The 70875-nt window shown below is 36.4% G+C and overlaps 6 protein-coding genes and 3 long non-coding RNA genes across 10 annotated transcripts in view; 3 read left to right on the top strand and 6 right to left on the bottom strand.

The window, feature by feature from the left end:
* LOC126598633 (UDP-URONIC ACID TRANSPORTER 1-like) overlaps window positions 1–231 on the top strand; it is a 3198-nt gene extending 2967 nt beyond the window's left edge. The window contains exon 4 of the mRNA XM_050264999.1: window positions 1–231. This exon is cut by the window's left edge and continues 253 nt beyond it. The gene's annotated coding sequence lies outside the window, so the exon portion shown is untranslated.
* A 10594-nt stretch (window positions 232–10825) lies between these two features.
* Window positions 10826–14108, bottom strand: LOC126598638 (uncharacterized). Its single transcript, XR_007614908.1, has 3 exons — window positions 13885–14108; window positions 13516–13712; window positions 10826–10959 (listed from the first exon to the last, which is right to left on the bottom strand). It is a non-coding gene; the product is annotated as an uncharacterized LOC126598638 (long non-coding RNA).
* Window positions 14109–18477: 4369 nt separating this feature from the next.
* On the bottom strand, window positions 18478–33524 carry LOC126599659 (putative calcium-transporting ATPase 11, plasma membrane-type). Of its 2 annotated transcripts, none has more exons than XM_050266068.1 (7): window positions 33228–33524; window positions 29489–29543; window positions 27430–29387; window positions 27184–27342; window positions 26622–26793; window positions 26226–26524; window positions 18478–19032 (listed from the first exon to the last, which is right to left on the bottom strand). In XM_050266068.1, exons 1-7 carry the CDS (start codon window positions 33396–33398, stop codon window positions 18727–18729), a joined length of 3120 nt encoding a protein of 1039 aa, XP_050122025.1. In that variant the 5' UTR covers window positions 33399–33524; the 3' UTR covers window positions 18478–18726. The 2 variants fall into 2 exon arrangements, with proteins under 2 accessions (XP_050122025.1, XP_050122024.1); XM_050266067.1 differs by lacking the exon at window positions 18478–19032 and adding an exon at window positions 25143–25906 and having other exon boundaries at window positions 33228–33522.
* Window positions 33525–34970: 1446 nt separating this feature from the next.
* On the bottom strand, window positions 34971–35647 carry LOC126600308 (uncharacterized). Its single transcript, XR_007615415.1, has 2 exons — window positions 35516–35647; window positions 34971–35366 (listed from the first exon to the last, which is right to left on the bottom strand). It is a non-coding gene; the product is annotated as an uncharacterized LOC126600308 (long non-coding RNA).
* A 10079-nt stretch (window positions 35648–45726) lies between these two features.
* LOC126600529 (uncharacterized) lies at window positions 45727–46996 on the bottom strand. The gene is made up of 3 exons (XR_007615460.1): window positions 46750–46996; window positions 46604–46671; window positions 45727–45848 (listed from the first exon to the last, which is right to left on the bottom strand). It is a non-coding gene; the product is annotated as an uncharacterized LOC126600529 (long non-coding RNA).
* A 1480-nt stretch (window positions 46997–48476) lies between these two features.
* LOC126600700 (uncharacterized protein At2g39795, mitochondrial) lies at window positions 48477–51939 on the bottom strand. Its single transcript, XM_050267316.1, has 3 exons — window positions 51782–51939; window positions 51089–51435; window positions 48477–48854 (listed from the first exon to the last, which is right to left on the bottom strand). Exons 1-3 carry the CDS (start codon window positions 51893–51895, stop codon window positions 48668–48670), a joined length of 648 nt encoding a protein of 215 aa, XP_050123273.1. The 5' UTR covers window positions 51896–51939; the 3' UTR covers window positions 48477–48667.
* Window positions 51940–52013: 74 nt separating this feature from the next.
* LOC126600699 (nuclear pore complex protein NUP93A-like) lies at window positions 52014–61600 on the top strand. The gene is made up of 15 exons (XM_050267315.1): window positions 52014–52219; window positions 53588–53679; window positions 53869–53935; window positions 54464–54523; window positions 55429–55518; window positions 55882–56151; window positions 56477–56572; window positions 56694–56828; window positions 57125–57178; window positions 57287–57370; window positions 58092–58178; window positions 58249–59151; window positions 59615–59796; window positions 60613–60904; window positions 61159–61600. Exons 1-15 carry the CDS (start codon window positions 52118–52120, stop codon window positions 61234–61236), a joined length of 2592 nt encoding a protein of 863 aa, XP_050123272.1. The 5' UTR covers window positions 52014–52117; the 3' UTR covers window positions 61237–61600.
* Window positions 61601–62697: 1097 nt separating this feature from the next.
* Window positions 62698–65325, top strand: LOC126600698 (uncharacterized). Its single transcript, XM_050267314.1, has 5 exons — window positions 62698–62941; window positions 63510–63623; window positions 63700–63831; window positions 64389–64790; window positions 64962–65325. The coding sequence occupies exons 2-5, from the start codon at window positions 63526–63528 to the stop codon at window positions 65098–65100; spliced, it is 771 nt and encodes a 256-aa protein (XP_050123271.1). The 5' UTR covers window positions 62698–62941; window positions 63510–63525; the 3' UTR covers window positions 65101–65325.
* A 2335-nt stretch (window positions 65326–67660) lies between these two features.
* On the bottom strand, window positions 67661–69433 carry LOC126600697 (zeatin O-glucosyltransferase-like). The gene has a single exon (XM_050267313.1). The coding sequence runs from the start codon at window positions 69326–69328 to the stop codon at window positions 67922–67924; it is 1407 nt and encodes a 468-aa protein (XP_050123270.1). The 5' UTR covers window positions 69329–69433; the 3' UTR covers window positions 67661–67921.
* Between the last annotated feature and the right edge of the window lie 1442 nt (window positions 69434–70875).

The following is a 70875-nucleotide window of genomic DNA, read 5'->3' as shown; positions in this document are numbered from 1 at the left end:
GAGAGAGAGAGAGAGAGAGAGAGAGAGAGAGAGAGAGAGAGAGAATTCATTGTGGTGTTGTATTAGAGAAAGAAAGAGAATCCACTGTGGTGGTGTATTATTATGCATTCAAGCAACTTCTTTGTACCAGAATCTATCCTAATTATTCATAGAACCAATGTATTTCCGGTCTATCCGGTTCGTTCGAAGTAAAACTCTTCGAACCGCGGTGGTTATTACTGGTTTAGTCCAGATATTGTCGACTGAAAGTGAAGTTTATTTGAGGTTTGATGAAATCAGGTTAACCGTGCTGTGGAAAGTGCTTTGCAAGATTTGCATTTTTATACAAACTTCTCGGTGACAGTCGATGTGAAATTTGATAAACGAGAAATGTCTACCTTCCCCCTTTACTTATTTTTCACCTTACGTTTTTGTTATAATTAGATGACTAAACGATATTTATTTTCCCGTTTATATTTTGCTTGAAGGATCGTGGAAGAGAGCTTTAAAAGGTTGATACAAATTATGGTACGACGTTACTAATTCACATGTTTATTATAGTGTTACTAATTCACGTGTTATAATATCAGTTGGTGTCGAGTTTATGCTTTTAGATGTAATATTAATAAGGGGCTTTTAGATATCAGGATGTAAATAAGATTATGTTTAGAATATAACCTGAACGGTTTTCCATATCTAGAAAAATTCTTTATTTTAATACACTATCCGGGGTAAAGTAGGAGTAGCCGAAATTGAAGGAAAGATGAGAGAAAATCGGTTACGGTGGTTTGGACATGTGCAAAGAAGGCCTACTGACGTTCCGATTAGAAGATGCGACTATGGGACAGAGGTTCAGGGCCGAAGGGGTAGAGGAAGACCTAGGAAAACTTTGGAAGAGACTCTAAGAAAAGACTTAGAGTACTTGGATCTAACGAAGGACATGACACAGGATCGAGCACAATGGCGTTCTAAGATTCATATAGCTGATCCCACTCAGTGACTTGGATTTTCCAAGTCTCCAACCGAGAAGTTTTCCTCACTCGGGAAATTAAGGTAACACTACCCCAACCTACATGCTCCACTCAGAAAGCTTCAACATACAAACTTTAACAAAAGAAAATTCAAAGAACTTAGCGAAGAAGGCTTTGGTGTATTTAACACAATACGTTGAAATGAAGGAAAGCTTATTTATTGATATCCCCGATAAGCTACAAATATGTACATATACATGAGTCAAAATAAGCACACAAGAGGGAGCCTTCACAAAGGTTGCTTAGGAGAAGTCTCAGCAGTCGGTAGAGCCCCAGAAAGAGAAGGCACCGGAGGGGGATCATTTGGAGCCTCAGTACTGGACAGAACCCTAGAAGGAGGAGGCATCAGAGGTTGATCATTTGGAGCTTCATTACGCGGTACAGCCCCAGAAGACGAAGGCAATAAATGCCTTTGGAACAAACCCACAAATCTCTGATGATCAAGTAAAACCTGACCATCAGTTTCCTTCATCTGGTCAAGCTTCCTCTTCATGTTTGTAGCATAGTCATGTGCGAGCCGGTGCAACTGTTTATTCTCATGCTTGAGCCCTCTAATCTCCTGTTTGAGACTCATCACTTCAGCCGCCAATGATTCAACTTGGCGGGTTCGAGCAAATAGGCGTTGGGCCATATTAGACACAGAACCTGCACACTGAACACTGAGAGCCAGCGAATCCTTAACAGCTAACTCATCAGACCGTTTGGAAAGTAGTCTGTTATCTTTGGGAGTGAGAAGGTTCTTGGCCACCACCGCAGCGGTCATATCATTCTTCATCACGGAATCCCCAATGGTAAGAGGACCAGTAGGGGAGACGAAGGATGGGCGCCATATGTTGTCTGGAGAAGGCGGGGCTGCCTCTTCAACAAGGTTCAAGTCAAAACGACGGTCGGAGGGGCCAGACATTTTCAAAGGTGTTGAAGAGAGAAGAGGTCGGACAAATCAAGATCTTAGAAGTGCAAGAATGAAGCTTCTACTGGTGGAGATTCAAGTGTGCTTTGGAACTTAATGCCAGCCCCTATAAAAATCTGCACTCGACGAAGCTTCAGAAATCGAAAAGGCGCCTGCTCAGAAATCGAAGAGGCGTTTGCTTTCTCAAAAGCTGGGCTGCTTAGAGATCACGAGGGTTGATCTCAGAAATCGAAGAGGCGTTTGCTTTCTCAAAAGTTGGGCTGCTCAAAGACCACGAAGGCCGATCTCAAAAATCGAAGAGGCGCTCGCTTTCTTAAAAGCTGGGCTCCCCAGAGACCATGAGGGCCGATCTCAGAAATCGAAGAGGCACCTACTTTTCCAGCCTTTTCCAGCCTTGTCAGCACCTGTCACACGCACACTCAGTTTTGCGGAAATTATGGGCATTCTGTCAAAGACTTCTGGGGAAGTAGAAAACACATGAATCTTACTGTTCAATCACCCACTTCCCACACGCAACAATAGCTCATGGGTACCACAGATAACTTTGCCAAAGTTCTCTGCCAAAGTTGAGCACGTGAAGCTTGCAGCTCCCACTACATCGCTCTGACCAAGAAGGGTAAAAGAATAGCAAAGAAACAGCACTAACAAAGTTTAGACCCATAAATTTTGAAGGTCTAGCTACCATATTATTACCCACAAGGGTAAAGGAACAGTACCACGGCTGGATAATTGGAAAGTCCCTGTGTGTCAACCTCTGTGCTTCGTGGCAAGGTAGACTAGCAAACATGCCCAACCTTTACTCACATTCGAGAAAACACTCCCAATAAGATTGCTTGCTCCAAAATCGAAGAGGCACCGTCCTCCGAATCTCGAGAGCCAGACTCCCAACATGACTACTTTCTCAAAATCGAAGAGAGGGTAAAGGAACAGTACCATTGCTGGATAATTGGAAAGTCCCTGTGTGTCAACCTCTGTGCTTCGTGGCAAGGTAGACTAGCAAACATGCCCAACCTTTACTCACATTCGAGACAACACTCCCAACAAGATTGCTTGCTCCAAAATCGAAGAGGCACCGCCCTCCGAATCTCGAGAGCCAGACTCCCAACATGATTACTTCCTCAAAAATCGAAGAGACACTGCTCTCCGAATCTCGAGAGTCATACCCCCAGCATGATTGCTTTCTCAAAAATCGAAGAGGCATCGTTCTCCGAATCTCGAGAGCCAGATACCACAGACCACTTTTTCAAAGTGCTCTGACAGAGTTAAAACATGTGAAACTGACAGCTCCCACTACCGTGCTATGACCAAGCAGGGTAAAGGAATAGCATTACTACTTGTTGTTAGGGAGACTCCTATATATGTCGACCTCCATCCCCAACGGACAGGCAGACCTGCAAAAATGCTCAACCCTTCATCATATCTGAGAGGGCACTCCCAACGAAGCCTTTCGAAATATTCAGCTTTCTTTCCCCCCGATAATACCTCTGCAAACAAGCTATACTAGAGCAAGAATATCTCATATCATCAGGGTTAAAAGCAAGAGTATCCCATATCATGCTTTTTCCCTGTCTTTTCTTTTGGCCTTGTTTTTACCTGCAAGACAAGGAGAAAGAGAGCAATCAGTCAGCACTTGGAATCAAGCTTCCAGCCAGGAACTGACTGCCTGGAACCCCTTACCTGATTACTTACCTGGCATTGCTCTCGAGTACTCATCTTCAACATCTTATGTTTCCAGGGAAGATTCTGCATCTGCTTGAGGAACAGATAGGGCAAGTCCGAAAGATACAAGGAAGCATGTGGAGACAAGCGTAACAGCACATGTGCCGATACATTCATTACTCTGTCAAAAGCAAAAGTATTCCATATCAGCAGGGTGGAACGTACTCTAGATTTGATGGACTTGTTTTGACCCTCAAATTCTTCAGTCGGCCTTATACTCTGGAGGAAACCAGAAAACCCTCCAGCTCAGTTCAAGAATAAGCCTGTGGAAAGTTACTTCTTCAAAAGCAAAAGTATCTCATATCATCTCTTCTCATTTTTCTTCTCTTTATCCTTCATGCTACTGCAAGATGGGGAGAAGGTGAACAATCAGTCGGAGCTCTGATTGCTTACCTTGTCTGTCACCTCTTTCAGCAGACCCCCTAGCTCGGCGACTTGGGGGACTCCTACTACATGGTTTGTATCGCGCTTGACCAAGCCTGAAACTACAAGTAAGCTTCAAGTGAAATTGATACATTACCTTGTGCATCTCCACCAGTTAAAGATACCACCCCTGGATGGAGGAAGAGTACTTCCAGAGAAGATGCCACATCTAACTATGAGACAGATAAGGCAAGTCAAGACGACACCACACTCCGATACTTAGAAGTTTCGTGATTACGAGATCATTCTCCCACAATATTTCCTAATGTCATTTGTACTAAATCATTCACTTGTACTCACTAAATGAGAGCTTGAACCTATGTACTTGTGTAAACCCTTCACAATTAATGAGAACTCTTCTATTCCGTGGACGTAGCCAATCTGGGTGAACCACGTACATCTTGTGTTTGCTTTCCTATCTATATCCATTTATATACTTATCCACACTAATGACCGGAGCAATCTAGCGAAGATCACAAAAAGCGATCGTTTTCGCTACCTAGGATCTATCTTGCAAGAGAACGGAGAATTAGATGGAGATCTCAACCATAGAATACGAGCTGGATGGAAAGAGTGCATTCGGCGTGTTGTGTGACCGTCGTAGGCCACTGAAGCTCAAGGGAAAATTTTATAGGACGGCAATAAGGCTAGCGATGTTGTATGGCACAGAATGTTGGGTGGTGAAGCATCAACACGTACACAAAATGGGTGTAGCGGAGATGAGGATGCTTCGTGGGATGTGTGGGCACACGAGAAAGGATAAGATTGGGAATGAGGATATCCGAGGTAAAGTAGGAGTAGCCGAAATTGTAGGAAATATGAGAGAAAATCGGCTCCAGTGATTTTGAACATGTGCAAAGAAGGCCGACTGACGCTCCGGTTCGAAGATGTGACTACGGGACAGAGGTTCAGGGCCGAAGGGGTAGAGGAAGACCTAGGACAACTTTGGAAGAGACTCTAAGAAAAGACTTAGAGTACTTGGATCTAACGGAGGACATGACACAAAACCGAGCGCAATGGCGTTCTAGGATTCATATAGCCGACCCCACTTAGTGGGAAAAGGCTTTGTTGTTGTTGTTGTTGTTGTATGACATATCATTTGTAACAATACCAGATATTTTATCACTATTTATAACAAATGTCATCTTTATTTTCTACAATGTAACCTCTATCATCAAAATGTAAAAAACGTAAAGATAAATTTATTATCACCCATAATTCAAAACATGCGAACGTAAAAGCGGGAACTCAATTATGTGATTGTACCTTAATCAACTTTCCCTTTTTCTTTTACAAATTTTCGCAGTTTCTGGAAAATTCTTTTTTTCTCTTTTCAGTTGATTAATTCCTAAAAATAATTTTCATATTTTCGTTCCCTGAGTAATCCTCTTATTAAATAATAGGGTGTGTTTTCTATACATTCATTTTTACTTCTCACTCGTCTCTTGTTAATTTTATCCTTTGATCTTCTTTAATTCAGTCAATCCGACAATCAGAAATTAAGAAGATTGGTATGAAATAAAAAATGCGTGTAAATAGCACACCTCTAAATTATAATAATCATTTTTGAGGGAATTGGATTCTCTCATGAGCAGGAGATTCGAATCTTCCTGACCCACTAATATGACCCGTTGGATTTTGATTCAACCGCTACAATTATTATAACTTTCAGAGAGGCCCCCTTTGTAACCTTGATCAAAATCTAATAACCCATGTTATTGAATCAGGAGAATCTTGATCTAGGAGAGGATGCAATTCCATTCTTGAGATCTCCAGGCACCTTTCACTTTCAGCATCATAATATATGTTGGTGAAGCACTTTTGACTTTTTGGCACGGTCGGTTAGGCTCGGTTGATTCAATACGTTTGGTTATGTGTTGTAAATAACAATTAGGTATCCTGTATTAGTTTAGGTCCGCCAGTTTTAATACGGTAAATTAGGCTCTAATTTCAATTAAGTATGTTAGTTTTGTACAATCAATTAGGCTCTAATTTCAATTGAGTATGTATTCAATTAGGTATGTTAGTGTAAACATAGAAATTCCTGCAATGAATGAGACAAGAACACGTGTATAAAATAATATTTATATTAATGATTTAAGGGTTACAATCTCCTCTACAAACTTAGCCTCTGATTCGATCTTCGTAATGTGTAGATTTATGCATTGTGATATTGATCCCAGGGCCTTTGAGGCTTGATCTTATGATGAACAGGTGATGAACGATGAACACTTTCTTCAAGGAGTCGTTAGGGCTTGACTTTGAATTGGTGGAAGTTCTTCAAGGGTCGTTGGGGCTTGATCTTGAAGGAGGATTTGGTGGAAGTTCCTCAAGGGCCGTTAGGGTTTGATCTTGAAGGAGGATTTGACGAAGAACGAAGAAGGCTTTCTTGATCCTTCAGGATTTGCTTTAGAGCTTTAGAGCTTTAGAGTTTCAAAGTTTCAAGGTTTTAGTGTGATCTCTCCTCGTTTTCTATCCCTTGATGGAGAAGCCTATTTATAAGCTTTGAGAATAAATCACCATCCATTTTTTTGGTGAAGTAAGTGGATGTTGTAGGTGAAGTGAGTGTATGATGTTGGTGAAATGAGTGGAGGTTGTAAGTGAAATGAATAAAGGTTGTAATTTTAATGCATTTGTCAACATTTATTTCACTGAAATTTCGATATCTACAGTTAGTTTCGTACAATCAATTAGACTATGATTTCTATTAAATACGTTATGTAGTTTAGGTCCGATAAATTCGGTACGAGTTGATAATATACTTTTGTAGGTACAGTTCAATAGGTTTAGATGACCAAAATGAAACACCATTTCATTGAAAACTAAATCGGGGTAAACCTGCTTTTGCTTTCTGCTATTTTGACCCATAATTTTAAAAGAAAAAAAAAAGGACTTTTTATTTTATTTATTGAACACAATTTATGGCCCAACTTTTTAAAAAGCTTCTTTTAAAAAAAAATTAAACAATCTCAAACTAGTTCTAAGATTACTTAAAAAAAAAAAAACATATGTTAGCGCCAAGATGAATTAAAAATATAAACTCTCAAATTTGGATTTCACATGTGAGGGAATTATGCCGACCAAGTCGATGACACCGTGCAAATGTTATCGGCCTTGATTGTTGGCCAAGTGATTTCATCCTCTTAGACTTTGGCCTCCTAGATTGTTTTTTGGCCAATAGCGGTTCCACAGCAATCTCTTCAACTCCAATTTCTTCAGCTCCATCAATATCGGGCCTGCCAATATTTGGAAATGGCCAAAACGATATTAAGGTGTTCGTCCATCCCTAATACAGAATTATTATTTTTACAATTTTGCATAACTTACCTCAGAATGGATGGATTGGTTTACTGAAGACCCGAAGGACAAAAAGATTGTATGAACTAATCGCCAGTTAATGAAAAAACTTCATTAATGCCGGAATCGATAAATTTGAGAAGTGAATAGTAAATAATGTCGAAACATTAAAAAAAAAAATCAAATCTGACTTGGAATATATAAGTTGACGTGGATACAAGTCAAATGACTATTTTTAGTTTTTTATCTTACATACAATATTATTAAAAAAGTGCTTTTTTTAGGGATTAAAATAGAGTTTGTATACACCTATTGTAATATAAAGTCAACTGATAATACTACATGACTGTGTTATAGTTGCACAAATGAATGTTTTTTTTTGTTTTTTTATTAAAAGGGACAACTGGTGGCAAATTACAGTTATCCACCCCTTCCAGGCTCAGAGAGGCTATAGGGAATTTCACCCTACTCGTGGCCACAGTTAAGCAGACTCACCAGCTGGGAACATCAAACCCGAGACCTCCTACATTTTTTTGTTTATTAGGGAGCCGCAGTTTGGACCCTTACTACTAGACCACTTGTTGTGGTTGCACAGATGAATGTTGGGAATATTAGTTTGTGCTTAAAACTTGGATGATGGTGTCACTTAGTACTACAATCTAGTGATATTCTTCTTCACTCGTAAGTGAGAGGTCTTCGGCTCGATTCTCGCCAAAAACAAATTTAAACCACATTATTGCTAACTCATTGTGAAGCTAAGCTCATCCCCTTTCCCTTAGTGTAGATAATATCATTTGTTAAAAAAAAAAATTGGATCATGGTATTAATGTATTCCCTTGTTGAGAGGTAGGCCTGGCAAACGGGTCGTGTCGTGTCACACCCGTTATCTTAACGGGTCCTTAACAGGTCGGGTCACTTTATCCAACGGGTAAAGTGACCCGACCCATTAAGAAAAATATTTTTTTTTCTTAAATTTGCACATACCACACATTGCCACATAAATATTACTTCAAAATATTAAAACACATTTGTCATTTAAATACTACATCCACACTCGAAAATAAGAGTCTAATAAATAACATCTATACACTACTAATCTATTACAAAATATTAAATGTGTAAGGACATGCAAAATGAAAGAGTTTTTGTTTTCAATGTTGTGAAGCCTTTCTCAAAAGTTTAAACTTTACCAATGGAACTCAAAGCTTGCATGTTATTCCTTTTACAAAATCCTCAATTTTCATCGATCATCATGACATAAGATTTTGTGGTATCCAATAATGTAAATATTTTAAATTGAAGATCGAATTCATTCATTGTATTCATATAGGGTCAAGGAGTGTAGTTGTAAAAAAAATCATCAAAACCGGAGTTAAAATAACCGTTAAATCATGATTTTTAGTTGATAACTGTAGAAAAGTTTTGTCTCGGTACTTGATCTATGAATGTTTGTTTTTGCGATTTTTTACGTATGCGATCTTGAAGCATATACAAACAAGTTTGACGGTTGAATCGTTGAAATTAGTTTCGTAGAATGCGTATCCCATCAAAACGATAGATTCACTAACACTTGAGTTTATTTATACTTTCATTAAGTATAACATAAGATTTTATGGTATTCACTAGTGTAAATATTTTAAATTGAAGATCGAATTGATTCATTGTATTCATATAGGATTAAGAAGTGTAGCGGTAAAAAAATCATCAAAATCGAAGTTAAAATAACCGTTAAATTGTGATTTTTCGTTGATAACCGTCGAAAAGTTTTGTCCCGTTACTTAATCTCTGAATGTTTGTTTTTAGCAATTTTTGGCGTATGCAATCTCGAAGTATATACAAACATATTTGACGGTTGAATCATTGAAACTAGTTTCGTAGAATGCGTATCCCATCAAAACAATAGATTCACTAACACTTAAGAGTTTATTCATACTTTCATTAAGTATAACATAAGATTTTGTGGTATCCACTAGTGTAAATATTTTAAATTGAAGATCAAGTTCATTCATTGTATTCATATATGGTCAAGGAGTGTAACTGTAAAAAAATCATCAAAATCGGAGTTAAAATAATAGTTAAATAGTGATTTTTCGTTGATAACCGTCGAAAAGTTTTGTCCCGTTACTTGATTTCTGAATGTTTGTTTTCTGCAATTTTTGTCGTATGCGATCTCGAAGTATATACAAACATGTTTGACGGTTGAATCGTTGAAACTAGTTTCATAGAATGCGTATCCCATCAAAACAATAGATTCACTAACACTTGGAGTTTATTTATACTTCCATTAAGTATAACATAAGATTTTGTGGTATCCACTAGTGTCAATATTTTAAATTGAAGATCGAATTCATTTATTGTATTCATATAAGGTCAAGGAGTATAGTTGTAAAAAATCATCAAAATCGGAGTTAAAATAACCGTTAAATTGTGATTTTCCGTTGATAACCGTCGAAAAGTTTTATCCTGTTACTTGATCTCTGAATATTTAATTTTTGCAATTTTTGGCGTATGCGATCTCAAAGTATATACAAACATGTTTGACGGTTGGATTGTTGAAACTAGTTTCGTATAATGCGTATCACATCTAAACAATAGATGAACTAACACTTGAGAGTTTATTCAAACTTTCATCAAGTATAACATAAGATTTTGTGGTATCCACCAGTGTAAATATTTTAAATTGAAGATCGAGTTCATTCATTGTATTCATATAAGGTCAAAGAGTATAGCTGTAAAAAATCATCAAAATCGAAGTTAAAATAACCGTTAAATTATGATTTTCCGTTGATAACCGTCGAAAAGTTTTGTCCTGTTAGTTGATATCTGAATATTTATTTTTTGCAATTTTTGGCGTATGCGATCTCAAAGTATATACAAACATATTTGACGGTTGGATCGTTGAAACTAGTTTCGTATAATGTGTATCCCATCTAAACAATAGATGAACTAACACTTGAGAGTTTATTCAAACTTTCATTAAGTATAACATAAGATTTTGTGGTATCCACCAATGTGAATATTTTAAATTGAAGATCAAGTTCATTCATTGTATTCATATAGGGTCAAGGAGTGTAGCTATAAAAAATCATCAAAATCAGAGTTAAAATAACCGTTAAATAATGATTTTTCGTTGATAACCGTCGAAAAGTTTGTCCCGTTACTTGATCTCTGAATGTTTGCTTTTTGCTATTTTTTGCAATTTTTTGCTGATGCAATCTCGAAGCATATACAAACAAGTTTGACGATTGGATCGTTGAAATTAGTTTCATAAAATTCGTATCCCATCAGGTTCAATGGTGTGTGTGTGTGTATATATATATATATATATTATGTAGATTTAAATGTATTTATTTTGTACATATAACACTTAAGAAATTGAATGGTATGTATTTTTAAGCCGATCCAATGGTGACACACCCCGTCCCGAATGAGGGCATGTTGGCCGTCACGTGAGAATGACGTAATCATTTACACAGTTCGGAAGCTTTTAAAAAAATACAATTACTAAGATGAAACACCCGAGGGTGAGTCATACTTTTGTGAATTCTGTCAGAACACCGCTGGATTCCTCGTGGCCACCAAAGCTCTACTATCTAGAACCTGGAGGGGCGCAAAACAAAATTGAGTGGGTCAGTTGATCACTCATATATTTCATGCATTTATACCATCCATTTCTAAAGTCTTTGTGATGTTTTTGTGTTAAAATTGTGGCATTTTACCTTACCTTGTGTTAATGTGTAGTTAATTTTGTTTTAGGTTCAATTTCAAGCAAAATGGAGAAAAGGAAATAGAAAAACAAATAAAAGAATAGAAGGTGGAGCACTAGGAAGTGGAGCACTAGGAAGTGTGAATTGAAATGGCTGCCTTTTGTTAAAGGAAAGGACACGGCATAAAGAAGTAGACAGAGAGGATGGCACACGGGACAGAAAGAATAAAAGAAAAGAAAGCAGGGAGAGTGGACTGACAGAAGGATAGCACAGCAGCAAGGAAAAAGGGGAAATAATACACGGCAAAGAAGTGGGGAAGACACGGACAAAAAAAGCAGAGAAAGAAAAACAGAAAATAAAGAAGTGGGAGGACACGGACTGAGTGCAAGAATTAAAGAGAGAAGCAGGGGGCAGGCACGGACAGAGAGGAGAACTGAAGAATAAAAGAGAGCACAGAAGGAGAGGGAGCAGCAGAAGCAGTGCACAGAGAAGCACAGAAAACTGTGCGGAAAAAGAAAAGAAGACAGAAGCAGAGCAGCAAGAGAGGAGAGACTGACAGAGAGCAGACGTGAGAAGCAGAGAGAGAGGCACGGCAGAGAGCAAAGCTTCAATCTATTTTTCTTGGTTTTATCTTCTCAAACCCATGTTTTACTTTTGGTTTAATTTGAGAATTATGTGTAACTAAATTTTAAGTAGTTAGGGGCTGTTTTGAAGCCCCGAATATGATTGTAAATTTGTTGTGATATTTTGTTTGAATGACTTTTATGAAAGGATGAAAATTGTTTCACTACTTATGTCATTGATAAATTCTTTATGTGTTTCTATGGATGCATACATAGTGAGCATATCTAGGATTTTAATGCTATGAATATATGTTTACCTGTCCTTGTTGAATGAGGACCTACATATGTTCTAGAGTAGCACTTGTTAATTGTGGTTAACATGTGAACCGATTTCTAGGATAAGTAAGACAACGCCAGTACTTACGATGCCTTGTGATGACTCAAACTCTTTTTATTCTTAATGATTTCTACTTGTTAAATCTATGAACACGCCATTCTAGATTGCATGTTAGGGACTAAGTTAAGTTGAAAACGCCATTCTCTTAACATACTACGTAAGAAAGAGTAATAGGTTGAGTTCTAACAGTGAGCCAACTTGAGCATCTTCATCCGGAAATAAAAGGGATTTGAATGAAACATAACATGCTTGCATGATTATTTGGTGGTGGATAGCATTTCCCCTAACTCGTTTTCTTAACTTGTGAATTAAAATCTATTGGTATTATTTAAAACTTGTTGAGGTCCTGTTTTGTCCGATTTAATTTAAATAGCTAATCAACTCCAAAAATCCCAAACATTTGTGTGAGCATAGCTTGGTGTGTCTAGTTTATGTGTATAAAATTTCGTTGCATTTGGATAAGTGTAAGTTAGTCTAATAATTATTGTTCGGTGGCTGGTCAGTGGAGACAGCCACCATGTTTTTGTGACATATTAAGTATTTGGATAAAACAATCTTCTGCGGGAAATACCCTTATTTTCATATGCTACAATCGACAAATTTTAGTGTTAATAAGGAAAATCAATAGGATTATTGTGGGCTACTTTGTGGTGTGCTTTTAATCCTACCATCAGTAAAACAAAGTTTTTCAAAAACATTTCATTTAAAACATTTCTAACCCCTCGCTGTAAAACCTGTATACTTTCCCAGAAAATAGTATATATATATAACCATAATTAATCTCAAACTCAAATCACAAATCTTTAACACTTTCCAAGAAAAAAATATGCCATGCCATGCATCAAAACATAATAAGGATGCAACATTATAACAGGTGAAATAAGGAATCAACCGGAGACCCTGTAGTTGGTCCTGTACGGTTAATTTTATAACTCAATATTCAATCCACTGTGACCTGTACGGCACTACTCTGCACATAAATCGGAACTACCTAAAGTAGTCTGTACGATAAGAATGGTGTAAGAATACGCTCTAGTGCTTCTCTCATCAATCATCTGTGCACATAATCTAAGGTCACCTACTAGTCGGAACCACCTCTAGTGGTCTGTACGACTAACATGTCAGAACCCTCTATCGGTCTGTACAACATGCACCTACTTGGATCCAAGGTGAGCGTGCGGTGCGGGTGAATAATATAAGCACTAACACCAGGGGTGCAGGTTATGAGCTCTCAACACAATTCACATCATCAATGATTCACATGAATAACATAAAACTCACCTGATACTCACCTGTGCGTCCACATCACCAATTCACATATATATATATATATATATATATATATATATATATATATATGCATCAATTATCAATTCATATAATTCACAATATGCATGCATGACATTTTAAAACGTATTTTCATTTAAACTCAATTTCTAGGAAAAATATCAATAGTATATAGGTATAAATAGAAATACTGCCCACTCACCTGGAGTTCGCCCAACAACTCCCTAGCACCACACATCAAGGCGTCATGACGATCGGCGCCTGAGGCCAAGGCCAATTTGGCCTGGAAACACTTCAATTTCACCAAAATCCGTGAAGAACCCTAAAAATGGGTGTTTTCAATTCGACCTCCAAAACCACTCTGATGCTCCAACTACTGCTTGGGCTTTGTTCCAGGTCCTAAGGGAATTGAAAGAAAACGTTTCAAGATTTGAAGAATTTGTACACTAAGCCACCGCACACACCGTACGGTTTCAACCAATTTCAAGGCCAAATTCCTTGATTTTTGGGGTATAATAGGAAGAGGGAAGATCATAGAGGGTTTTCCAAGTGATGGTTTGAAGTAACTAACCGGAAAAGTGAAGAAATTTCGACGGAAATGGGTGGAAAACCCACCGGGTCGCACGGGTCATGGGTTGAAAACCCATTTCTGTTCTTCTTCCTCCGCTTCTCGCCCTCTCTCCTTTCCTCCTTTCCCCTTCTCTGATTGGCCAGAAGCTTCTTTCTCTTCTCCCCATTCGCCCAGCTTCTCTCCTTTCTCTCCTGGAGCTATCTTCTTCTTCCTTCTGGTTGGGCAGTTTTTGCCCAATCCTCATTCTTCTTCTTTCTTCCTCACACGCACACACGCACACACAAAACCTTTCTTGACTTTTTATTTATTTATTTTTGTTTTCCTTTACATCTGAGCCATCCATTTAATTGTTCATTAAATCTGGGCCATCCAAATTTTAATAATAAAATTTATAAAATGCCCAAACTTCAAACTTTAAAATCTTTTTCGTTATAACTCCAAATAACAAACCGTCAACGCCCACACGTCTGTAGCGACGAGTACTACGAGGATATGTCAAGAAAACAAATCTTAGATGGAATGACACAACGATTAACCTCGAATAATGTGCGTGCCTCAAAGGGCATTTTTGTAAAATCCTTTATTAAAACTTTAAAACTCTTAAAATCAGGGACGGGCTGTCACAAATGGTCACCAATTTTTAATATTTAATTTAATATATATATAATAATTATAGTTTTTAGGGGTATAAAATTGTTAAATTAATATATATAATTATTATAGTATTTTTTTAGCGTTATAAAATTATAAAATTAATATTTTGCTTATCGTGTATCGTGTTACCCATGTGTAAACCTGAACCAACCCATTATCTTAACAGGTGCTTATTGAGTTATCCGATAATGATCCGATTCGTTATCGTATCGACCCGAACACCTATTAATTTCATGTCAGGTCTTGTCAGGTTATCAGGTCGTGTCAGGAATTACCAAACCTATTGAGAGGGACCCCTTTTAAAAAGAGTGGAAGGATCACATTGTTGGGGCCACTCCGAAATGTCGTAGTGCATAGGATTACATTGTTGGGGCCACTCCGAAATGTGGTAGTGTGGGGGTTCATGCTTAGGACCGCCTAAGTTATAAATCTCATTGACAAACAATAAAGGTTTACATCTCTATCTAAGATCATTAAGAGCATCTTCAACTCAAAATGTTTTTACATGGACATTTTATAGTTTTGGTTGGCCGGAAGCTGTTCAAATGAAAAGATGTAAAATATTTATTCTCATTGGAAATGTAAATAAAAATGTAAAATAAACATCTTTTTTTTATTTTTACAAGAGTAGGATTCTCTCCTCTCTAACGTAGGTAGTCTAAATTCCCCTCCTATTTCCTCTCCTCCTATTTGAATGATCATAATTAAACCACATCAACATTTTGTGTTGACTTTTTTACACACAAAGAGAGTCAAAGACGAAAGTAAGAGAGAAAGGGAGAGAATGTGAGGGGAAAGAATCCTACTACTTTTTAAGGGTGGAGATGCACTAGAGCAGTTACTGTTCACTAAAATAGTAATTGTATTTGCTTAATAGCCCAAGCAGTAATTACCTTAGTGGGGGTGGAGTTGCTCTTAGAAGGTGAGCTCCTTGAGTTATACAGAGAAAAATAATGAGATATCAAATTTACATTTCCTCCATTAGAGTAGAATCCACATTCACTTCTCTCGGAAACGCAAAATGAGATGTAAATATAGTTTTTTACATTTCACATTCACACAGTAAAAAAATAAGACCTGAAAATATTGTCTAAGTGTCTTTATCTTTTTTTCATTTATAAGTGAAGAAGAATACCGTTAAATAAGTTATTTAAAATTCAAGTCATGTTAAATAAATGTCACAATAGGAGCTTACGTGTCCAATTTCATTTAGGGATATCCTTCCCAACTTGATTCAAAGCCCAAACTACTAATTAGACTAGGGAAAATTTTAAAAATGTCATATGAAGTTATATATTTTCTTCAGTTTGTCATATGAACTACAATTCACGAGATTTGGTATATCAATTTTTCTAAATCATTAATTTGTTATTTCACTATAACTCCATTAAGTTTTTCATCCAAAATAAGTCATATGACATTACTTTGCACATGACTTATTTTCAAGGTTATTTTGGACATTTCAATTCATATCCCCTTCAAGATTATTTTGGAAAGTGAAATTTAATTTGGACCCGAAATTTTCTTTCTAAACCAAACTTGTAACTTTTTTACTTTGAAATCTTTGTTTTACTTCCATAGAAAATGGGTTTAGAATGAAAAAGAAGAAAACGAAAAAGAAACCCAGCCAAAGTCACGTCCCACACCACCCCTACCTCTCCAAACCCAAAACGCCCAATGTTCTTCACCTACCAACAACCCAGCCACGCCACTCGCACCTCCCCACCACTCAAAATTCAACTATTTTGTGATAAACCAATTTGAGGTTGAAACTCAATGAGTTTAAATCATTCAATAGGAATGACAAAAGGTTTAGGCGGTCGAGGGTGTTTTCGTGGAGGGGGGATGAGGTAATTAGAGATACTTTCACTAATGGGATTTTTTCGGCCATTTCTTTCTAAACTCATTTAGTATATGGGGTAAAACAGGGATTTCAAAATAAAAAGTATTATAAGTTGTGTTTAGAAAGAGAAATGTTGGGTTCAAATAAAATTTTTCTTTTGAAAAGTTCAAAGTTATTTCAGACATCTCAACTCCCTCTCTTTAGGGACATGAATGACACTGTTGAATTCTCAAATCTTGCGATTAGTTAAAATTCATGTTTGTGAGCCTAATGTCATTTTTAGTAGTTGACAATAAGTTTTTTGAAAAGAACTACGCATGTTCTTTTTACCAGCCAGAAGTTTCGGTTTGTACTAGCCAAAATTTTTAATTCACATGATAATTAAAAAAAAAGGGCAAAAGACTGTTTACTACCCTCAAGTTTCATGGTTTTCAACATTTAGTACATCAATTTTTTTTCATCCCAGAGTCATACCTAAAGTGTAAATTTTGGGACAGTCTCATACATCCGTTAGTCAAACTGTTAACTTTGCTGTTAAATGATGATGTGGCACCCACGTGGACAATGATTGGGTGCCACGTGTCATTAAAAATTTTAAAAATATAATAAACTATTAAAATAATTAATTAATTAAAAGTAAAAATAAATAAAAATCCCTAGATCCCTTTGTCTTCCCCACCCCGACCCCCCTCCCTTCTCCATCTGCACATCCATCCTTCCCCCATCCCCTCCGCCCCTTCATCCCATCCACCCCCTTCATCTTCTCCATCCGAGCACCCCCATCACCCACCCCTTGCCTACCCGAGCCACCCTTTCTCCATCCACTCCTCCCTCTAGCACTTGCTGCAACCCCCACCCTCTCTTCTCTCCCCTGCAACCACCCACTCTCCCTCCCTCTCTTCTCTCCTCTACAACCCACACCAACCACCATCCCTCCTTCACGTCCTCTCTCTCTGATTTCCTCACCGGAGCTCCGCCCTCCCTACGCCACCCCCAGAGCCATCTCTGTACGCCCCCTCTCTTTTTCTCTCTCTACAATTTGAATTTTTGGATTTGGATTGATTGATTGACTGATTGGTTGTTTGATTGAGATTTGGTTGGTTGGTTGTTGTTCTTGAATCTCTGCAGCTAGGCGAGATTTATGTGGAAGAGAGGGTCGCCGTGCTTCCATCCGAGGACAAGGGACTTGTCGGGTTCCTGGACCTCGACGGAGTGGACGGCTGAGCTCTTGGATGTGCAGAGGGAGTGGATGGGATTAGGCCTATGCAAAGGGAATGGGAAAAAAAACGAAAGGGAATATGGGGAGAAGGGGGAGGGGAAGGATGGATGTGTAGAAGGAGAAGGGATGGGGGGTTGGGTTGGGGAAGACAATGGGGATCTGGGGTTTTTTTTTTTTTTTTTTTTTTTACTTTCATTTTATTAATTATTTTAATAGTTTAATTATTTTTAAATTTTTTAATGACACGTGGCACCCAGTCATTGTCCACGTGGGTGCCACATCATCATTTAACAGCAAAGTTAACAGTTTGACTAACGGATGTATGAGACTGTCCCAAAATTTACACTTTAGGTATGACTCTGGGATGAAAAAAAATTGATGTACTAAATGTTGAAAACCATGAAACTTGAGGGTAGTAAATAGTCTTTTACCCTAAAAAAAATGAATAAGTTCATAAGACATTTCATATGTGTAAAGTCCAAAGAGATTCCGTTATACTTTTTTTTCTTTTTCGAAAAGGATATTCCGTTATTACATCAACAAAAGCATTTTTGAATAATAATTTAGGAAATGGTTCTGCACACCCTCGTTATTTGTGTCTCACACTTTTCTCTAAGTTATCCAATTTAAATGCTAGAAATCAACAAAGTGTGAAGGGAAGAAAAATGAGAGTGGGAGAATTAATTCCCTAACCTTTTCAATACACAAACCAATAATTTAAGTTTTGTAGAGAAAATACACACAATTTCAGTTTTTTTCTAGTGAAACTTCATAACTCCACTGCATCTGAAACAAATTTTGCCAATCAAAAAGTAGACAATCAGCAGCTAACGCAGTAAAATCGAACAGATTCACAAAATTATACCAACACAATCAATTCTCTTAGATGAACACAATTTCAATTTATAATCTTCACTGAAATACAAAATCACAACGCAAATGATATATATGCAGATATTACTGATGTATGTTTAAGAACAGCATAAATTTCTCTTTCTAACTAACTACACCGAGGTTCAATCAGATAACCGAAGACGCAACCTCAAGACGTTGTGCTAGCTTCAGCAGTACAAGTCGTCCACCTCAGGAAGTTCCAAGGAAAAAAGGGCGTTTGACACGGTCCTATTCAAAATATGCCCTCTGGAGGACCAGAAGGAAGTGCTTCATATCCGTCATGGCGCTTAATTGTCCCTTCGACAGGTATTAATTTGAGCACAACTGCAACAAGCATGCTAACTGATCCAAGTAAAATGCTGAGTAACCATAGTTGCCAGCTTAGTGGAACAGTACTAGCAAACTCTCCCAAGAACTCTACTATGATAACCTGGAAAGCCGCTGTGCAAACCATGACGCCTAGGAATATCCAGCTGTCAAACATTCCGCAAAATATGTTTATCTTCTCTATGTCACGACTGTTTATCTGATTAAACACCTGTTAGAACAAAAGAAAAGCAAGATCATACGTATGTGGGATTTGAGTATTTCTACTACAAGCTTTTGAGAAGCATTAGCTCGATCTCAGAAAAATGACACGAGGGGAAATAAGAAACACGGGCCTAATACCAACTGCTTAATTTTCTAACCACAATCTAAGCCGCATATAACACGGACCTAATAAAGAACTGACATTTTTACAATTTTGCATAACTTACCTCAGAATGGATGGATTGGTTGGAATTGGGATTTAAAACCCGAACGACAAAAAGATTAGTATGAGCTAATCACCAGTTAATGAAAAAACTTCATTAATGCCCGAATGGAGAAACCTGTATTGTAACAGATAAATTTGAGAAGTGAGTAGTAAATAATGCCAAAACGTTAAAACAATTGTACCTAAGGGTAATATAGGCAAACCAAAAATATAATAAATTCATAAAAAATAATTAAATCTGACATGGGATATATAAGCTGACACGCATACGAGTCAAATGATTATTTTTAATTTTTCATCTCACATGCAGTATTATTAAAAATGCTCTTTTTTTAGTCAACTGATAATACCACATGATCGTATTACAGTTGCAAATATGATTGTTGGGGATATTATTTTCTGCCTAAAACTTGCATGATGGTATTAATGTATTCCCTTGTTGAGAGGGATCCCCTTTTGAGAGTGGAAGGATCGCATGGCCACTCCGAAGTGTGGTATTGTTGGGGCTCATGCTTAGGACTGCCTAAGTTATAAATCTCTTTGACAAAAAATAAGGGTTTAAATCTCTATTTAAGATTATTAAGAGCATTTGGTTATCATAAGATCTTCTTCAATGCAAAATGCTTTGAAATGGACATTTTATAGTTTTAGTTGGCCGGAAGCAGGCCAATGGAAAGATTTAAAGAAGTATTTATTTTCGTTAGAAATGAAAATAAAAATGTAAATATACATCTACATCTTTTGAAGGTGTGGCCTGTGAGTTATAGAGAGAAGTAAATGAAATATCAAATTTACATTTCCTCCATTATAATAGTATTCACATCAAATCTTTCAGAAATGCAAAACGAGATGTAAATGTGGTTTTATAATCTCGAATGTGTATTTCTCCACTAGGGATGTCCTACAGTACATGCACATAATACTTTATTTGTCAATTTATTTGGTCATAGTTAAATAACTAAAGGGTGGTGTTATCCACACACTCAATTTTACCTCTCATAATCACTCTTAATTTTCGACCGTCGGAAAGAATGAATTGAAGAAGATCAATGAACAAAGTTTAACAAGAGGGTGTGAGAAGTAAAAAATTCAAGTGAATGTGAATAACACTACCCTAATTAAATAGTGCCAATTAATATTTTGTGGGGGTGATCCATAAATAGGTACCTAATAAGAAGGCCGCCTGTCCAATTGAATTGTATGTAGGTTGGTGAAGGATGGTGATGCATAATTGATAAGTCTGTCCCTAGCATTATGGTGTATTTTTCTCCACCTATAAGTAATAGTTCTTATGTTTTATGCTCAAGATCAATTTAAAAGAAGATAAAAATTGATGTGGAATTAGGATATGCTAAAGATATTTTTTTTTTGTTAGTATAATGATATATTTTATATTAAATAAAAGGGGAGTTCAGCTAAGCCACACAATGGGTAACCTAATCTAGTAACGACTTCATCATCCACGAAATTCGAGCTTAAGACCTTTCACTTACAAGTGAAAAGAAATACCACCAAACCATAGTACTGAGTGGCAATAAATAATGTTAGTAATAAAACTGTTTTTATGAATCCAACCTACAAAAGTCTTATGGTCTTGACCATCAATTAGTTAAATCCACTTCACATGAACGAGGATCTCGGGGATCCTTCAATCACATTCGTTCATCATACATCGTGCAGCTAGTTTTCGTTAGGTACTGTTTATATTTCATTTTAAATAAAAAAATTACAATGATTTTTGACCGCATGATATACGATGAACGGATGTGATTGAAGGATCACCGGGATACTCATTCACTTCACACAACGCCCTTGTGAAAAAATAGTTTTTATTTATTTATTTTTTTATAAAAATACATTTACATTAAAAGTGGGGAATAAGTCGATATTAAACTCGTCATTAACAAAATTCAAATCTCAAATATCTCACTTGTAAGTGAAGAAGAATATAACTAAATAAGCTATTTAAAATTTGAGCCATGTTTAAATAATGTCACCATAGGGGCTTTTTGTGTCCAATTTCATTTGGGCATATCCTGCAGTGGGCGTTGTCGAATTCATATAGCTGCATTGCCATGCTGTGATTAGGCTTGAAGGAATGTAGCACTAGTCTTCCCAACTTGATTCATAGCCCAAACTACTGATTAGACTCGGAATTTTTTTTTAAATGTCATACAAACTTTTGTAATTCTTTTCAATTTGTCATCTAAACTACAATTTTAAGTAATTTGTCATTTTATTTTTTCTAAATCATTAATTTGTCATCTCACTGTTACTTCATTAAGTTTTCCATTCAAAATAAGTTATGTGGCTTACACATTACTTATTTTCAAGGTTGTTTTGAACATTTCAATTCCCCTCCCCTTCAAGATTATTTCGGAAGGTGAAATTTGATTCAGACCCAAAAAAATTCTTTCTAAACCAAACTTATAAGTCTTTTACTTTGAAATCTTTATTTTATCCCACATACAAAATGGTTTTGGAAAGAAAAAGAAGAGAAAGAAATAGAAACCCAGCCAAAGTCACGTCTAACATCCACCCCTACCTTTCCATACAAAAAGACATCCTCATTTGGCAACTCGGATTGTAGTGACTATTTCCATCGGATAAGATAATTAGTCACCAAATAGTATTGACTAAATTAGTTAGATGTTTGGTACTCTACCGGATTAAAACATTGACTATTTAGTACTATGTTTGATATTGTACCGATCATCATACTGTAATTATAAAACTAATTTTAGATAGAAATTTGGGTGCCTCAACTTTCATTAATTTCACCCAAAACAAAAACTTTGTCATGATACTTCTAGATTTGCCTAGACCTTTACTTCTCACATAGAAAAGCCAAAAATTCTTCATCTTCCTCGCAGCACCTTTGCTTTTCACCCAGCCAAATCCAAACCCAACTCATCAACCTCCACTCCAATACAACCAAAAATTACAATTGCTCAATCTTTACCAAGAATTGAAACTCAAAACTCAAAGCAGATCTGAAAAGAGGAAATCCTTTTAGCCACATCTCTTGTCGGATTGTTGCTGATGGGTTCACAAGAACACCATGAATGGTAGATGATAAAGAACACAGTTAGAGAGATGAGGAAGAATGGGTTTGATTCATAGCCGACGTCGATGTGTGAAGAGTTTGAGAGAGTAGATCTCAGGATGGGAGAAGTTGAGGTTAGGCTGATGGAGAGAGATAGAGGATGGTACTCTCGCAGTCACCTGCGAGGTAAGGTGGGTAGCTGATTATTTGCGTTTCTGATGCACAGAAGACAAATTGGAGAAGGAAATAAAGATAACGAGAGACACGAAGGAAGGTAAAGAGAGCGTACCATTGGCCCGACTAATTATACCGAGCCCTTAGAATGGATAAATAAGCGGGTGTGAATTGGACTAAAAATATGAGACTAGATAAATTATACTAGTACTATTTAGTACATAATCACACCAAACACTCGGGAATGTATTACTTATCCTATCTGATCCTTTATACTGGCTGCCAAACGAGAACTGAATGTTCATCACCCCTTACCAACCACCCAGCCACGCCACTTGCACCTCCCCTACCACCCACAATCAAATACCCAAATCTCATGTTGGAGATATGCCCTGAAAGTCAATCTTTAGAAGAAACCTTTCAAGACAATGTCTATATGATTAGATAACTCTAATACAACAAAAGGGCAAAGTCACTCATTAGGAATACCTCAATAAAATGATATACGTCCAAAATAGTGAATCCATGGACAATGGATTGATGGAAAAAGTAATCTAATGATGTTAGACAGCAAAAACCTTTTTCACATAACCATAATGTCCAAAAGGTTCCAGGTCATAGAATTGTCAGAGGGATACTGATAATACATAGACCAGTACATACTATGTCCCCTTCAAATGGGAATGATGGAAAGTCTCAAGTCATTCATGTAGTAACACTAAGACAAGTATGTAAGTGCTCATTAAGGGAATGATTTCACTGAACACAATCAAACGAGAGTACTTGCATGGAGGTTTACTCACATGTCAAGCAAGTAACTCTACTGGTTGGAATAATGTAAGTAATCCTTTGACCTGAGACATCATAGTTGTCTTGGGGATACGTTGATGATCATTTGATAATGAGACGTGACCACATCTCATCTTAGATGTGTTCTATGCATTGTTGGGGTCAGTGATTTATTCTCAGAGGCATGTGAATGATCAAGAAGTAGTCTTCAAAGAAGAAGAAGAATTAAAAGTAAGCTTTAATTCACTGAATGATTGGATAAATACTAATCAATTGGATTGGTACCAATCACTTCATTGCCTCACTAATTAGAACCTAAATCGATTGTACACCAATACACTCTTGTGGTGAGACAACTAAAGGATGATTGAATTAATTAATTGGATTAATTAAGTGCTATGATTAATTAGAAAGTCTAAAGAAATCATAGAAGAGATGAAAGATCGTTTCGGGCTTAAAGAATAAAGTTCGGGTTCATTCGAGCCCATTGGATTTTTTATTCAAGCATAGGATGACTTGAAATGATAAAAAACCAAAATCCAAACCTACACTAAGGGGCCGGCCAAAGATGAGGAAAGAAGAGAGAGAAAGAGTCAATTAGTTGACTTCTTTTACCTTTATAAAGAGATGAAAAAGTTTCATTATGGCTTTTTTGTGTGTTCTTTTCAACAAGAGAAAAACAAGTCTCTCTCTCTCTTCACACATTCATAGCCGGCCACCAAGAGGGGATATAGCTAACCATCTCTTCTCCTTTTGGTTATTCCAACATCCATCTCACTACACTAGTGGATGTGGATCTTTAGAGGTCTTCTACTTTAGAGACTAGAGGAGAATCAAATGAGTTCCAAATCTATCAAGGTGAAGGAAACAAGGAGGGAGGTTAGACTCAAGGAGTTCCAAGAACAAAGAGTTTGGAGGTGGTCCATCCTTGGTCTAAAGTCTAGATCAAGAGGTATAAAACTCAACCTTCACTTTGTTCTTCAATATTTTGTTTGATGCAACCTATGCTTCTTGAAGGGGATTTGCATGACTATTACTTTGATAATATGTGATAATATGCTTCCATTGCTTATGTATATAAATTTAGAATTGTATATGCATGGTAGTCACTAGAAATCCCAATTAAATCTCATAATTTCCCTTCCATCGCATCCACCATAATATAGAAGCAATACTTCATCACCATAATGATAAATCAATTAAGAGATAACATCTAATTAAGCCAATTTGTTTAATCTGAACCATTAAAACTAGTTCAATGAGTATGTGTGCTGAATTCTAGTTCTTCATTCTTCATTTTCACAAAAATTCGACTAGTTTGTGATAAAACCAATTTGAGATTGAAACTCAACGAGTTTAAATCATTCAATAGGAATGACAAAAGGTTTAGGCAGTCGAGGATGTTTTCGTGGAGGGGTGGAGATGGGGTGATCGGGGGTACTTTCACTAATGGGATTTCTTTTGGCTTTTTCTTTCTAAACTCATTTAGTATATGGGGTAAAACAGGAATTTCAAAATAAAATCATAAGTTGAGTTTAGAAAGAGAAATGTTGAGTTCCAATAAAATTTTCCTATTGGAAATTTCAAAGTTATTTCAAACATTTCAACTCCCTCTTTTTATGGATTTGAATAACTGCATTGAATTTTTGAAGCTTTCAATTAGTTAAAATTTATGTTTGTGAGTCGAGCCTAATGTTATTTTTAGTAGTTGAGAATAAGTTTTTGAAATGAACCAGGCATGTTCTTTTTGTTGAGAAAGTAACACATAATTTCTGTTTTTCTAGTGAAACTTAACCGCATGTGAAACAACTGTTGCCTTGCCAATCTAAAGGTGTAATCAGCAGCTAACGCAGTGAAATAGAACAGATTCACAAAATTATAATTCTCTTAGATCAGCAATTTCAATTTATAACCTTCACTGAAATACCAAATCACAAGGCAAATGACATGCAGATACTGCTGATGTATGTTTAAGAACAGCATAAATCTCTCTTTCTAACCAACTATACCGAGGTTCAATCAGATAACCAAAGATTCTCAATACATGACTTTGAAGATTCATTTCAAGCATCACAATGTGCTTCAAATTACTCCGCGAGTGGGGAACTCGTATAAGGAAAGATGCTACCAATCTGCTGACTGAACCAACCCTTTCTCGCTTTTGGAAAACAAAAACAAAATACCAATCAGATCTGTTGAGTATTTCACCGAACCGTCTTAAGTTCTTCACCTTCAAAAATTGGCCTTTTGACCAACCCAAGACGTTGTGCTAGATTCAGCAGTACAAGTCATCAACCTCAGCAAGTTCCAAGGAAAAAAGGGCATTTCACACGGCCCTATTCATACTATGCCCTCCGGAGGACCAGAAGGAAGTGCTTCATATCCGTCATGGTGCTTAATTGTTCTTTCGACAGGTATTAATTTGAGCACAACTGCAACAAGCATGCTAACAGATCCAAGTAAAACGCTGAGTACCCATAGTTGCCAGCTTAGTGGTACAGTGCTAGCAAAATCTCCCAAGAACTCTACTATGATAGCCTGGAAGACCACCGTGCAAACCATGACGCCTAGGAATATCCAGCTATCAAACATTCCACGGAATATGTTTATCCTCTCTATGTCACGACTGTTTATCTGATTAAACACCTGTTAGAACAAAAGAAAAGCAAGATCATACATATGTGGGATTTGAGTATTTCTACTACAAGCTTTTGAGAAGCATTAGTTCGACCTCAGAAAACAAACACAACGGGAAATAACAAACACAGGCCCGATACCATCTGCTTAATTTCCTAACCACAATATAACTAACATTGACACCAAAATTTTGTGTGTGTGTGCGTGTGTGTATTAATTAGGAATAATAAAATCAAAACTAGAAGTTATATGCCGGTAAGTATTAAACGTAACCAAGTGGAAGATGCACGGAGAAAACTAGGGTACTGGTCAAACCAGTAAAATGTACCTGGCAAAACACAAATGCGTTGAATATCACAGTGTTAAGAACCTCAGTTGCATCTGAACCAGTAAGTCCTAGTAGCTTCTTCCCAGAGAAATCGAGAACTCCAAGGACAGCCAGTTGATAGACACTCTGACCAATGATATTCCTCCACATAGCCTTGGTGATGAAGCTTGTACCCCTCCCAACTGGGGGCCTTTTCATAAGTCCATCATTTGGAGGCTCTGTTGCCAGTGCCAAAGCACCAAGAGTGTCCATAATCATGTTCACCCAAAGCAGTTGCACTGCTGTAAGGGGAGTAGATCCTGAAAGAGATGTGAAATTTGTCATTATTTCATGTCAGTTCACCTCCAAACAAATATAACGGAATTTCATATAAGAAAAATCTGCTGCACAACAAACCTGAGACACATGCAGAAACAAAATTGATTATTAGAGCAACAACGTTAACAGTTAACTGGAACTGCACAAACTTCTGAATGTTTATGTATACTGAACGTCCCCATCTGGCCACATTTACTATAGTTTTAAAATTGTCATCCAATATGATGACATCGGCACTTTCTTTGGCAACCTGCAACATATCCATGAATAATTTAGAATTGAAAACATTCAATTATCAAGCAATGTGACAGAATATAAATTCTAAAGCTCAAAAGATGCAAAATGACACAAAATGGAAGTTAATATTATGCACTTCTAGTATTCAGTAAAACCCCATTAATATTTAGTGAAAACGATACAGTAACAGGTAAAATAAGAGCATTTTTCGAAAGATGGGAGATTTTTAATTATTAGTAGCTCACGCACCCACAATAACTATCAGTATATTTAGTCCAGACTAAGCTCTCTGAACTACATGTAAATGGATGTGGAAATGATAAGAGGTAACATAAAAAGAAATAATTAGAAGCAAAACAACACAGAATTGAAGAAAAAAAATCTCATGTGGCAGAATACAAACCTCTGTTCCTGCTATGCCCATAGCAAGTCCAATGTCTGACTCTTTCAAAGCAGGAGCATCATTAGTCCCATCACCAGTCACTGCAACTACCTCACCAAATTCATCCCTCAAAGTTTTTACCAATGTGTGCTTATCCAAAGGTAAAGACCGGGCCATTACCTGTATCCACACGGAACATTTAGAAAATTTGAAGCATCCTTGGATATATATTGAGAGTCAAAATTTTCAATGCAATTGTTTACTAACCTGAATCTTCGGTATCACAGTTTTCATCTGCTGAAGAGACATGCTACGAAACGCAGGTCCTTCTATGGCTATACCACCCTCTGTGAGTATGCCACATTCTTTAGCAATGGCTTTAGCTGTATTTATATTATCACCAGTTACCATACGTACAGTGATTCCAGCAGCTAAACAAGTCTCAACTGCCTCCTTGACCCCCGGGCGCACAGGATCCTTAATACCGACTACTGCTACCAATGTATAGCCGTCATCTGGGATGCCACTTTCGATGGAAGAGTCATCTATATCCTTGAAAGCTAAGCAGAGAGTTCTCAAAGCTTCACAGGCAAAAGTATTTATGACATTCGTGATATTCTTTACCATTTCTTCGGAGAGATGAACAGACTCTCCATTAGAGTCAATGTACTTGTTACATATTCCCAGTACTAGTTCTGATGCACCTTTGCAAAACGCTCGTTTTCCACCATGAGGATGAGCCACAAGAACAGACATTTTCTTCCTGACAGAATTAAAAGGTTCAATCTTAAGAATCCTTACCTCTCTGCGCAGGGCATCAAAATCGCCACCTAAAAGTAAACCAAACTCTAGCAATGCTGACTCCGTTGGTGTTCCCAAAATAGAGGTCTTTCCATCATCCTTAATAACCTCAGAACTTGTATTTTGAAATATAACCTGCAAAAGGATGCTTGATGCTCCAGATATTTCTGATGTCAATGTTTCTTTACTGTCATTTTCTTTAACATCTACAGATTTTTCACATATCCATACTTTGGTAACTACCATATGATTTGTAGTTAATGTTCCTGTTTTATCTGTGCAAATACAACCAGCAGAACCCATTGTCTCACATGCTGAGAGATGCCTTACAAGTGCCCTATCATTCATCAATTTTTTCATTGCAAAAGCAAGACTCAGCGTCACTGCCAATGGTAATCCTTCGGGAACTGCAACAACAATTATAGTTACCGCAATAGCAAAGTAGTTCAAAAGTGTTACGGCGTCAGTTGAAGACCAATCAGTGATCTCGTTGTTAAGTCCTTTCGTCACCAAAAATCTTACCGTCAATACCAAAAATGTCAACACTGCAAAAGTCAAACCAATTTTACCAATAATTGTAGCAACACCATTAAGCTTCACCTGCAGTGGGGTCTCATCTTCTCCTCCTTCGCTCAGTGTTTCCATCAATTTTCCCCATTCAGTCCTCATACCAACTGCAGTCACTAGCATTTTACCTGATCCATCCTGCACTGTAGTTCCGGAAAGAAGAAAAGGCTTCTCTTCATATATATTCACCGGCTCACTCTCACCTGACAAGCTTGACTCATCAATCAGCAAACTGTACCCTGATATGAAAAGTCCATCAGCTGGAACTACATCCCCAACCGACAAATGCACAATATCTCCAACAACCAAGTCGTGAATGGAAACTTTTTGTCTTTTTCCATCCCTAGTGACCTGAACAGAAATCTTTTTCTTCTCCCTGTCCAAATCCTTGAATTGCAAAGACTGCTTGTAGTCACTAATGGCGGTAACTGTAACCACTAAAATTATACTAATTAAAATTCCCAGACCATCGTACGTGCCTTTGGGCCAGCCTTCAGTGGCAATTCCAACTCCAATTGAAACCACAGCACAGACCATAAGGATCATTAATGTTAAGTCCTGTAGTGCTTCCCATACAAACACCAAAAAAGTTCGAGGAGGTTTCTCCTTGTAACGGTTTAAGCCATAAACATTTTGCCTGATTGCTATATTACTATCTTTGACACCTTCATCTACCGAGACAGAGACTTTCCTTAAAATCCCATGAATTCCACCATGGCTTTTCAAGGCCTTAATATCATGGGCACGTGTAATAGATGCAAGTTCATCTGGGTGAATGCTGAAACCTGCCATTCTGGCATCTTCTGACAGCTTGAATTCATGCAGACCTGGCTTTGCATCAGCTCCACGATCAACAGCTTCACAACATCACAAAACAAAGAGACAAAGAGTATTCAATACAAGAGATCAGCACACACACAATCAATTTTCACTTGACCTCTAAATTTAAGGATGATACCATCAATGAACTGCAGTGCTGCTTTTTGAACATAAAGAGCAACTCGAATCTTTTCCTGGTAAATCAAATTAGAACAAAAAAGTCAAAAAAAGTAATGATGATCATGTCATTCAGAGCTATATTTGTAGGAACAATTAAAAGACCAAAAACTTCAACGGACAAGAATAGTAACCGGCGGCTGTATACCTACATAGATATATAAATTAGTAATCTTCAAAAATACATAGCTTATAACTACATGTGTGTGTCTGCAGTTCTACACACATTATATGCAGTTATTTCTCTCATATGGTCCTTAAATAAAATCGTCAACGAAGTCACACTAGCAGTTGTTAAATCATATATGGCTACTCTCAATGCAACTCAGCTGTCTATACATGAGAAACATAACCTCCTTTAAGGAACTTATGAGAAATTTTTTGTATACTGGGTAATAAAACTTGTTGTCAGGTCTGCGAACACAAACATTGACAGAAGTATGAAAAAAAAATTGATATCACCAAATGGAGATCAACTGTTGAGAACTAGAACAAAACTAAGTTAATATAATTTTAAACCAAACCAAGCAATACATTGTAAATAAGTAAATCTGTTTGCCTTGCTACTAACAAATCAATCAGAAATGATCTGTTCTTCTACAAGGATTCATACAATACGTATTAGAAATGAAAAAAAAATTGAACATTTCTTTCTACATTGTAGTGAGAAGAATGTCATGTCAAAATAATCCATGTTGGCAGGTCGCATTACATACAAGTTTCGTGTCAAGTAATAGTCAACCGTAATATGTTAATTTCATGTTGGTTTCAAGTATTGTTTTTTTAACATGTAGATGCCGACAATCTATTATTCAGTACTAAAACTACCAAAGCAGTGTCTGCAGCGTGTTTGTGTGAAACCCGTTATCTTCCTGAAATTTGAACAAAATAATAGTTGAGCATGACCCAACACTTGCAACCCGTTTTACGGTTATAATTACACACGACCTTAATGTGAAAACAATTACTTTTAGGAATTTAATATGAAGGACAGCACGTGACATCAGAAGAAAAAGTATAACTGTCCCATTCAAAATTAACACAATTAGTCATAACAAGTACATACAATTTCTATTGACTAAAAAAAAAAGTACATAAAATTGGAAATATACATGGTATGCATGTGATTCCTCACTACAGAAAGAGAAAATGTTTGGGAGCTCTAAAATTAAATACCTTTTAATTATGACTTCTCACTGTTCTAAAAATCCCCACCTAGCGCCGTCTAGGCGCTAGGCGGTTGGCCACCGTCCCGATTAATGCCTAGGCGTTTGAAAATCAAGAAAGGGCACCTAGACCTGCTGAGGCGCCCGCCTAGACTGTCTAGGTTGCGACTCGCTTAGATAGAAAATAGATAACTTTCCTTTTGCATTTTATTGTTTCCAATAAATTGTAAGAAACTTATTAAACACTTAAACAAAGACACATTATATGTTTGCTCCGCATGTTTTCATTATGTTCCAATACTTCATAATATATACGTCATTCTATTTTCTAGTTTATAATGAAATTATATATATTTTAAGTATAAACAAACACTTATTTACACAAAATACAATAAAAAAATGTCGTACCCAGTGCACAAGGCTCCCGCTTTACGCAGGGTCTGGGAGAGGTGAATGTCAGCTAGCCTTACCCCCATTTATGGAGAGGCTACTCCCAATTACACAAAATACAATAAAAATGTCGTACCCAGTGCACAAGGCTCCCGCTTTACGCAGGGTCTGGGAGATGTTTAGTTATCAATCGAAATGTCAAAGAATGAACTAATATAATTGCTACTAAAACTCAATGTTACAACGACATTGAGTGAGACCAATGTCAAGTTTTAGAGGCCGGTGTTATAAATAAGCCTTTTAATCTTGCGATATTCTAAATCATTATAGTCTATCAAGAGAAAAATTGAAACTCGAATATAAGGCAACGGCCCATTCTACCTTGGCCAACTAACAAACCCACATTTGGAATGTCTTGTACTTTTTATTAAACGGTAGATTTGTTAGATTAGATATTATATTAAGAAGTCGATGGAGTTCAACTCACATCGTGATGCAAGAGAGATTTTTCAATGTAACCGGAACACAGGATAGTACATCATGTGTCACTATATAAATGGTGGGATATGTATGCTAAAAACTTAATAACTTAAAACATACAATTTTTCACCACTTATATAAAAACACGTAGCGTACCATCCGTGTTCTAGTCACAATGAAAAATTTATTGCACGTTTACACTCAATAACAAAATGAATTAACATAGCAATTATTATATAATAATTAGAAGATGACCAAGTACACGTCATCCGACAAAAACAAATCTTATCGTAATATATAGGGTGTCCAAGTGGGTGAATAGCATCAAAAAATAAATAAATGGGAAGTGTTCTGTCACTACGTAATTTGAGGGGTAGGAAAATGAGCCCGTGATGATACCCCACTTTCTAAGGATAAAAAATGGACAGAGAGAAAGCCAATCTTATTCGATAGCTACCACCAACTATTTCCACGGTCAACAACCATTGTTGTTGCCCCTACCCTTAAGTCATCTTTTTAATTGAAGTACATTTAGTTCCTCACGAAAGTTCCCAGAAATTTCCTGCGTTGCCGTTATTGGAAGATGGACTCAGAAAGTCGCTTTATTATATCTACCAGCAATCGAGTGCGTCTTCTCTTTTGTTCTATAATAATTTTCATTTAACCAAAAAGGAAAACGAAACTAATGAACGAGAAAAATCCATGCAACACCCACCAAATGGACCAAAATGAAAAGAATCTGTCAACGGATAATGGAATCGAATGAGACCAAACGGCCTAGCAAAATACCAGCATCACCAATAAAGTTAGCCTCCCCTTCTGTTTCTCAAAAGAAATTTTTTCTTCAACGATGGTAGGTTTCTGAAGTTCGAAAACTTTGAATGCAGGCTGATCTGTTTCTCCATTTTTGTTTTTTAACAAACGATATTGTCTACAATAAGGAGAGGGGCATTGGTTAGCCTTACAATGAGTTAGCAATAATGTGGTTCAATACCGAACTTTCTTAGGGGTAATCCAAATATCTTGACTGTTACATATTTGTTTAAAAATACAAAAATTAAGAACTAATAGTTAAAACAGCCGGAGTCCTAGATACTCCGGAGCATCCAAGAACTTTTGCCACACTCAGACGAATGTGGGCCCCACCAGGCGTGGCGGGGAAATACCAATAGGGATGGGTTCGCAAAACGGAAGGGGATCAAAACATCACTCTTGGACTAATGCATGTGGGACCACCTACGCTTAGCGCATTGTGAGCCGGAGCTTTCTATTGTCACAAATTTGTTCAAGCATGTGATGCCAACAAGGCCAAAAGAAATCCATAGCTCCCCAACCTATTTGGGAGCCGAGAAAATCAAAGAAATTAAGAAACTCCGAGTCCTCCAAATGCTATCCTAAATCTCAGCCGTTCGGTTCACCATGACGATTTAATTCAGAAACTACGTGTTTAAGACTAACGATCGGTCAAAATTAGCAAATCAAACAGGAATAATAATATCAGGCAAAAGCAAAATGCAGAAAATCGTTTCAGTTTCTTTCGTTTTCCGACCATATTTTCTCGGCAACCAAACAACCAGGCTACCAAACAGATCTTCAAAACGCTTCGTTTTCAATTTTTCGTTTCGTAAAAGAGAAGAGTAAAAAAATACTTAGAGAGGGAGAGACCTGGATTTGAAGCTTCTTCTTCTCGGCTTCAGATCGTTTGGCGAGATCGGCGACGAATCGGAACCTTCTGCGAGGGTTTTTGACGAGCGCGACGGCGTTTCTCCATCTCCTTATAGTCTCCTCCGACGGATTCTTGTTCTCCACCTCGAAGTCCTTCAAGTACTTCTCCATTTCCACACTTTCTCTCACTTATTTCTCACAGCATTTAGAGAGAGGGAGAGGGAGGCGACGACTTAGAGAGAGAAAGGGAGAGAACGAGAGAGTGGAAGCCAGAGGCGTGGCCAAAGGCGTGGAAGTCGCTGCCCTTTTTAAGCCTCAATAGTAAAAATTGGAAAATAACACATATTTACATCGAATTTAAACTTGAGAATTGAAGGTCTCAAATTTCAAGTTTTTTTTTTTTCATGCGAAAATTTTAAATTTCTAAGTTTATGAATTGAAACAAGGGAATTGATGTATGTCAATTATAAATTCTGACTTTTAGCCAAATTCCAAGATTATTTCGCTTATCTAAACATAGTGTAAGAGAGAGAGAAATCTTTGTTCTCCAAGTAATACATTTACAACTATGAAACTTTTTAAAAGATATTGTAGAATCTTACACATAATTTATTGAGTATTTACACACTCAAATAAAAATATTGTAGTCCTAATTTTTATAATTAAATATCAGAGCGTTAATATTTCTAGTCAATTACATATTACCGTTTGAAAAAATATTAAAACTTGTAAATATCACCGTTATCAATAAACTTATTTCCTAACTTACAGCATCTCCACATCATTGTGAAATCCTAAGTATATGGACGAAGCGCTTCCAACAAATAGAAAGGAGCTTCCATGAATTTAAGCATTTCATCAAATTTAGGGAAATGCATGAGGTTTGGACTACTTTAAAGTGCTGATTGGAAATTTAAAAAAGAGAGACATCTAGTCTCTAACTAATTCATGTCCGTATAGCGGATGCACTATAGGACCAAGATGGTACCAGGCCCACTTGGAGCCCATGAAATAAGCATGTAAATGTCTTTGGGATGCTCCGAATGTTTTGTATGATACCTTTTGTGTCCACTAAGTGTTTGAGGAAATGCATGCTAGCGTATCTCGGTAGCATTCAATAAGTTGTGTCGTTAACACTCGACAATGTTTTCGATAATACTCATCAGATTGTAACAGCAAATGTCGATACCATTGACTATGCGCAACATGATTCGGTTCACAACAAGGAGCCCACAAGTGGTCAATGAAATACAATACTGAAATTTTTTGTTTGCTTCGTGCTATATTTTTATCTAAAAAACTTGGACTTTTAACATTGGGACCTTCCAAAATTCAAATCCTGAATCCGCCATTGTATGTATATACATGATGTGCTTGAAAACATGCATGAAAAGCTAGAAATATTTTAGCTTCAACAATAAGGTGTCTATATAAACGAGTTATTATGTACCATTATCCCATAAAGCTATTTTACTTCATTTTAAATTTTTATTTGTAACATTGCATATTTTAGACTTAAGACAATTCTACTTGTAGCAAGCTGGTGCATTTGTTACACCAGATTATCTCGGACTGGACTAGTTCTAGGAACTAAACTAGATTGACTTAGAATAGACTAAGTTAGACTAACTTAATAAAATGTTGGGTACAGCGTCGGACCAAGAAACATGACTAACTTCTAATTCTAGTTCAATCCCTAGCCTTCCAATTAAATTAACAATTTTCCTCTATCTTTGCATAAAATTTTCCACAAATTTCTTGAAGATTTCAATACTCAAACAAGAGCAAATTTTTGCAGAAGATAATCATGAAGCAGGGATAAAAAACATTGACAAACATTTCTATCATTGTCGTTCGCTGGAAACCTCAATTTTCAAATTGATGGAGAGCTTAGCCAACCACGAAGCAGAGATTAGCCAATCTTGAGCGGCATCTCTTCTGTGCAAGACAATCAGTTACCCAGATTTTGTTCAGACAAGGAAATGGCAGGGCATTGTCATGTATACTCTTCAACACCAATAGTGATTGCAAACATATATGTGATTATTTTCCTCCAAATCAATTATTTTCTCCATTTCAGAGCATTCGGATACACTTAATCGGCCGAGATTGGGCGCCGAAATCAGCAACTTCACGAAGCTGCAGAAAAAAAGAAGAACAAAAATTGAATTTAATATCTATTAAGATTTAGAATCCAGTCATTCAATTTCTACTTCTTCAAAGTTATAAACTTTAGATTGAATTTGTTTTGAATCAAAAAAAGAAGAAGAGGAGGTGGAAGAGATAACCTTGAGTCGAAGATAGGCTGGACTGGAGAAAGAAAGCTTGTTCTTTGCCGTCGATTGAGCAAGGCGAGCAGTCGAGCGGGACGACGCGAGAGTGAGGTAGTCTTAGCAGTCCGCTGGTATTTGGTGGGCTTCACTAAGGCTGGTTTGGTATTGCTGTGCTTTGAAAAAAAGCTGCTGTGAGAATAAGCGGGTGTGCCGTGAGAATAAGCGGCTGTGAAATAAATCAGCTGAGTGTTTGGTAAACTTTTTTGTAAAAGTGCTTTTGAAAAAAAAAACAGTCTGATAGTGAGTCTTTTCATTAAAGAAGCACTGTAGCTCCGTGTGCTTCGAAAAAAAGCCAGTTTTCCAAAGCTACAAATAGCAGCTTCAGCTTTTTCCTTTGATTTCAGCTTATTCTCACAGCAGCTTCTAAAATAAGCCCTTTTTTTTCAGTTTACCAAACACCTAAAACCCTCACAGCTTTTTTTCATGGGTGCTTTTTCTTTAAGCACCTCACTCCCAAACTAGGTCTAAGACCAGCTAACGAGCCCTTAGTACAGGTCTGGTACTGAGGTTATTTTATAAAAAGTGGATATAAAATAAAATTAAGCTTAAAAAAATATTTGGTAAATATTTAAAAACAGCTTACTTTTAAAGTTTTGGGTGAAAAAAGCTGAAAACGTAAAGCAACAAAAATAAGCTTATTCTCACAGCACAACAGAAGTAATTTTTTTTCAAAGCACAGCAATACCAAACCAGCCCTTAGTTCATGCGAGTGAAGTTTAAATCCACTAAAGCTAGTCCCTTCCTTTAACAAACACTAGCAAAGAGCACACACTTTGTATGTGTGAACAGCCGCACACCTTTTCCCACGTTCTCTTCAAGCGCAACCGTAACCGTCCACCTCCTCCCACGTTCTTCTCAAGCGCAACCGCTTCAGTTCATTCAAACTATCCAAAAAAATATCATGATTTCACTTGCATGAAAAAATGATGGTAGGACAATTTCTCTTAATAAGTGCATATTTTTATCTTATGTAAATATTTTGATACAAAATTACTATTTTGCCTTTTTTATGTAAATATTGTGTATCAAAAGTGAGGGAAAAATAGGAAAAAAGGGATATGATTGTCATTTTGTCCATAGGTACAAAATTACTATGTTGCCCTCCTCGTCTCAACATTGTGTATTCAAAAGTGAGGGGCAAAAAGGTTGATAAAGTGTGTTCTCTTAATAAATAGTATAGATGAGACTACACTAATTCTTAGCCCAGTCTAATCCAGTGAGACCTAGTGAAGGCAAACAAACACAATAGAGTTGGCAATCTTGACCTTCAATAGAACAAAGTCCAGAATTTTTCAGACCATCTTGACTTGAGGGGTGAAGCCACAATATTTTTTTCCTCCAACACACATTTGTTTAATCATGTTTTTTGTTTTCATTTAGTTTGATAATGGAAAATAAAGAAAGATGTGTGAAAATCAAATCTTTTTTTTTTCAACAACTAGAAATAAATAATTAAAAAACAGAATTCAACAGCTATTGTAACCGATGGAAACCGCATCACATCCTCAGCTCATCACCATTATCAGCTTGACAGCCACCACCACATCTCTCTTCCAATCTCTGTCTCGTTCCCATAAAAAATCTACCCAGCCAAACCCGATCTCTTTGTCTTGTGTTGGATCACACACCCTATTCCCTTCCAGCCCAACCCAGGATTTGTGACGCCAACAACCAAAAAAAGAAAATATAGACAGAGAGAATGAGAGAGAACGACAATGTGCAGTTTTCTTGGATGTTCGGCGGGATGGTTGTGGATGCAAATTTCTTCCTTCTTGATATTAGACAATTTTGCACCTACAAAACAATTAACACATTAGGTTAAGGCCAAGAGTCTCACGCGCCCACAATGAATGGGGGGCTTTGGCTGAAGAACCTCCGATGCCAAAGTTAGAATTTAAAGAGAAAGAGTGTTCAGAGAATTTTGGGACTTTTGCCAAAGTGTTGGAATGACTTTTTGGTGAGAATAGGTGCCTATTTATAGGATTAAGCTTACCCATTTTTCCCTTTGGTGTGGCCGGCCTTGGTGGTTTTTGTGGTTATGATTTTGGCTTAATTAGCCAATTTATTGGCTAATTAAGTATGAAAGAAGTAAATGGGAGGTTATAAAATTATTTATTTGTATAAATGGGGTAGTAAAATGGGAAAAAGTAGGAAAGACTAAGAAGAATATGAGGTGGCCGGCCACTACCTATTTTTAGGGTGAATGGGATATATTTTGTGATTAATTGGGTAATTTAATTGATGTTTAATGGATTAATTGGGTAATTAATCCATTAATTAACCAATTAACATTATTTTGTAGGTTACCTTGCAAAAGGAGATTTGATGAGATGGACTTTGAATTGGATCCACATGTCGCCTTGTGATTATTTTTGGCTCCACAGTGGTGTTGCCAAGTGCAATTACAATTTGGATTTAAGATCAAAGCCACAGTTCATGAGATTATTATATAATCAAAACTTCAATCCTAATAGGTTTTAATCATATAATCAAAGGGAAATTAGTGAAAATTGCTTGAAAACTTTGAGTTCTAACGAAAAAGAGAAAAATGTGTTGTAAGTGAATAGTACCAAGATTGACTTTTTAATTTGTACCAATTTTTTTTCATTTTTAATTTGTACCCATATATTAGTTTCTTTTTGTACCCATATTTTTTAAAGTTTTATTTGTGTTTGTACCAATGTGTATAATGACACCCCGACCTAGAATGTCCACTAGAACTCCAAATCGAGCTGTGTTGGCCGACACCTGGAAGGTGACGAAGCCATAAAGTGTGATGATGTGGAAAAAATGAATAAATTTAAACCTAAAAGTGTCTAAATACAACAGTGCGCCGTGAGCGGAAATGAACCCATTTCACACGGGACGTCAGAGTATAAGCAAAGTACAGTAAAATGAATTGAAAATCATACCATTAAAGGTAATCTCCAATACGAAGATTTGCCACAAATCCTCGTCGATACAAAAGCTCCGCTATTAGACCTGGAGGGATAAAACAAGAATGAGGCCAGAAAATAAGCTTTAATAAAAGTTTTCTCAACAACATAATCCCTCACCGTAACACCTGTTTAAATCCAAAAAATCATATTATGGGTAAACATGAAATCAAAAGGATACTAACATTACATCCAGAAGTATACCACATCCCTGTGGACGTAACCTAACTTAGGGTGAACTATGTACATATTGTGTTTGCTTCCCTATCTCTATCTCTTTACATATTATCCTCACTAGGTGACCGGTACAACCCTGCAAATGTAAAAAACTTAACACTTTACATTGTTCTAAAGTCCATCTGATTTTGTACATCAACAAAGTTTATGTCATGTCATATTAACACTAACTATTTTTATAACTGGACATTGATTATTCCTAGAATTGAACACAAAATATTTCTATGAAAACTAATGAAAAAGGGCTTCAAAACTTTGAATTTTAACAAAAGGTCATCTAACAACTTTATTTAATGATAAGCACAAAAGAAATAAAAAAGAAAAAGAAAAAAAACTGAATCAAAAAGGCGCAGTTTCAGAAACATTATTTGTGTTCAGTTTCATAAATTTTATCCGTGTTCAGTTTCAGAAATATTATCCGTGTTCAATTTCAGAAATAGTATAGGTATTAGTCATATTATCAATGGCTCTTGTACCAATTGTTAGCTTTATATGGTCATATAATTAAAACACAAAAGGAAGAGTTTGTTGACCTGTTTGTCATGGCAACCATGGAAGTCAAACAAGAAAGGCAACACCTAAGTCCTCTACAAATACCTAGCTGGATATAATTATTTTAAGAAAAGCATTCCATTGTGTGTTTCTAGAGTTTGCAAGGACCTTAGTATTTGTACTTGCTAAGGCATTAGGTTTTTTTCCATAAAAGAATCCCAAATCCCATTAAGTCTATCAGTTAGATATCATAATCACATATAATCAATGACTCAATCGATCTTAACTTTATTCCAAGAATCCTAATATAAGATTGAGACATAGGAAATCAAATCACAATGTTTACATAATCTTCAATATTACATTCCTATTTTATATTGTAAACCACTTAAAAGTTGATTTATATTGGAATAAATCCAATAGTATCTTCAAGTTGTATAGCATCAATTCTATAATAAATCTTTCTCCCAAGCAATTTAAGAGAAATATTTTACTTTATTTTCAATTTTCATTTGTGACATTGCATATTTTCCAGACGTTTTGACAATTATTACTATGTGGAGGCAAGTTTCTTAAAGGGAATTGTTATTAGCATTCCAAAAATCTCATTCTACACTCCTTACAAGTGTATTTTTCTTTCTAATTATAGAAAGTTTGGAGTACAAAATGAGATTTTTGAAGTGCTAATAACAATTCCCTTCTTAAAACGAGACGTAAAAACCTTATAATTTATTACAATATGGAGTTTATTCCAATATATAATTGGTCCAAGTGTGGACGGAATTTTTTATCACTAAACCAAGGTTATCCTTTAATAGAGTATCACTATAAAACGTTGTGCTGTAATTTTGTTAATTAAATAAAGAATAATGTTAGGGAGATCCAATTTTTGAACCAAATTTGCAAATCAAATGATTTGTCATCAATAGAAAATAAGGAAAACTAATGAAAATGGTTTGAAAACTTTGAATTTTAACCAAAAACCATGTTATAAGTTTATTTAATGGTTAGGACAAATCCAACATCAAACAAGCCCAATAAAAATGGCCCAAGTAATGAGTTTCCAGTTTTGCCCTTGACAGCAAACCTTTGCCGTTTAATCACTCTCCCCCTTTCTGGAAATCTTCGCCTAGTCTCTATTTCTCGATCTCTCCATCTAATCTTTGATCTCTTCTTTGCACAGAAACAATACCTCCATTTTTGCAATCGAATCGGATCGAATCTGTCTCTCTCCCTCTCGACCTAGTCACTTTTTCGTTTTCAATTTAATTAGAATTCCACCATTTTTGAATCAATTGAATTGATCGAATCCAATAAGAACAAGCGAGCTTCAGCATCAGCAGGTATGCATACTGCTATGGACTGTTAAGATTTGATTTCATATGGACTGGCATGCATCAGCAGACATGCATACACAAGCGAGGTTTCCAATGTTGAGATTTGCAGGTTGGTTAACGTTTGATTTCATATGGATTTACTGTTGTAGCTATTAGCTAGAAAAACAATATGTGGAAAATATAAACTAAAGGCTTTAGTTTTTGGTGAATTATTTTCGAAATTTTTTGTAGTAGTTGAAGTTTGGCAATCATTGTTTTATATTTGAACTTATTATACGAAGACAAATTCGTACTACTACTATTGAAGGCTTGGAGTTTATTCTATGCAGTTTTTTGGAGTTTGAATGTGCCCTTTCATTTGTTTTTGTGTGTATTTTGGATGAATGTGGACAAACTTGTCATACGCAGTTTTTGTATCTGCAGCACTAGAAGGACTCAAGGTTCATTTGTTTGAAAAAAATGGAGCTTTAATGAAAAGGGCTTGGGCTAACTTCTATTTAACCAAAAACCACATAATAACTTTATTTAATAAAAAGGGCATGAATTTTAATGAAAAAGGACACAAACTATAAGAAAACAAGCCTAACTAAAGAGCCCACGAGCTCGGTAATAACCCACACTATTACTGGAACTACAGGAAAATTACCCACACTATTACTGGAACTACAGGAAAATTACCCACACTATTTCTGAAAACTGAGACCAATATATCTCACACCATTTTGGGAATACAACAAAATAAACACTATTTTTGAAATAACAACAAATAACCCACCTTATTTTTAGAACTATAGCAAAATATTCCACACTATTTCTGAAATCGAACCAAAATAACCCACAATATTTTTAGAAGGGAACAAAATAAACACTATTTCAAGAAATACAACAATATAACCCACACTATTTTAGAAATTAAACCAAAATAACACACACTATTTCTAGAACTACCACAAAATTACACATTATTTATGAAACTGAACTTAAAATAACTCACACCATTTTTGTTAACTAGTTTTTTTTTTTTCTCAAAAGAGAAGGAGTGCAAAATACATTATTTCTAGACTTGAAATACTTTTTGATCTAAAAAAAAACTAGTGTAAAAGCGTGTTAGGCTTTCAAAGAGAAGTAGTGCAAAAGCGTGTTGGGCTTTTAATTCAACCCATGATTTTTATTCAGCCTGTGTCCTTAGAGCAAATCCACCCCAAAACCAACTCCCCAGCACCCAGCCAAAAAAATAGGCCAGCCCCCTGTTTTTTTGCTCCAGCCCGTTACATTGCCTGGCATCCAGCCCATGCCAGGCAACAGCCCAGCACATTTTGGACTGACCCAGAAGCTGGCCTGTTTCTCAGGCGCGTGCAACACAAGCGCGCAAGGTGCGAGTGGGTTTCAGGGAAACCTGAAAAGGTGTCAGCCCACTTGGGCTCAGCGACGTGGCTTCACGATAGCCGTTGGATTTCCAACGGCTAGTTTTTCTAGACCGTTGGATTTCCAACAATAAAAAAAATTTAAATTTTACTTTTAAACTGGACCGTTCGATCAAAGATCAACGGTCCAGATTAATTAACTTAATTAAAATTTATTAAAAAATACAGAAAAATTATTAAAAAATACAGAAAATTTAAAAAAAAATTATTTTTTTCTTTCTATAGTTTATTTGATGAGTTTATGTAATTTTATTTTAGTGTGTTTTTTTTTTTAAATTTATTTGATGAGTATGTAATTTTATTTCAGTGTGTTTTTTTTTTAAGTTTATTTGAAATTTTATCCAAAATTGGTTAAAAATCATATCCGAAATAAACTTAAAAAAAAAAAAACATACCAAATAAATGCGCTGGGTGCCAGCGCATTTTTTTAGGGGTGGAGATGCTTTGGTCTGTTACTGTTCACTAGGGTCTATTACTGTTCACTTGAGTGGATAAATGCGCTGGGTGCTGGCACAAAGTCCTTAGGGGTGGACTTGCTCTTATGGTTAAAGTTTAGGCCCTTTTGGTTAAAGAATAGTTGAATGTGCTTTTTGGTTAAATTAAAGTTAGTCCAATCCCTTTGCATTAAAACTCTCTTTTTTTTAGTTGAAGAATTGCGAAATATCAAATTTTTGGTTCATGTGTTTCAGGTTGTTGCTAGGACATAACAAGGCTACTTTGTAAAGCTGCAATCCAAGACAATTAATTCGTTGTTGTATATCATAATTTAATGGGATATTACTGTTATGTAATTTTAATTTAATGGCAGTTTACATAACTAATTGTCAATAAAAAGATAAAATTAATCGAAAAACTATCTTATAGTGGATGGTTGAGTAATTTAGTGGAAAAAATAATTAAGAAAGTGAGTAGGACGAAAGTAGCAATAATAACAGGACAAATATAATTTGATGTATGAAATAATGATAACCCCATGCCCAATTGCAAATGCAATTGCAAGACAATAAGACAAATTACATGCCATTGCAAGACAATAAGACAAATTAAGCAAATGATAACCACATTCAAAATTCAAAACGGTTTGGCTGACGGAAGTGGTGTTCCGTCAGGGGCAAGGATTGGAAAAAAAAATTGCTTTGCACGTTGGGCTTGCTTCCAGCTCGTGGGCTCTTTAGTTAGGCTTGTTTTCTTATAGTTTGTGTCCTTTTTCATTAAAATTCATGCCATTTTTATTAAATAAAGTTATTATGTGATTTTTCGTTAAATAGAAGTTAGCCCAAGCCCTTTTCATTAAAGCTCCCTAGAAAATAAGCAAGTTAATCAACACTTAAGTAATAATTCAATTATCAACTACCACGTCATTTGGTTCACAAATTTAGTTTAAAATTTTGGTCTTTCGAGCATTATCCTTAAGAAAATATACAATGAGAGGGCACAACATATCATAATAGGAAGAACAAAACAGAAGACCAAGCCCCTTACAACATTTGGTAACAATCAACCAAAAAGAAATAGTCCAATTTGCAGCAAGCTATAATAGAGTTGGCAATCCTGACATTCAATAGAACAAAGTCCAGCATTTTTTAGACCATCTTGACCTGAGGGGTGACATCTGGAAGGCAAGCGCTACTCCTAACATTTTGTAATTCTTGTCACTCCATATGTAATCCACAAAAGTTCTGGTAAGGCTGCAATATTTTTTACGCATTTGTTTAATCACGTATTTTGTTTTCGTTTAATTTAATAATGGAAAATAAAAGAAGGATATGTGAAAATCAATTTTTTTTTTCAGCAATAAGATACACAACCAAGGTGGAGAAGGACATTTCCGAATGAGAAAAATAATATACAAAATGACTCACGAAACAAAAATGTCAAGAAAATGATGTTTTAAACCAATCATACAACGTTTAGTTAATTGGAATTTATTGAGGACAACCCACCATACCGCACTTACCAAAACTTTTGATTATTGATTGAAAATGATTATTTATTTTATTCCCATGCCATATCCAATTTATGTCATATTGCTGCAGTGCACTCTCTCATTTAAACATTCAAGACTGGAGAGTTATGAACCCTATTTATTTGTTTAAGATGTGGTACCAACCCATGTCAATTTCGTGCATGACTAATGGCCAGTTGAGTGACAATATTAATACCTTAAGCAAATGCATTGTTAATTGTTTGTAAAGATATCGTGAAATTAGAAATCCATTTAGAGATCTCGTGTAAAGATTTCATTTGGGGTGATTTTTTGACATACCGGATCAAAAACAAGATTTTCAATATCCGTTCTAAAAATTACATATTGGATCGGAAAGAAGAGAGAGTGAAAATAAGATCTTGAAAGTAAAAACAACTTAAAATATATATATATTTTTTATAAATATTTTATGTGCTTTCCCTTATGCACTTTCTCATCATATTTCATCTATTCCTATTTATCTTTCATTTTTCGTGTTTAGTCTGGTAGCGTGAGTTTGTAATTAAATATGTGGGTTAAAATAATTGATTGTATGAGACGTTGAGTTCAACACTAAACTTGTAGGATGCACCCTACCCATAACTAGCTAATTTCCTCCATCTATTTCCTCAAATGGGACCTATATTCTAAATTCTAACATTCATGTTATCCACCAACTCTAACATCGCTGGAAAAAGGTGACTTTAATTCAGCAGATAAACATTTGTATTGAGCTGCATAACCATTCTAAACAATATATAGTAAAATTGGGTGTACGAATAACATTATCCAAAGAAAACTAGCTCTGTAATATCATACATTTCCTTCAATTTTGTGCAAATATTAAAGGGTATGTGTGTGTGTGTGTGCGCGCACGTTTTTTTTCTCTCCTCTGTGGCAAGGGAAATGTTTTTTTTCCTTCTTATATACATGATATTATTTACACGAGGGAGGGGATTCGGGATGAGTCACACAACATGCATCAACCATAAGTGGTACCGAACTCGTCATTCATGAAATTCAAATCTAATCTCCTACTAATAAATAGAGAATAATATCACTAAATTGTAAGAAAAATGTTTTTCTTTTTAACAAACGATGTTATATACACTAAGAGGGTGGGTGAGTGAGTGGTTAAGTCTCACAATGGACCAGCCATGATAATATGGTTCAAATTCGCATTTGATAAGAATCAAATCTAAAACCTTTCACTTACAAGTGAACAAAAATGTTCGATATCGTATTTTCACAAGTGATTAATTGGTTTTTTGTTGATAATACCACGGAAGGCCGAATGAATGAGTCCGAATAACTTCTTGAAGTCAAAACCAATGGAAAGAGGAATAAGCCCAACCAAAGAGGCCCATAAAATAGGCCCAATAATCGACGAAAGGCTGCTAAGCCCAAAAATGCATAAGCCATAGACCCGAGTTGCGATTGCTTGTGAATCAAACAAAGTCCAACAATGGAATGACCAAAAACTCAGAGTTGGATGATCTCCAAACAAGAGCTCATTGTATCATCATGACGGACTGTGATCATCCCTTAAACATACATAGTCTAGTATGTGAAGCGAGGGGCAGATCCGCAAGCCCACAAACCTTAAAGGTACTTATTTACACGTCTGATTAGAGACTAAAATAGACGCTAATCGTGCAAAAGGCCTACAAATAGCATTAACAGGTAGCATTAGATGCTAAGCTCACGTTGTCACGTCAACATGAACTAAGAATCTCATAACGTTTTAGATGAAAATGGGGAAGGAACTCCAACCCTTTCTCTACCTTGGTATGGGTACAATTTGTTTATACCCAAACTCTTAGTCCTTTGTTGATGCCAAATTACTTGAGCAAGTCCCAGCGTAATAATTAACACATGCTTCAACTTACTCTCCATCTGAACAAAAAAAAAAAAAAAAAAAAACCCAGTAAACCTCATGTGTATAAGTAATCATACAAATTCTTGGGAAAGAGAGAGAGATCGCTGATCTAGTTGATGACAATTGACCAAACAACCACATGCATAGTCCATATTCATAGTATGACAATATAAGCATTTTTCTGGTAGTCAAAACGTAATAAGCGAACATTATTAGAGAGAGAGAGAGAAAAAGAGAGTATTAATTACTAGGGTTTTCGACTATGCTAATATTAGCGCACAAAGATGTAGCACAACCAAGTTTGCAGACGTAAAGAGGAGTCTGGATGTCCCCTTAGTTTGTCCAGGAGAAGTTTTCCCAGGAGGAGGAGGAGGAGGAGGGGGTGTTACAGGAGGACTAGGTAAGCAGGGTTTGATGCAAACTTCCGCGCAGTCGATTGGATGGTGTGTTCTGAAAAGACATGATATGTAACAACCCTTTATAACAATCGACGAAACCTGCGTTGGACTGAGTCCCTAGGGAGCAATCCCACACCACTGCAGACCTAACAAGTTTCCCCTCCATTTCTGCAATTTTATCAGACCACTAATTTGCCTGTGAGCTCTATGATTGGACTTATATATGTACGCCATGCATATATACATTAATGGGAGAGGATCTCTCTCCTTCTCTTTCCTCTAAATTTCTTCGAAAAATAAATATAGCCGTTATAAGTTCATTTAAATTAGAATCCAACTCGACCTTGTACATGATTAATTAAAGCAAAACTTACATTCATAACTCGACCTTCGTCGCCTTGAACAGGAAGATGAGGATCATCTAAGTCCATAAATATCAAATCTGCAACGTCGTTAAGGGGAAATCTGAGTTTTGTAACAAAATCGGAGCAATAGTAGAAAAGGTTAGAGTTAAATCTACCTGCTGCAGATAATCTTCAACAGTTGTTGCTGCAGATGGAGAAACTCTGCAAATGTTGTCCTTGCATGACGAATGTAGAAAATTATGAGACAATTGTACTTTGGAGGTATACGCTCAGAAAACAAAGTATTGTTGAGATTCAAGTACACAAAGCAAGCATTGACTTAACTCAAGGCGAGAGCAGTTAAACGCTCTCTCTGTCTCATACAAGTATTGTTGAACACAGAAAGGTCTTGAGATTCATGAAATAACTGAAAGTTATAAAATGTAGAATCCAAAGAGACTCATCAAATGATTCGTAATTTGGTATGGTTTAACAATTTTTAGCAAAATCCCAATGCGGCAGATTTCTACAGATTTAGAAGGGAAAAGGATCATTACCTTCAATTCGAAGGACTTAAGGTCACGTGCAAGTTGTTCTGCATGTCGTCCCTAGCGAGCAAGAAGCCTGTACAACGTTTCAGCAACGAAAAGAAAGTGAACAAAAGAACATCTCAATCAACAGACATTCTTGTATCTTCAGTCAAGAATACCGCATAAGAAAGGTAGATGAACAAACATACTATTTAGATCCAAACAAGCATCAATGAAAGGTGAAGAAACTGTAAGGGTACTACAAATGCTGTCATATTTTTCATATAGCTTGATTTCTCAGAAAATAAATAGGAAGTGGATTGATGTACATCTCAAGTAAATAGTCATTCTTACACCTTGAATCAAAGAATACCAAATACAAATGGAAAAGACACCAAATCTAAGGTTTTGTTTCAAAAACTTATCTAACATGTTTTCAAAGCGCTAAGACAATTGCCATGCACCAATATCCTTATTTGGATTCATGAACATAGAAATTTACAACTTCTGTGTGAGAACCTTCTTCTGAAGCCAAAGGAAAGAAAAAAAAAGGGGCGAGAGACTGAGATCTCAATTTGGTACAACGATTCCCTTTAAAGTAAACTTAGCCAACATTCTGGAATTTGAGAAAGAGAAAAGGCAGTCAGAAAAGAAAAACTCAGCCTACAATTCCCTTTTAAGTACTTCTGAGGCAACTTCAATTACAATTTCTTGGCCTCTTTTCTTTGCCTTCAACTGTTGTTTTGTTTTTGCATTTGTGTCCATCACTAAGATTTTGAAATGATTGAAAGGCTTTTAGATAAAATGTTTTTAGAACCAAATCTTAGTAAAAACGCAAGTTAATTCTAGAAAATCATTTGAACTGATGCTTTTAGTAGAAAGCACTTCAAGTGATTTTGTAACGCAAAAATATTATCTTTAAAAGTACTTGCCAAACAAGCCCTAAGTCTACATGTTTATACCAAATAGCCTGACTAATGTTTCTGACTGGACAATGTGATTCTCATTGCCCACATTGTGACATTGTTTAAGGGGTACTTTGAATAGTAGTTAAACGTTTGGATATGTTGAGATTTTTAGCCCCTTCTTTATTTACTCGTAGAATTTTAACCACTCGACAGGCGTCCGAGCACTAGCTTGAAGGGGATTTGGACATTGTTTAAGGGATCGCGAACCAAACACCTCTCGAAGATAATTCAGGCATTGTTCAAGGCTTCTTGAGAGGGCTCTGGCTGCCAAATCCTGACTCATCAATTTGGAAACCAATGAATGAATCCATGGTGACAGATTGATTTCCAAAATTGAGTAGGGAAAAAGAATCAACCTTAGACCGTACAATACCATTCCTAAATGCTAAAAGAATAAGCCATAAATTGAAAATACTCGACCATAAATCTGATTTAAATTGGATAAACTGCTTGCTTAATCCACCTTGGAGAAGAACTTCCAAGGCTTTACCTTACCTTCATCATGATTTATATAAAAACTAAACTAATTACTACTGAACGTACGAATCCATCAATAGGAGATACATTGTTGGAACTGTGAATAACTAAACCCTGCGCTACTGGATTCTGTCACTCTCTGGTTTTGGTTTCGCAACATGAGATTCAAGTATGTGCAGCCAGTTCACGTATTGACCGTGCTCTTTTTTGTGCAGGTGGTGGAGGAGGAAGTTAGTCAGGCTTTCTCCAATGCCTTTGGATTGTAGATATTCCTTGAGGGCATCTTGTAACTGATCATCCAAAGAACTGCCATACATACTCAGATTAGAGTAAGAAAATAAATACAGACAAACCAAATTCATAGTACATTACATCTACAAAGTAAGATGCATAATAATATTCAGAAAGCATCTGATGTAGGAAATTACCACAAATTAAGCTTGCAAAATATAAGCTTTTGGTACAGCCACACAACGGAATACGATAAAAATGGAAAACCCACAGAAATCCTACTAAGATGCTTTCAAATTTTTGGGATTTCCCTACCCCTGCTATACTAGACCATTTTTCCGTCCGACAATCCTTGAGGTGCTGCTGGCTACGCAACTCCACAAACAAAAAGTTAATGAATAAACTATGGATTTTCTTTCCTTAGATGCACCAAAACTTCAACTTTGGTGAATTCTTTGAAGTGGCAGTGGCACTGTTGCATTAGGAGTGTGATCATGAATACACCATACATGATCAGCTTAGGTAGCTCCATGTTCATTAACTTGTGTTTCTTCAAGTAGTGCGACCAAATACTGCAGCTTCTGCAGAGAAGCAACCTCTGGAGGAGTCCTCTTGGTAGAGATATAGACTGATTTATTGTAGGCAAACCCAGCATGAGGAAGAACGGTGCTTTTTTTATTGGATTGTTTTGGATGATTAAAATTACTCATTTAAAGGGCTAGGATCTATTTTATTAGGACTATAGTTCTTCTAGACTCTTAACTTCTTATATTTGGCTTTCTAGTTTTGTTTTTTTGAGAAGATCAGGTGTTTGTTCCATGAGCAACTACGATAGGTTTTTCACATTGTTTTCCTTTAAAAAAAAAAATGGCTTCAACAACAATCAAAGGATCCCTATTCGGATTCTCCTCATTGCACTCCGCATTGTGCTCCCAACCACCTCAGAATCTAGCAACAGAGGACTTCCCTATCAAATGACTAGGTGGAACATTCCTAGTTATCATTGGAAAGTTCTTCCAAAAGATTCACTCCAACAAGACTCCCGAGTCTTGCACTAAAAACTTTCAGTGTTCCTCCATAATTCAATAACTATATGGTTTTGCACTAAAAACTTTTGCTCCATAATTCAATAACTATATGGTTTTGCACTAAAAATTTTCAGTGTTCCTCCCAAGGTTCTAAAAATCGCTAGGCGCTAGTCGGGCGGCGGGCTGGGGCCTAGCGCCTAGGCGGCTAGGCGGGGCCTAGGCGGACTAGGCGGATTTAAGTAAATCTATCATATTTCAGGTAAATAAGTGTTTACTTCTATTTGAAATATATATAATTTCATCATAAACTACAAAATAGAATGCATATATATCATGAAGTATTGGAACATAATGAAAACATGTGAAATAAGGATATAATGTTTGTTCATTCAAGTATGCAACATGTCTCTTACAATTTATTGGAAAAAAACAAAATGCAAAATGAAAGTTATGTATTTTCTGTCTAAGTGAGTTGCAACCTAGGCGGGTGCCTAGGCGGGCTAGGTGGGCTAGACGGGTGCCTAGGCGGGCTAGGTGGGCTAGACGGGTGCCTAGGCGGGCTAGGCGGGTGCCTAGGCGGGCTAGGCGGGTGCCTAGGCGGGCTAGGCGGGTGCCTAGGCGGGCTAGGCGGGTGCCTAGGTGGTCTAGGCGGTGGGCTGGGGCCTAGGCACTAATCGGGGCGGTGGGCTAGGGCCTAGCGCCTAGGCGGGGCCTAGGCGGCGCTAGGCGGGGATTTTTAGAACAGTGGTTCCTCCATAGTCATATACCCAACTCCTACATTGGACAGCAGCCTTTCTCAGAGAATAAGAAGAATTTCATGTAATGACGTCATGCATGGCAAAAATTGCTATTCAATTACATCTGTTTTGATCATTCTAAAGTACATAAACTATTTTTCTAAGGGAAAAAAACAATATCTGAACAACATAACCTGCTCAGGGAAGAAAAAAGCGGGGAAGGACTATAGAATCTAAGGCCCAAGGTGTTGATTCATCATCGTTATTTAATTAGATTTTCAACAAGGACACTTAAAGAATGGATTTCTTGAGTATCGAGTTGCAAAGCACAAGTGAAAAAAAAAAGCCACCCGTTTAAATATTGCACTACATTTATTGTTTGTGGCTGATACAGGTGCCTTTCTAGCAACTGTTTTTTTTCTTTTCTTTTTTCCGTTTATTTGTTTATGTTCTTTTCAGCCGAAGTCTCAAAATTAATGATCATAAGAATAACAGAAATTTTATGTTCATCAGGTGTAAAATTAATAGGGAACAGCTGACTAACCTGAATGCGGGGCCTCTGTAGACAGAAGGGCCAAGACCAGCTGATGGTTGAAGAATATGGGCATTATGGATGTTGAATACGGACCGAGAACCGATAATCTCAAAAACACTGCAATCGAACTGCAGCATTGAGCTCAAACCAGGCTTCTTCACACATACCTTCATCAAAGCTTCCCCTGGATACTCGCTGTATTTTTCAACAGAGTCTTCCTCAGAGTAAAAGGGACCCAACAAAGCAGAAACAGCAACCTCCTCACCGCTCTCAAATTTCCTCCTCAAAACCACATCTTGGGACCGTGGTGAATCCCACTCCACCACAAAATCACCCAACGAAGAGCTTCCTCTTTCCTGCATCAATGATTGATTCCGGGTCACCCACTAACACAAAAACTACTCGAAAGAGATAATCAGACACCCCCAACCCCCTCTCTTTTTATTACAAGCGATGTTACTAGTCTAAGTTATACTAATGAGAGGGGAAGGGTTTGAACCCGCGACGCAGTGGGGGTTAAAGAGTAATGCCTTATTCACTAGAGCAATCCACTACTTGCAAGATCGCAATTTTGCAGTTGAAAAACAGATTCTCTTATACCCTGAATCTAATTTCTTTCAGAAACAAAAGCAGAAAAGCTAACGAAAACAACAAAAACGAGAGAGAGAGAGAGAGAGAGAGAGAGAGAGAGAGAGAGAGAACCTGAAAGGGATTAGAGGAAAGCTCGTATTGTATCTCGGACTGCAAAGCCCTGAGCAAGTTGCATTGTTTGAGAGCTTTGCAACCCTGCCGCGCCAGACGCATCGCCTTCGACATTCTCCACCCTCCGTCCCTCTCTTTCCGCCCCGGGGGACACTTGAACCTTATATATTTGTTTAAACCCCAAAACGACACCGTGGGTTCACCCCCCCCCCAAAAACGACACCGTACGGTAACAAATTTCGATAGCTTTTCTCTGCAGTTTTTACAGTTGCCGTTTAAATTGCGTTAGGGCTTTGAAAAAGGTCTTAAACCCCTTTCCCTCTCTTGGAGAAAGCCATGGCGACGGAGCAAAACATGAGTAGCTGGACCCATCTGCTCCACTCCTCCACCAAGCTTCTCGAACAAGCGGCGCCTTCCGCTCAGTTCCCTCCGCTACAGGTTCAGCTCCTCCCATTTTGTCTCTGTTTGCTTTCTGTTTGTTTGGTTACCGAGAAAACCAAGTGAGTTTGACTACTCTGTGGGAAACTTCTAGTGTTAGGGTTTTTCGCTAACAATTGAGGAAGTAGTTAACCCGCTTAAGCATTGTCAATCCACTGTTCAGATTTTTGCTGTATTCCTGCAATTGCAGTGTTTGGTTTCCAAGAAAATTCGGGTAAAGAAAGAGAGAGTTCATTTTATTGTGTTTGATTTTTCGTTATTGGGAGCTTTGAAAAATTTATATTTTGGATGGTTCATTACTCAAATTTGAGCATACGGTTATTCTTCAGCCTGTTCTGATTATAAAGGCTCGCTGCGAATGCACTTATGTGCTATTTGATTAAGAAGAACTCAAATGAAGTTCTATTACTATATTAATAAGGTTCAAATTATTGCTGTTCCGCAAACTGGAATGCACTTATGCTGGTTGCCGATATAATGTCTAATAAGATTTCGTATCAAAACCCTATACCTGTTTCTTTTCCTTTTGTATTTGATATCTCTAGGTGTGAGAATGGCTATTTAATTGAGATGTTCGGTCATCCAGTTTCTTTTTATTCTGAGAAAATCAAAATATATGCAAAAGATGATAGCATTAGCACCTTTAGTGCACTTATGCTTTTGTTCTTCACCTCACATAATGTCATCAATGCTTTGTTTGGTATCCGAGAAAATGTAGGACAAGACACTGAATAAAAATCTTGTGGTATTCATTGACAGAAGATGTAAGAATGTCTATTTGATTGAGATGTTCTTTTATTCACTTTCTTTTCATTGCTGAAACATTTGTAAGGGGAAGAAAACTAGCAGGATATAAATACCGAGGTTCTTATCTTGTTTTATTGCTGAAAAATACTGAGAAAATTTGAGTTTTAGAATCTCTTAAAAATCCCTTCTTTTTTAATTCAGCCAATTCAACAAATTTATAATGAAAATTTTAGGTAAATCGTTTCTATTGTTTGTTTGTGCTCATTAGGCAGCTGAAAACCCTAGGGAAAGCAAGAATTGGGACTTCAACTCTTTTGAATTTTATCTTTGAGTCTCACATTGTTTGTTTTGTTAAATTAATAAAAGAATTCATTTGTCTGAGAGGACACAAAGAACCACTCATTTATGCCCAAAAACAGCGGCCATGTTCAACCCTCCCTCTCTCACTCCCCTCTCTTGTTCACAATCTTAGAAAAACAAAGTATCAGGGTATGATCCTGAACACAAAAGTTAAATTTTCCCGTATATAGTATAACAATAAGATGAAAAGGAGATATACTTTCTATGGATCCAGGTATCTAGTTTTTATGGATTCTGAATTCATATATTTATCTGTTTCAGAGGAATTTAGATCAGTTAGAAACATTATCAAAGAAACTCAAGGCGAAAACTCTACGAAATGAGGCTCCTCAACAATCCGTTGCTGCCACAAGGTAGTAGAATGATTTGTCTCAAAATATATCGTATTTCTCAGATTCACTTTATTTATGTTGATAAATCTCTTTTTTTCCCAAATCACTTTACTTATTGCAGGTAAGGTTGAGGGTATTTATCAAGTTTTGTTCTGTGCTTAATTTTTAGCTAGTATATGTGTTCAACTATATCGTATTCGTTTATTACAGGCTTCTTGCACGTGAGGGACTAAATGCAGAGCAGCTTGCACGTGACCTTAAGTCCTTTGAATTGAAGGTAACATGACGTATACATTCTAATTTATGTAGAAATATGCCTCATTGCAATTTTGCTTAAAAATTGTTAACCATACAAAATTATTTGATGAATCAATTTGGTGCTACATTTTAAACTTCGTTCCATGATCTCAAGGCATTTCCGTGTTTGTAAGAGAAAGCTAATGAGTAGACTTATGTAAAAGTAGAATTAGTATTGAGAAGGATCTCCTTTTATGCTAACACAAAAGATGCAAATTTTGTCTAAGGCCAATATTTCAACTTATTTGTAAGCCATGTTTTCCTTAATTCTCAGGTCAACTTATTCAAGGAGTTCTTAGTTCAAATGTAACTGTACTTGCTTTGAGTTATTTTCTTAGGTGAAGTCAATGGCTGCTTAGAACTCCTGCTACATGTTCACTTCTTTTTTCTGGGCTTACACCTCCAAAGAATAATTGTATCACAATTTTTTAGATTCTAAACTACTTTTACTCATTCCTTACCATGTTTACTAATTTATTTCGGTGGTTTTCCTTTTCTTCATTCAAAGACAACATTTGAAGATGTTTTTCCGTCTGAAGCAACAAATGTTGAAGAGTATCTGCAGCAGGTAGATTTAACTCTATAACTTTTTACTAATGATCTGATTAGATTACTGTATGTTTCTTTCACTACTGTAACATTGGGTCCTCCCTGATATTCTGAAAGATGGTTTTACTTGATACACACCTTAAATTTTGTGGGATAACATGATGGAACTAATATATTAGACATTGGAAACATGCATTTATTTAGCAAGATTTTCTTTAAGAAAATTTGGCTTTTAATGTCGGTATTACAAGATGGAGCTGCAACATATAGAACTATTGATAATGCTTGTCGCTTGTTAATTATTGTTTTGCGTCCTTGCATATTGACTGGATATGACATCTTGCTCAGGTTTTGTTATTAAATTAGTAATGAACTATAGATAAACTGAATGTTGGATCATTTAGCTGCGTTTTATATTTTATCTAATTATGTTTTCATTCTTTAAAGTAAAATTGTATGTACATTTGTTTTATTTACTTTCGAAGAAGACATGCTTGTGTTTCGTTTTTGAATATTTGTCTTTGGGATACATTATATTTGCCTCCCCCTATAATTGAGACAAATTTATGTTTTGTTGTTTTTCTATTCTTAATTTCTTTCTTTATGGCATTGTCTTTGGGTATGCTAATTTTCTTTTTTATGGCTAAATGCATGAGTTACTATTTATTTATTGTGCTGTCCAAGTGCAGCTCGAAAATTTGATCAATAATTTTCCTTCTTTTGGGTACTGTATAATGCTGTTAGAGATGTGCGTTTAATTTTAATTGGTGTATGAGCAAGATCTATATAATATGGTCGCACCAGTTTGTTTTCTTTTCATGCCTTAAAATGCTTTATTTCACTTTTCTGAGGTGTACTTGTTCTGATTTCCAGAGATTGATAGTGATTCCTTAACCATAGTGTATACAATTTTTTCCTCATTAGGTCCATCAAATGGCAATGGTCTCAGCTCTTCAAGAAGCTCAGAAGGATAACCTTAGAAGTTTTAATGATTACATGTTAAAAGTTTTGGAGGTTAGTGTACCCCAATGGATTTTTGAGATATCATATTTACTGGGTTTCCCTTGTTTAAAATTTTACTAGTTTTTATTTATTTATTTTTATGTATGGCCGCTCTCATGCCTGTATATGCTCTGATATCCTTGGAGAAGCATTTTAAATTCCCTCTTTCTGTTGGTTTTTAGTTATTGTTCGATGAAATAATGAATGATTGCAAGTTGCTTCAGTTTAAAGATCCTGTTGCCTTAGTTTTGACAAAAAAATAGTTACTTATAGAGAAGGAAAGGAATTGGCATGAAAGTGTTTTAAACAGTCGTATGATCATTTATGCTCGTTCTGCGTTCAAAGTTGGTAATGGCGGAATTTGATATTTGTCAGGAGGATTGGCAAAAGGAAAAACGTGATTTCCTTCAAAGCTTAAGCCAGATTTCGACATTACCCAGGACCAACATGACTTATACTAGCAGCGGTGGTAGTCATTCTGGTCAAATAGCATCCATAACTTCTAGCCCTCAAGTTTCATCTTATCCATCTAGCATGGAGCTTGTACATTTAGAAAGCAAGCCCATCCGTGACAAGAAAGCCTCTGTCTATGCTGAAGTTGTAAAAAGTCTGAATAATGCAAGGCAGCGCGGATTACCGTATAAGGTAAGTTTTTATTTTTTAAGGTATAATTCTTTTTGTTTCATATTGCGAGGAATCTGAAATTATGAGCTCAAGTGAATTACTTCATGCTCCATTGTTTGATAAATGCCCAAGAGGCTGCTTCGAATTATTAAACTATAATGCAACTCAATATGCTGTCAACCTAACAGTTCTTATTATTCCAACTGCCAGAGTATGCATACTTGAATGAATTCCCCCTTCAGTTTGGTGGTTTTGGCCTTTTACAAATTTTATTTGATGAGTGTGATGTTAGGGAATAATGAGATTTTCTATTAATGGTTGCTGTTAATTTATTTTTTTTCATTAGCCCGCCACAGCTTTCAGGGGTGCTTATGAGAGTTTAGGCCTTGATGGATCTGGTGGAAAATCAGTTAACATGCAGAAGATATGGCACCTTCTTCAGGTATACTTGTAGACATGTGCTCTTTTAAACTGCTTTATGTTAGCATGTGCTTTTTTTGGAGGTCTCTACAGCTACATTAGATAATCAACGGTTGACAATCTGATTCTCATTATGTTGACAGACGTTGATGGGTGAAGATATAACCCTACCACGTAATGTTTCAAAAAGGATGTCATTAGTTATTGGGGCAAGGCGCCACCTAGAATGGGGGCATGAAAAATACATCATGGATACAATTCAAAGTCATTCGGTGCAGGTACTAATTTGTCTTTTTATTTATTATTTATTTATTTATTTATTTTTTCTTTCTTCTGTATGTTAATTGTTAAAAAGATTTTTTAGATGCGTTTTTTTATGTTTGGTCCCAATCCTTACATGCTATCCCTTTGGTCTTTCAACCTATCGGTTACTTTCATGGACTTTCTAATCTATAAATTTTATCGTTACAGTTATACTTCTGCAGCAACTTTTCTTCCTTTCCATTGTTTATAACACATTTCACTTTTCATCATAACAATCATAATTCATGGTCACCTCTTGATCCCATTTCAGGCTGCCCTTGGAGGAGTTGTTGGAAATTTACAAAGAATCCGTGCCTTTCTTCGGGTTTGTAATCATATTTTTCTTTAATCTTTGAGATCTTGCATGTTTTTACACGCTTTGTTATCCTTTAGGATCTTCATCTTGCGATTCAGTGTTTGTTTGTTTCTGCAGATTCGTTTAAGAGATTATGGAGTTCTAGATTTTGATGCAGGCGATGCTCGTAGGCAGCCTCCTGTTGATACCACTTGGCAGCAGGTCTTCAGTTTTTATCTTCTACATTTCTTACAATTCCCATTCTTGTTTACCTCGACCTTAATTATGAAATCGTACTCCAATATAACTAACATAGTCAGCTTACAAGTTGTATGTACACATTTCATAAATCCCAATAATCCCTTAGATCAAATTGTAGGTATGTCATTTGATCACTTTATTGTGTGACAAAGAATAAGTGCATGTTGAAAATCAAATGCTTATAATGAACTTTAGCAGTATGCATTTGATTTAAATCTTATGTCAGAGTCTTCTCATTGCCCTTGTCTTCAATGCAGCTAAAATGTTAGCTATATGTATATGGGATGAAGAATCTTATAGGAATTTTTGACCTTTTGGTCCTGCTATCTTGCACTGACGGGAGTATTCATTCTATCTTATAGCAGCGTCTCCTTTGTTTGTTGTTGTTTGCCTTCTATTTGTTCTTGATACTGTTAAGGTCTTTTACTATCTTTTTACCTTTCAATTGAAATAGTTGTTTTAATAATTTGGAGAAGGCGCAAAGATTTGAAATGTATCTTTGGGTCTCTTCATTCCCTGTTAGATTGTAAAAGGAATAGTGATTTGAAAGCAGAAAAAAGAATCTGCAATAAAATCTTTAACTGCTTTCTTTGCTCCCTCCCGAATTTTCTTTTTGTGAAATATTCATTGTTCTTTTTATCCAAAGAAGCTGATTTTCACTAAATTTTATTATATGTGGCAGCTCTACTTTTGCTTGAGAACTGGGTATTACGATGAAGCAAGATCTGTTGCTCTGTCATCTCGTGCTTCACACCAGTTTGCTCCTCTGGTAAAGATTTTTGCATATGCATATAATTTTATAGCAAATGCAGCCTTAGTCATACTTCATTTTTCTACAGCTTACGGAGTGGATTAATACTGGGGGTATGGTGCCTGCGGCCATTGCAGCTTCTGCGTCAGAAGAATGTGAAAAAATGTTAAGAATGGTTGATCGTGTGGGCCGAGCTGCATATGACAAGAAAAAGTTGTTATTATATGCTCTAGTATCTGGTTCTCGTAAGCAAATCGACCGCCTACTAAGAGATCTACCAACGCTTTTCAACACTATAGAGGATTTCTTGTGGTTCAAATTGTCAGCTGTAAGAGATTGCCCTGGTGGAGGTGCCCCCGTTTTTATGAATGAGAGCTTGGTACCATACACATTGGATGATTTGCAGATTTACTTAAATAAATTTGACCCGTCATATTATACAAAAAATGGAAAGGACCCCCTTGTGTACCCATACGTTTTGCTTTTAAGCATCCAATTGATACCAGGTGTGCTATACTTGTTTAAAGAAACTGGAGATGAGGGATATAACATTGATACTGCCCACATATCAATTGTGCTAGCAGACCATGGGGTCCTTTCTGAAGGTGCTGGTGCTGGACAGAAAATGGGCGTGATGGATGCTTACGCAGAGGCATCAAACATAATCAGGCAGTATGGATCTGTGTATTTACGTCTTGGTAATCTATCAATGGCATTAGAATATTATGCACAAGCTGCTGCTGCGGTTGGTGGTGGGGAATTGTCATGGTCTGGAAGAGGTAACGTTGATCAGCAAAGGCAGAGAAATTTGATGCTGAAGCAGCTCCTTACAGAGCTGTTGTTGCGGGATGGTGGGATCTATTTATTACTTGGTTCAAGAGGTGCCGGAGAAGAAGGTGATTTGGGTCGATTTTTGACTGATGCAAAAGCAAGGCAACAATTTCTTCTTGAAGCTGCACACCAATGTCAAGAAGCTGGGTTGTATGAAAAGGTGATATTTCTTTCCTTCCATGCTTTTAATTTGCAAGTTTTGTACGGAGAAGTTGCAAGTAGTACTAATCCTCTTTCCTGTTTAACTAATTTATGTTTTTATTTAAATTTCTTCGTCCTGTTCCAGTTTAGATGCTGTTTTACTAGTTTCAAATGGAAATTAATTATTACTTGTTATTCAATTCCCTTTTTTGTCCTTGGTGGTGAGTACAACCCTTTTCCATCAGAATAGGGGCTAGTGCTACTTGGGGGTGGATTCTTTTAGCCACAAATTTGGATAATTGATTTTAATCTTAAATCTGCCATCTTCAAATGTTTATAATTTTTTTCTGGATATTAGTCTTTCCTTCTTTGATATGCTGTTTCTTTCTTATCAAAAAAAAAAGAAGAAAAAATACTGATGCTTTGATTAATTTTGCTCTTTTCTTGATCTTGTGTTCTCCCCCTCTATTCTGTCCATCCAGTCTATAGAAATTCAGAAACGAATAGGAGCATTCTCGATGGCATTGGATACTATTAACAAGTGCCTCTCTGAAGCAATTTGTGCCCTTTCACGTGGTAGATTGGATGGTGATAGTCGAACTGCTGGCCTCATTCACTCTGGAAATGAGATCTTGGAAATGCACAAATATTTTCCTGATATCAGGTCATTTCAATACTCACATTTTATATTTATCCCGAACTTCAGCTAGGTTGAATAATGTTTCTGTTTATACTGGTGCTAATTTTGATGGATACTGGTAATAAAAATTATTCACTTGGAGTTGGTCTGGTCTTTGCTGTTAAACTATTCGGATATGTAAACCTAATTTCGATAACCATGTAAATATGAATGAAATAAGCATGTTTTCTCTGGCATACTCATATGGTATGCAATTATTCATCTATTATTGGAAAAAATACTTAGGGCCCTTTGTTTTTTTCAGTTATCATTAATTAATTATTTAACTAGTTTAAATTTGGAGTGTTTCTTGTAGATTGTATAACATCTTCCAGAACATGAAGGCCTCATTTGATAGAGAGGATTGACTTGGATACAACTATTCACTATATTAAAGGTATCTTAAAGGAAGAAATGAATGAAAAATTCCTTATTTTGTCCAAGTTGAAGGTTACTCTTGAAGAATAGTTGTCCTTTTAATCCTACCATTTTTGTGGGTATTAGTAGAGATATCTCTTTATAAGTAACCTTCAACGTGGACAAAACAAGGAATTTGACATCCATTTCTTCCTTTAAAATGCCTTCAATATAGTGAATAGTCCTACCCAAGAAAATTCTCTCAAACGAGCCCAAAGTGTATACAAGGGGTTGCGTTTATTTTGTAAAGAATATACATTTGGAAATTGTACTTTTGGATGGATTTTCAACTCATGCCGTACTTACTCTTTTCGGATGATTTCTGATGATCTTTCTCTTTATGCAATTTTTCTTACTCGAGAGTCATTTGAGTGTAATGTGCAGTCCTCAAGAGAGGGAAAGTGTTTCTGAGCAGTACATTGTTTTAAGACAACTTGAGGCCGTACTGTCAATCCATAAGTTGGCAAGAGGAGGCTGTTATGCTGATGCTTTAAGGGAGGTTGCCAGGCTTCAATTTCTTCCATTAGTTCCCGGGACACCAGATGCTACCACCGATGTCTTCCAGAATTTATCTCCGCATGTCCAAGCCTGTGTTCCAGACCTCTTGAAGGTTGCTCTCACTTGTCTGGACAACATGGTGGATTCTGATGGATCGCTTCGTGCCTTGAGGGCTAAGGTATTCTTTCAAAAATAGTTTCGTGTTCATTGCTTTATATATATATGGTTCTCAAAAGACCCTTTTCAGATATCCTTATCTATGCCTGTTTTCCATTTTGGTAAGATGGTTGAGTTCTCCGTTTAATGGTTAAGGTTGAGGCGTAACTTCGGATGCTCATAAAGTTGATGGATTAGAAGCTTGATTTTAGTGATATCATGTTTAGATATGTATCATTCTGTTTCATGATTAATCACGTCATTTGGTTTTTGCAGATTGCTAGCTTCATTGCAAATAATTCCAATAGGAACTGGCCTCGTGATTTGTATGAGAGAGTTGCCCGGAGCTTGTGAAGCAGATGAAGCACAAGAGATGAAGATGCATGATTGTTTTACCAATTGGAGAGGACAATCTAAAGTAGCAATACTACTTCGATGACTGAGTTAATTCGATTTTAGCGGCGTCCTCTGTTTTGTATTCAACCGGGCAAGCTGAACTGAGTTGCGATCGGATTTCTTGTGTGTAATTTGAGCACCAATATCACCCTCATTCCCATTTTTATAGCTAATGTGTGGAACTTTAGATCTTCTGTAATATGAAAAAGGTGTTGATATGTTTCTAGAAAAAAGTGAATTTGTAGTGATCCATTTCCGCTTCATCGAAGGATTTGAATAATTAATCCTAATCTTAATTTTAATCTACTTCGCTTCATGTTCACTTTTCTCACAGGTTAAATATTATTCCCGTGGAGCATCTCTATTTGCCTCCCTAAATAAGCCTCTAAGGGGCCGCGTGATAATCATTTCGTTTTCAGTTTTTGTTTTTTTTTTTACAACTGAAATCTTGTTTGGTAGCTATTTTTAAAATTTTTAGTTTTTTTTTTTCAAAAAAATGAAAACTTCATGTTTAAAATTTGGTCTTAAATTTTCACTTTTTGTTTAAATTTTTATTTTTTGAAACCTGAAAACTCAAATGGATATTTCAATTTCAAAAAGTGAAAACTGAGAACCAAAAACAAAAAATTGAAAAAGAAAATAATTATCAAACAACCCTATTTCCTACCACAATGCATCGTAAATTCAACACAATTTAGAAAAAGGGTGGAGACACCTCCATTTTCTTGGTCCCGCGGATTGTGGAATTTAATGCGTTTGAACGACCAAAATGGATTTTCAATAAGAATACGGTTAGCAAATTGCTTGGTAATAACACTAAAAACCAAATATAGTGTAATAAATAACAATTAGACAAATGAAAAAAATCGAGCAGGTGGCTTATAGCGTAATTGGTTAAGAGTATTTGCTCTTGTACTTGAGGTCCCTTGTTCGAATTCCTCTTTCTGAAGTATAACATAATTATCCTATCATTTGTAAAAAATAATAATAATGAAAAGATAGAAATGAGAACTGGTAAGACGAAATAAATTTGAAGAGGTTTGAGTGGAGTAACCGAATGCAATGACACATCGAATTTCAATGATCTAAACCATCTATTTTTTCAAGTAGCACCTTATAAATCATTCTTACAAAATACTAGCCAAATCAGAAATATTTGATGAATTTATTTGAGTTCAAAAAAATCGATCAAGATTATGTTCTAAGAAACTTTGAAATTTTATCGTGACAATTAAATGTACATATAATTTTGGATTGAATTGAATTTTTGCATAAATGATTTATGAATCGAGGATTTCAAAATAAATTGTTCAAATTGCTGAAGTTCAAAGTGAAATTAATCTCACAACTAATCTCATTTTTTTCGAAGAAAATGAAATCCCTTCCTTTAAAGGCTTGTATGAGAAGGTATTAGCCAAATGAAAAAGAAAATTAGAAAACAAACCTTTTTTTGTTCCCCCTTTACCAACTCTTCCTCCGCCTCGCCCCCGCGCAGTGTCTTCCTCCACCCCACCTTTTTCAGTCTCTTCCCCCGCCCACCCCCCCCCCCCCCCCCCGGCGTTTATATATCCTCTTCCGACCCGAGCTTATCTCTTCCTCCCTCACCGCCCCTTTTTCCTCCCTCCCCCCGAAACCCTCTCACTGTCTTCCATCCATTAACGAGGTATATTTCTTCATTCAATTTGCCTGCTTCACTCTTATGTGCTTAGTTTTATTGATGCCTCTGTTGCATTTAGTTTGTATTGTTTGGTGTAGTGGGTTATATAGTAGAAACTATTGGGTTCTCTAGCATAAGCTACGATTTTGTTTTGAATCTTTTAAGGGTAAGGGCAGCCTTGCAGGGAATTATTGACATATAGTTTCTCTGTATCATTTCAGAAACAAAGGGCTCTAAACTTGGCAAAGTATTAAAAAGAAGCTGTATATGTGTACTTGGTGGGTTTTTATATTGGTATTCTTGTTTTGATGTTGTTGGGGGTGAATGCTACAGTTTATAATCCGATTAATTAAGTCACACTGGCGAGGAAACCTTAAATATTAGAATGCACAGCGTTTTTGTGTCAGTCAATAGCTTTTGTGTTTTGAGTATATTACTATTAATAATTTTTCCTTGTTGTAGCTCTGCTAAACTTTTAATCAAAGTGTTTGCGATCAATATCTATAAGGGTGCTAATTCCTAAAGTGCTAGAACTGTTATTTGCTCAAATAACACTTTAAAAACAAACTTCTAGGTTGAAATTTGGTATAATGGAGGTCGTGGACCGGGAGAAGAAGAAGAAGATCAATGACATTGATGAAGGAGAAGATCACTATGCTTCTGTGTCTGCTTCCAAGTCGCAATTCAGGTAATTAATTAGCTTTATGAAAAAGTTACAGAGTAGTTTAGTTATGTATAGTTCTGATGTTGAGCTTTATTTTCAGGAAAGTGATATTGAAGGCTCGCTGGAGTGATGAGATGGGTATGGCTGAGGTTGTAGATAAAAAGGGTGCAATTTGGAGGACCACGGGAATTGTTCGTAGTGGCAAGCTCTATTTCTTCATTGAGGAAGTTTTGTAAGTGAAAAAACTATATTTTAATTTTAATTGGATTTGAAGTAACTCAATTATAACAATCTTGATTCCTTCATTTCTGTCTTACTTTCTGATTCAAGAAGCCTTAGATTTTGAACACGTTGTTGTGGTTGAATATATGCCTTTCAAAGCCTTGATAGCCTAATAGTTGTCTTATGAAATTGTTCCTTTCACCTAGAAACCTAAACCCTACACGAATTCAATTGATGTTGAGCTTGTAAGACATGGACCACATTACTTGCTTGCCGATAGACAGAAAGGTGGTGATTTCTAAACATGTAAACGGCAATTAGCTTTTGTAAAGGCTTTTGGCAGAGTTCCTAACATACTGTAGACACCTAGGCTGACCTTTATCTAATTTGCCATTTACATGTTTAGCAATCACTGACTTGCCGTCTATCGGCAAGCTAGTGATGTGGTAAACGTCTTCCAAACTCAACATCTGTCGTCAACATGATTTAAGTGCGAATTCTGGTAGATCATGAAATTTGTGCATTTGTTTGAAATATGTCTTTGCAAATTTTAAGAGTCCTTTAAAGGTTTTGGATTGAAATAGGGGCTTTGCTTCTCATGGATGATGGTGATATAAGCCTTTCCTTGGAAGATATGTATGTGAAGATTTCAGATGGAAAGCATGGGTGCAGTTGGGAGGAATTTCAAGCTTATAGGCAACTCAAATCTCTCGGTTACATTGTTGGGCAGCATGGTATCCCCTGGTCTATGAAGAGTGCGAAGAGTAATCATGAATCTGTTTCTTCTCAGGGTGGCCTTGATAGCGATGAGGAGGTGGATTTGGATTCAGAAGAGTCTAGGTCTGTCATTGGATTGTTCAATGATATGCAAATTAATGAAACAAGGCTGGTATTTGATGTTTATCTCCCAAACAGCAAGTTCAGGAAATCTTCTCCTGGTGACCCAAGTTTTGTGCTCTGCTTTACCAGGTATTCATATTTTGGTAAATCGTAAGAATTTAACGAAGTTTATTCTGTTTGTGATTAGCTGCAATTATTATTTTTCTTTCCTCATTCTCTGTACTGTTAAATGATCCGATCAGTATTTCGTTCCCATGTAATTATATTTATTCAAATCTACACTTGCCTTCCGTTTTTCAGAGGTCATCCACCACCCAAAGCAGACCTAGAAGCCCTCGAGAGACGATGCGATAACATTCCCATGAAAGTTTGTCATGTGGAGGAGGGGGTTGCGAGTTTCTTTTCCTTTGACAAAGTGGAACTTCCTATCCTACCTTGATACCAGGATTTGATACTGGTGTATACTACATGAGTCGATGCAACACCAACAACATATTAGCATCTCTCTTGACTAAAAGCGTACTTGTATTTTTCAACTTAGCCACTTAGTATTACGGTTTAGTGATATTTCTCTTCACTTGTAAGTGAGAGGTCTTAGGTTCAACTCTCGCTAAAGACGAATTTGAACCACATTATTACTAACGCATTATGAGGCGAAGCCCAACTTCTCTCTCTTGGAGTAGATAATATCGTTTGTAAGAAAGAAAAAAAAAATAATAATAATCTCCTCGCTTCAACATAGCCTTATTCATATGCCCCCTGAAAAAACAAAGAGAGGCTCTTCTGATATGTTGGTGGGTTTTCCAACAGTCTATTTATATTAAAGGAAATTTAGTTCAGGTCCGTAAGAATTTTATATTTCGGCATATCATTTTTTAGGTCAACTGATTCTTCAACTAAAGTCAATTACAATTCCCTCAAAAAATTCTCTTCATCGATAAAAGCCCAAAATTATATGTAACACTAACACGCACCCAGCCCAAAATTGCTCCGCTGAAAACACCAAAACACTTTCCTTTCTCTGTCTACCTTAGAGCGTCTCAAGAAGATGTCAAATATAATATATCAAAATTTTATTTGATGGTGGATCTGCTCAAATTAAATACAAATGTTAAATCTTCTTTTATTCCAATAGATGTGTCAAATATTTATTTTATTATTATATTGGGCCCTGTGGTTATATTAACTATTAAAAATAATTAAAATTGATTTTAGTTTTTATTTTATTGATTGTCAATGGGACCACTCATTAAAAATTAAATTAAATATATTTGACTCCTTTCTTTGCAGATAAAAAAAAAAACAGTTTATTTGACATATTAGACATCTCCTTTGGAGATGGTTTAAGTGTAGCAAATATACCTTCTCCTGTCTCCTAACCAAATTCCCAAAATGCACAACTGAAATTAAATGCAACGAGAAATGATAAGGAGCTCCCTCAAAAGGGGAACTTTTCATAGACTCTTTACTACCTCATTTTGGCACAATGTTTTATAATGTTGGCACATTAATTGATGTTAAACTGTGAGATGCCAGAGAGTTTATAGAGAGTCTCAATTATGAGAGAGTCTCTTTAGCATTTCTCAACACAATAATTTAAGATCCAGAAAAAAAAATCAAAATGTTTCATAAATTACCGACTAGTATATTTGCATGTCGTTGTCCATATTAATATAGGGATGTGCTATCCACACACCTCATTTTACTTCTCACACATTCCTTGATAATTTTTATCCGTTGATCTTCTTTAATTCATCCGATCCGACGGCCGAAAATTAAAAAGGTGTGTGAGAAGTAAAATGAGATGTGTGGATATCACATCCTTTAATATAAGGGCTGGTGCCAACTTTTTATTGCACATCGTAAAATTAATGTTGTATCTAATACTTTTTACTTATAATGATATTTGAGGTAGGTTGCGAAGAGAATGATGTTTCACAAATTTGCAGAAACTAATAAATTGTGATGTCACCGCAAGTAGTAGTGCACGTTCTGTTGCTAACATGCGGTAGAGGGTTATGTTCGTGTTAAAAAACGTCATCCACGAGGGAGCCGATTACAATGTCAACCGCCGTGATGAAGGTAGGATCGTGCCAATATTACTCCATTTTAGTCACCGTGGGATTGACCCGTGTACGAGGTAGCGCCGGAGTGCGGAGTTTGTCATTATACATTACTCGGTTGGAGCACTCTCTTGGCTTGCATGAGTATAAACTATGAACGACAAACTCTTGCAGTGGTTTATGTGGAAGCGGAGATGTAATAGGGTATTTGACAGTAGCCTCGAGAAAATGGGAACAGTAGCTTAAGCCGTTAGGTGTACAAAATCCAGTTCTCGCCTCATTTACTGCACATCTATGTGAGATTGGTATATACTTCTCATATATCGAAGGACAGGAAAGTGAAAGCAACAAATTTTGGAATAGTGTAGTTGCCAAAAAGAGAATATATTGTTCAAATAATTGTCCATATTAAATTTGGTTGAAAGTGCATGGAGTTGGTGGACACGTATAAATTGTGGGGTAAACATGGATTTAAGGACTATAATGTGTATGTGACCAAAACTAAAGGACTAAAATGTGTTAAACAAAATTTGTAGCTTGTGTTATATATAAAAAGCTTTTTAGCCAAAATAGTTTATGAGATTTACCTAACTTCTCACTTTGGTTCTGAGATTTGAAATTGATAGGAGTGGTCCATGAGATTGTCCATCATCAATCATTTTGGTCATTCGGTGAAAAAAATATGTTAAATAAGGATCAAAATGATAAAATTACCCTCAATATAATAAACAATAGGCCAAAATGATTTGACAAAAATTGAGGGTATTTTTGTCATTTTATCCTTATTTAATGGAGATTTTATATGGAATGACCCAAATGATTGATTGTAGACAAACTTAGGGATCAATTCTATCGATTTCAATCTTAGGGACAAAAGTGATGAGTTATACAAATCTCATGGACCATTTTAGCTAAAAAGCTTATATAAAATATATATTTATAATAAAATAAAATCGTTACTTGTTTATTTTTTATTATTGAAAAAAGTAATATCACACTTACCATCTATTTGTACTATCATTTATACCATTTTTCTAATAGAGGTAGTGCCTGCCAACGCATATGGTTCTTCTTCTTCTCTCGAGATAGGGTTCTTCTTCTTCTGGTAAGGGAAACACTTAAAAAGTCGAAAGGAGGAGGTTGAGATTCTTAAATTTTGCTCGAGCTATGAAACGATGAATTAATGCACAAATACTATTATCTAGTGATATGAGCAATAAAAGAAGAAAACTCCATGTGAGAAGCTCCACCTTCAACCCTCGACTGGCGGACGTCAGCCCCCAACTCCGCCGCCCTCTTCCTTATCTCATCCCCTTCTTCTGACCACATAAATTTCTGCACACCATTTTTAATGCTCTGTGACGTGACAAGCTCATCCCTCTTATCCCAATGCCTCATAACAAAACCAACTCCAAGCAACTTTGTGATCAAAACAGTATTCCTTGGTTGGTCAGAGTGCATTGGCCAAGCTGCTATAGGGACCCCCATGGTGATGCTCTCTATGCATGAGTTCCACCCACAGTGACTCAGAAACCCTCCTGTTGATTTGTGGGATAGGATATCCAGCTGTGGGGCCCAGTCTCGAACCACTAATCCCCTACCTTTCACTTTCTCTTCATACCCTCGTGGCAGCTCAGCCCTTCTCACCTCCCCATCACTGAAAAGGTCACCTTTATCAGCATCCCTCAAAACCCAAATGAACTTTTGCTTGCTTTCCTCCAACCCAATTGCCAGCTCTTGAATTTGCTCATCTTTCATGGCTGTGGTTGTCCCAAAAGACACATACATCACTGAACTTTGTTCTTGTTTGTCCAACCATTCCAAACACTTGTGCCTACTACCATTTGAATTATTATTAGGGTTTGCAACCGTAGTAGGGTTGAATGGCCCTATGGCCCAATGCTTCTGCTGACCAATCCTGTTTAGTAAATCTATGTATGGTCCTTCAATGGTTCTACTGGTGTTGTGAAGGTTCCCTGCGTTCATCAACTTTTGGTGTTCATGTTGTTCACCAAGGAAATTCATGAACTCAATAGTGAAACAACCTTCAAGAGACGGGATGCCGTCTGGGAGCTTGACTTCGAGCTTCTCGAGCTTTTTCGGCATTCCGATTACTTCCCACAGGTACAAAAAAATGGTAAAGGCAGAGACGGAGTGAAAAGTGTAGGACTCTCCATTTGGTATAGAAGCAACATCTTGAATGACTGAAGCCATCATGGAGTCGTGGATGACGATGACTCTTCTTGCTTTGGGTGACAACTCACGTAAGAGCTTCGCCACTGGCTGGCGGAGGTGGGCGGTGGCTTTAAAGGAGGGTTGGAGATGAGAGGGGAACTTGTTTGTGGCTTTGGGGTTAGGAGGAGGGGAGAGGAAAGGTGGGGTTGGAAAGTCATGAAATTGGAGCTTGGCTTGATCCCAACAGTGGGCTCGGAGCTTGACTTGGCGGTTGTGAGTGGCGGCGCCAACGTAGTGGACGGGGATATTGTAGGCGGAGATGAGGCGAGAGAGGTGTAGGAGTTGGTTGAGGTGGCCTTGGGCTGGCAAGGGCACCATGACCACTACCACTTGGGATTGGTTTTGATGGTGTTGGTCACCGTCAGCCATATATCAATCAAATGAGACTTGGATAAGAAGTGTTAGTTTGCTTATATGATTGAAGCTTGAGATGAATCGTGTTTGAGGTTCTTTTTATAGAACCAAAGTGGGATTTTGTAAGGTATATAATGTAATATATACACACACACACACATTATATAATATATATATATATATATATATATATATATATATATATATATATATAACATTGTGTCATTTGTCGTGCATAACATTTTAAATTTTTATCTCTTTACTTTTTGTTTTGGTGTTGTTATTAGCAGTAGGGTTCATTATACCTTATCAAAAAGAAAAAATATATTAAGAACGAAACTACTTGGGAGGAAAGGGCAGCCAAAATGGGCCACCCGTGATCCCTCAATCACTGGGGTAACAATGAGAATGATAAATTATTTTCTTTCTATTTTTTTATTTATTAATACAATAATATTTTATTTTAAGCGGGAATGAACAATGTACTTAAAAGAATAAGGATTTAGCTTGGTCACAAAATGAGATAACTATTAACTAAGAATCAAACCTAATTCAAATATTTTACGTCATCGTTATCTATGCGAGTCAAATTTAAAATAAGTGAAAAAAATTTTCAATCATAGTTTTAATAATTGTTTAACAATCAAAACTTTAAACCGAAAACATATATAAGTATTCCTTTCCCTGTCCTCTCTTTTTGTGTTTTAGCCATCGGAACTATAGAAGTTCCCTCCTTTTTTGGCTTCGAAAAGTCGTCATTTCTCATTTATTAAATACTCAACAACAATGGCAGCAAGAAAGATACGTACACACCCATCCGTTTGCCACCTTTGCCCTTGTCGTTTTCTGATATACGTACTTGTGAGTGATCACAGTCAAAATTTGGATTTTTCCTAGATTGCTTAAAAAGTAGGGTTTGCTTTGATTTTCATTTTTTTTCTTTCGGTTACTTGAATTATTGCATTGCATGTTGCCAGAGCATGAGTTAATTGGTGCTTGGAGAGATTTTTTAGTGTGATTAGAACACGAAATGGTACATTATGTATCATTATATTAATGGTGAAATATGTGTGTTAAAAAGTTAATAACTTAAAAAAAAAATACAATTTCTCACCACTTATATAAAAACACGTGGTGTACCATCTATATTTCCGTCATAATGAAAATTTTCTCTTGGTGGTTGGGGAGGTTGATAAGCATTGTTCCTTTGGTGGCTAAGTTGAACTTGAGGGTTAACGTCACCACTTTTTACTCTAGGCTAGGAAAATAATGTACGTACTGTTGGAATTTATTAGGTTTATTTAGGAAATTAATTAGAGATTTGATTTGATTTTGTAGTAGGGTATTTTTGGCATTTACGCATTAGGGTTTCTTAGGTTTATTGCTCTATAAATAGAGCTTGTAATTTAATTTGAGAGTAAGTGAGTCACAATGTAGTCTCTTAGGGTTTTGTAGCCGTCTCGGCATTCTCAGTTTGTTCAATAAAATTCTTATTATTTTATAGTCTTATTTGTTCCGCACTCTGATATTCAACTTGGTATCAGAGCAGGTTCGATCCTTCA

This window comes from Malus sylvestris, chromosome 14 (genome assembly GCF_916048215.2).
Source record: "Malus sylvestris chromosome 14, drMalSylv7.2, whole genome shotgun sequence".
In the NCBI taxonomy this organism is placed as follows: domain Eukaryota; kingdom Viridiplantae; phylum Streptophyta; class Magnoliopsida; order Rosales; family Rosaceae; genus Malus; species Malus sylvestris.
The sequence above is the reverse complement of the archived record's forward strand: the minus strand, read 5'-3'. Positions and strand labels throughout refer to the sequence as shown.

Excerpts from the sequence above, each read along its gene's own strand:
- LOC126599659 (XM_050266068.1), bottom strand. The coding sequence starts at position 33,398 with ATGGAGAAGTACTTGAAGGACTTCGAGGTGGAGAACAAGAATCCGTCG. Across the intron at positions 27,343-27,429 it reads CTGTGATACCGAAGATTCAG|GTAATGGCCCGGTCTTTACC; the intron begins GTTAGTAAACAA and ends GTGTGGATACAG. Across the intron at positions 19,033-26,225 it reads ACGCATTTGTGTTTTGCCAG|GTGTTTAATCAGATAAACAG; the intron begins GTACATTTTACT and ends TTGTTCTAACAG.
- LOC126600700 (XM_050267316.1), bottom strand. The coding sequence starts at position 51,895 with ATGTCGAAGGCGATGCGTCTGGCGCGGCAGGGTTGCAAAGCTCTCAAA. Across the intron at positions 51,436-51,781 it reads TTTCCTCTAATCCCTTTCAG|GAAAGAGGAAGCTCTTCGTT; the intron begins GTTCTCTCTCTC and ends TCATTGATGCAG. Across the intron at positions 48,855-51,088 it reads TACAGAGGCCCCGCATTCAG|TTCTTTGGATGATCAGTTAC; the intron begins GTTAGTCAGCTG and ends TATGTATGGCAG.
- LOC126600699 (XM_050267315.1), top strand. The coding sequence starts at position 52,118 with ATGGCGACGGAGCAAAACATGAGTAGCTGGACCCATCTGCTCCACTCC. Across the intron at positions 53,936-54,463 it reads TTAAGTCCTTTGAATTGAAG|ACAACATTTGAAGATGTTTT; the intron begins GTAACATGACGT and ends CTTCATTCAAAG. Across the intron at positions 56,829-57,124 it reads TTCAAAGTCATTCGGTGCAG|GCTGCCCTTGGAGGAGTTGT; the intron begins GTACTAATTTGT and ends ATCCCATTTCAG.
- LOC126600698 (XM_050267314.1), top strand. The coding sequence starts at position 63,526 with ATGGAGGTCGTGGACCGGGAGAAGAAGAAGAAGATCAATGACATTGAT. Across the intron at positions 63,624-63,699 it reads GCTTCCAAGTCGCAATTCAG|GAAAGTGATATTGAAGGCTC; the intron begins GTAATTAATTAG and ends CTTTATTTTCAG. Across the intron at positions 63,832-64,388 it reads TTCTTCATTGAGGAAGTTTT|GTTTTGGATTGAAATAGGGG; the intron begins GTAAGTGAAAAA and ends AGTCCTTTAAAG.
- LOC126600697 (XM_050267313.1), bottom strand. The coding sequence starts at position 69,328 with ATGGCTGACGGTGACCAACACCATCAAAACCAATCCCAAGTGGTAGTG.